The sequence below is a fragment of the Pollicipes pollicipes genome, unplaced genomic scaffold, assembly GCF_011947565.3.
Source record: "Pollicipes pollicipes isolate AB1234 unplaced genomic scaffold, Ppol_2.1 Scaffold_5724;HRSCAF=6776_pilon_pilon_pilon, whole genome shotgun sequence".
Classification (NCBI taxonomy): domain Eukaryota; kingdom Metazoa; phylum Arthropoda; class Thecostraca; order Pollicipedomorpha; family Pollicipedidae; genus Pollicipes; species Pollicipes pollicipes.
Window position 1 is genome coordinate 13,400,458 of NW_023596746.1, and position 72,089 is coordinate 13,472,546.

At 51.6% G+C, this 72,089-nt stretch overlaps 2 protein-coding genes across 2 annotated transcripts in view; both read left to right on the top strand.

Annotated features, from left to right (window-relative positions):
- The window catches only part of LOC119103716 (peptidyl-prolyl cis-trans isomerase 5), a gene marked incomplete at its 5' end in the record, with an annotated part of 2,432 nt that extends 570 nt beyond the window's left edge, over positions 1–1,862 (top strand). Inside the window, 3 exon segments of the mRNA XM_037227348.1 lie at positions 1–131; positions 422–606; positions 1,653–1,862. The exon segment at positions 1–131 is cut by the window's left edge and continues 77 nt beyond it. Of these exon segments, the coding sequence (XP_037083243.1) occupies positions 1–131; positions 422–606; positions 1,653–1,793 (457 nt within the window). The 3' untranslated portion in view covers positions 1,794–1,862.
- Positions 1,863–10,278: 8,416 nt separating this feature from the next.
- On the top strand, positions 10,279–42,211 carry LOC119103834 (arrestin domain-containing protein 17). Its single transcript, XM_037227501.1, has 6 exons — positions 10,279–10,600; positions 18,057–18,173; positions 27,918–28,135; positions 31,416–31,598; positions 35,954–36,139; positions 40,948–42,211. The coding sequence occupies exons 1-6, from the start codon at positions 10,480–10,482 to the stop codon at positions 41,125–41,127; spliced, it is 1,005 nt and encodes a 334-aa protein (XP_037083396.1). The 5' UTR covers positions 10,279–10,479; the 3' UTR covers positions 41,128–42,211.
- Positions 42,212–72,089: the final 29,878 nt, after the last annotated feature.

Below are 72,089 nucleotides of genomic sequence, written 5' to 3' on the forward strand. Positions count from 1 at the left end.
GACGGTGAAGAACTTCGCCGAGCTGGCGACCAAGCCAGTTGGTGAGGGCTACAAGGGCAGCAAGTTCCACCGCGTCATCAGCGACTTCATGCTTCAGGGTGGTGACTTCACCAAGGGAGATGGTACCGGAGGTGAGCGTCACGCCGTCTGACCCTGTGACCTCACTGACGTACCTGGGTGGAGCGTGCGGAGGCCGTCTGCTGTGCCGTGGACTCGGGGGTCCTGTCCGGCGCCGTGGGTATATTACCGTGCTCCTATGATTATGGCCGCCAATTGATACGGAGCTGCTAAGTGGTACAAAGGCAGGCGGACAAGCGGGATTGTTGAGCTTAGGTCCGAAGCAAACTACATGCGCGCTGGTCCTTGGATCTATTGCTGTCCATCCCATGCCCAGTGCCCATATGTGATGTCATTTTGTCAGGACGGAGTATCTACGGCGAGAAGTTCGCCGATGAGAACTTCAAGCTGAAGCACTATGGTGCTGGCTGGCTGTCCATGGCCAACGCTGGCAAGGACACCAACGGCAGCCAGTTCTTCATCACCGTCAAGAAGACCTCCTGGCTGGACGGACGGCACGTGGTCTTCGGAAAAGTCCTGAAGGGAATGGTACGCTAATTTTTAGGCCTGATAATTTTGACTACGGGTATTGTTAGTTTTCAGGCGGTGCACGGTGCACATGCACATTGTGCTGGTGCATGCCGGGTGAAGTTCAAAGCTGATATTTCCTAAATTTATGCTGTATTTGCAGGAGCTAGTGTGTCGTGACTGGCAAATATCCCTGGGGTCACGGTGCCGGTCATGAACGCATCGAAGAACGGCCCAATTTAATCAGAAAAATTCCATTGTGAAATCAGGCTTGCCGCTGGTACAACCTAAACTACGAAGGACGCATGCACATGGTTCTCATGGAAGCGGTTCCTCTCGCCGTCGTCCTCGTTTTGAGCTTTCCAAACGTATTAACAGCTATCGGCGACCTGCCAATTCTGAATGAGGCGCGGCTTGGCTTGGGCTGTGTGGTGACGCGGGCGATGTTGACACCCAAACGCCGTCCGCTGTGCCGGCATCGGCTCGGGTGGCTGACGGACCAGGGCTGGGTCTGTAGTGGCCGCCGGGTCGGGTCTGTGGGTTGACGGGCTTGTTCGTGGTGTCTGACGGAGCAGGGGGCGTGTCTATGGTGGCTGCCGGGCCGGGTCTGTGGGTTAACGGGCTGGCCTGTGGTGGCTGACGGACCGGGGTGCCTGACGGAGCAGGGTCGGTTCGGTGGTGACTGATGGAGCATGGCTGGCTTGTGGTGGCTGCGGGGTCAGGTCTTTGCGTTGACGGGCTGGCCTGTGGTGGCTGACGGACCGGGGTGGCTGGAGCAGGGTCGGCTCGGTGGTGGCTGACGGAACAGGGCTGGCTTGTGGTAGCTGCGGGGTCGGGTCTGTGCGTTGACGGGCTGGCCTGTGGTGGCTGACAGACCGGGGCCGGCTCAGTGGTGACTGACTGACCAGGGCCGGGTCTGTGGTGGCTGCCGGGTCGGGTCTGTGGGTTGGCGGGCTGGCCTGTGTTGGCTGACGGACCGGGGTGCCTGACGGAGCAGGGTCGGCTTAGTGGTGACTGACGGACCATGGCCGGGTCTGTGGTGGCTAACCTGCCTGGCGTGCCGGCAGGACGTTGTGCGGAAGGTGGAGGCGGGCAAGACGGACGGCCGAGACCGTCCCGCCAAAGACGTGGTGATCGCCGACTGCGGCCATGAGACCATCGCCGAGGCAGACTACTTTTCTGTCACCAAGGAGGACGCCACTGAGTGAGCGCCGCCAACCGACGGGCCTCGACCGGGCGACCACCACCGGCCGCTGGCGGGGCGGGGGGGGGGGGGGGGGGGGGGGGGGGCGGCGGGCGCCACGCCTTCCCGACTGTGCAGTATCGCGGTGCTCAAAGCAAGGCTGGCTTTAGTCGGGGCGTGCGGTGTGTGCATTACTGGACATTTGTTCCGGATGAGATTGGCGGGCCAGTGATCTAAAGCCGCGGCGCCGGACAGGACCCATTTCGTGTGCTCCGGGCATTTGCGGCCGTTCCGAGAAGAATCGTTCCAGTTCTCATTCCATCCTCCGATGGTGCTCCTCGCAATGTGGACGTCAGTGTGGCTGAAAGCGTGAAATAAACGACATGATTTCGTCGATTGCTGTCCAAAATCACGATGCTCCATTTCACAACCGCGTGAACCGTGCGTGCATAGTTCGCAAGCAGCTTGCACCAATATGCCCTGTTCGGTCATCGGTGAGCCTTTTGGCCGACTCGTCCACCAACAGAGAATCGTTAACTGAGGTGCGCGTCCGGGTTTGTGCACATGGTAGATATGGGACGGTGCCATGCTTTAAGCTCCAGCAGATGCAGTCTGTGGGTGGATACGGCACCATGCCCACACCCAGCTCTTCATTGGCATACGACCAGCGTTGCGAAACTCATCCGGTAGGGTGTGCACGTCGGCCCCTCTCGCGGTTCGTTGGCGCTAATCCGTCGCTCTTTGACCCGATACCGGAACATCCGACGTGCCCGGCCCATTTGTCAAGCGTGATGCTGGGTTGGCCGCCGCCCTGTCTAATGATGATTGGTCGAATTCGTGTGAGGAGACGGGCGGCAGGCAGTGAACCCCAAGCGGGGGGTATAATAGCATGGCAAATATTGACATCGCAGGCACCCAAGTGGCTGGACATTGAAACACTGCACACGACTAAGTCCAGCTCGTCGAGGTAGTAGCATTGGGCGTCACACGCGTCCACTGGAGAACGCCTTTACTTCCAAAAACGGCCGCAAGCAGAATCAGCTGATTCAGCCCCATGGAGACATAGAGCGCAGGAATGACGCATTTGCATATTATTCGAAGGAACAATTATTGGCGAGTGATGTGGTTCAAGGAGTCATTGACGATCACACTATCCACATGCGATCGAGACCTGCCTGTTTGCTGGACATACAAGACCGTCAGCGGGTTATTACTCGACCGCTGCTTGCCGTTACTGTCAGCAACGACGACTTACTTGCGCAAATAAACTCACCTCGCCTCTTGGTTAGGTAGGAATGGGCTGGGGTCGCAATGTCAAAGGAAATAAGTGGGCTTACCCCGAAGAAGAGAACGATCTTTCAGTTACCCATGAGGAACGGGCTTCAAGTCGAGGGGCTTCATCGCTGTCCTCCGCTCCGGCCGGGTGCAAAAACACGGCTCGCGAATGGCAGTCATACGTCAGACTTGTTACATAACGCTGCCTGTTATCAGCACACGCGACGAGAATCGTGGGAATCTTATGCCTGCAAAATGGGCGGGCGTCAAGACAAGCATCCCGACTCTCCGAAACAGGCGGGAGGATGGCAGAAACGCGTGTCGAGTAACGGCGCGTTCTCAGTGTTGTGGAGAGGCGTTCACTGCATTGGGGAGGGGAAGCACAGTCGCATACGTATAGACTTTTTGCAAATATAGAATGCGGCTCGTGCCCGCCCACCCAGGGATGCGCTGACCGCCGACGAAATCGCAGGAATTCCGAGCGTCGGAACACTTGACCTGGCCGCCATTCGTTGGCGCAGTTACTACTGTCTGCGCAGGCACGTATGGAATAAGTGGGCCGTAATTTGCTGGTGGCTGCATTCTTGGGAGCTGTATTATACCTCCTCGACCCGTTCTTAACAAGGCGAAGTGATGGAGCGCAGTCGGGGCCCGTGATTACACCACGTGTTCGAATGATGCAGGGTGTGAAGAACGGTTCGACGCGTTAAGAACAGCTCTTAGCAAATTGCGTGCGTACATTACGTACCGATTTTCAAAAACATTAAGAACAGCTTTAAGTAAATTGCGTACGTGCATTGCATACCGAAGATTACAGAATGGCATGGTAATGTGCTGAGCTTCCGTTTTCGTATCTGTCTAAAATCCGGAACAATCGTGTCTAATTGTCTGCCTCAAAAGTGTGCGTATGGAGGAAGCAAGTGCGGTCGGGCGGTGTTCAGATAGATCAGTGCCACTCGCAGCCGGCCTCAGCTGCGGAACTAAGCACGGCTCTTGTCACGATGAACCCAGAAATAAGGGAGGGCTCTCGCCACGACGAATCCGGAAATAAGAGAGGGCCCTCGCCACGACGGCGGCAGCCTTCACTTCTCCCACAACTGGTTGAATACCCCTCACGCATGGGGAAAACACCACTTAACCGACATCCACGCAGCCAACTTCAACCTGCGGAACTACTGGTTAGATTTTCTTCAAGCCAGCACCAATCGAAAGGTAGTGTGTGGTTCCATTAGGCGTTCTGAAACTGCTGGCCCCGGGTCACCATCTTTACCTTCACAAACCACCTAAACCGCTTAAGGGCATTGCAGTCAAGTCCAAACTCGAAAACCGCTCAATTGATCTGACTGGAACCTTCACCAGATAGTAGAGGACATACGATTTCATCAGCCGTACTGAAATTGGTGATCTCAGATTTTCATCTTCCTCTTCAATACTTCCTCACAACAACATTGCTCGCGCCGAAGACCGGACCAAGGTGGACAAACTATGGAACATTGTCATGGCGATATTTTGCTATCTGTATTTTGGTATGTGTATTGTGCTTCTGTGCTGTTCTCAGTGTGAAAATTGAGAGGCTGAAAGAACAGAAATTGAACGAATATGCACCCTAAAAACGCAACCATTTTGAGGCACCGAAGCCAAGCCCACACTCGCAGGCTGCTCGGCTTGTCTCTTCGAAACTTTACCAGCAAAGAGCACATTGATGATCTCACTTGTGGTTCTGAAACTGCGGACCACATTCACCTTCAAAGACCGATAAAATTTGGCATTCGGATGGGCATCGTCCATAGCAGGGACCGTTTCACGGAGGTATGGGATTTTGAACCATTGAAGGTCATCTTGACGGGCATTCGGTCACAACTCTGCCCTTTTCTAAAACCCTCTAGTATCCTCCAATCTTCTTCCAAACCCCTCTAGTTGCCGAGCTTTACCCCTGTGAAGGTGTGCGGACTATTTTAAGGGAGATATTTCAAGGTCACCCATGCACCTATGACGCAATGATCATGTCATTCAAGTTCAGGCATGATTTAACCATGCGGCAATCAAGGTCAAGACAGATATAACTGACGAGTAGTTCATATCCGGCGTTCGCGAGCAATATTTTTTGCGACAGCCGTCAATTGGCCCTCAAGCAATGTTGTGCAAGGCACGGTGACGTAATGAAACAATGATGTATTGAGGAGAATATCTATCATCCTGAGAGATTGTTTTTTTTCTACAGCAGTTTTTCACTTGGCGTGTAATCATTGTTATAAGTGAGCTTATTTCATCATATTTCATGCATGCTTCAATTCTTCAGGTGTGAAACATTCCCATGAAGACGTGGTACGTCACGGGTGCTGCTGCCAAAACGCGTGTGTATAGCTTACGTTGCTTCACGTTGTATTGACGACGCAGCTCCACTCTTCGAGCTCCAGCTTCTCCAGCCCCACGACACTCTTCCAGCAACGTGACCCTCCACCGTCGGCTATGGGTGCATGCCCCCTAACCGGGGGTCATACGGCAGCCTTTTGGCGGGCACTACGAATTCAGCATCCTGAGTGGTTTAAGGGCTTTGTGTCGTAAGAACCAGGCTTTCAAGATTTGTAGCTGTTCAACCGGGTTGTTCATGATGGGTAAGTTTGGCGTGTTTGATATGGTTCGTTAGAAGAAGGACTTGCAACAGAAGGGCATGAGTGCTTGAATGAGGTATCAAATGCCATCAAGGTGGTATCTCCCTTTTCACCTGGGTGGATATCCCTCCTACCCCCCCCCCCCCCCCCCGCCCTCCACAGCAGCCTCCATTACCAGTATCTACGCATTGTGAACAACAGGCCCCACAAATGGTTATAGGTACAGTAGCTAGCGCATAAATAAGCTATCCATGTTGGCGTGCCTCAGTGGCTTAATCTGCCACATCGTTGAGACGTTACGTGATTTCGTTATGTACCAGCAGCCCGAAGTGGGCAGAGGTTATGACCGCCGAGGATCGTACACAGGCCATAGATCCTATGAACATCTGACTACAGCGGCAGGTGACGAAATCAGCTTATATCAACGCAGAATAAGGCGCGATCAGTTTTTCAACCAAGCACCGAGGCCGTTATGCACCAAAATTAGTGAGTCACCGACAATCCCACCTTCGGTAGGGAGAAAGCCACATCAACGACCCCTCAAATATAAGACTCCAGTTTACCATAACTTAGAACCATTCTTCATAGTTGCAAGCTCTCCTAAAGCAAAGAAATGTATATCTTGCAATGGAAAAATTGACTGGAGAGCGTTTCGCGAGCCTCACGACATCGTCCTGCCTCATAATGAGCGATGGGAGTTTCCAAAAAGTTGTTGGAGATGTGGTGGTAAAAGTAGCAGTTGTTAAAAAGATGACTAGGATGTTTTATCATATTACGAAGGCATGTGTTGCGTCGCGGTTTCCCGATCTCATAGGCAAACGTGATTTTATACGAGATGACGCGTTTGTGCTTCCAGTGCTAACAAGCGTACATAAAGAACACATCCTGGAAATGTTGGGAGTCAGAGTTTAACTGTGTGTGTGTGTGTGTGTGTGTGTGTGTGTGTGTGTGTGTGTGTGTGTGTGTGTGTGTGTGTGTGTGTGTGTGTGTGTGTGTGTGTGTGTGTGTGTGTGTGTTTTGGGTGTTTTCACACAAACACCAAAGCACACTGGGTTGTTCGGGCCTATTTATTGGGTCTTGGTGTTTGAATTTAGGCCCTACACTCCTGTTTGGGCAACCTGATAATCTGCTCGGATATACTCCATCTTTCGGGCGCCCTCCGCACTGGGTTTTGGCTACTTCTTATTTCGATGGAGGGCCTTACGCTCTCGTCGGGCTCCTTCTGATGTGTTTACCATTCGAATCGAGGGTCCTACGCTCAGATAAGATCGATCAGGTTGTCCACGGATTTTTCTCATTCGCCCGAAAGGCTCTTCACGTTTTTTTCCGGGGTGCTATATGCCAGAGTACACTCAGCTACTCAGGATTCCTTCATATAAGTCTCGGATTCTCTCCACTTGCTTGGAGGGCCTTGTGCTGTTGCTAGGGCTGTTATAAGGTGACGCACGGAGACATCTGATGCTCAGTGGCCCTCGATTCTGATCGAGGGCTCTCCCTTTGGTCTCATTTGCGGAGGACTCTTCGCTCCTATCGAGGGTCATGTTGTTAACCTGCCCGTACACTGTTGATTGCACAGGGGTATTGATTCATGACCTTGGATAATTTCCCTATGCTCGGAGCATCCTGTGCTATGGCCGGGGCCTTATATGTCAGGCTACCGGAGCACTACCGATCGTTTAGGGGCCCATCACGTTGGCCTTGGGTTCGCTTTGCTTGCCCTGAAGGCCCTATTGCTGTTGACAGGAACCACTTTGTTGGCCTCCTGCGGCACCCATGCTCGCTCAGTTTCCGTTCCTATTGGCCTCGGTGCATTTGTCTTAGAGCGGCAGTCGAATATGCGCCGATGAATTTTTACGCGTGATTGTCGCACATAATTTTACATGCCGCCGGCGTCGTATGTGTCATTTCCATTGGCTATCAAGTGTGTAACACTTTTTATAATAGTGTATCATGTTCTTAACATATTTTGAATGCTTGGATATGTTGCGCCCTTTTACAACGAAGAATAAAATTGCATTAGTCATCAGCCATCAGCTGATTACATCGCCCAACCGGCTAACGGTAAATACATAAGCTAGGAATCAAGTCCATGCATGGCTTTAATGGTTGTTAGCAGCCAATTCAAGTTTATTTTGCCTGTTGTTCCAAAACACTTAGCCTCAAAATCATAGCATTTAAAACGATCTGTAGAAAATGAGTGAGCTCTGTGTGCATGTATGCGTAGCACGCTTTTGCTTTATAAGTCTGTGCACAGTAAGATGAATTTCCGTATTTATGAAGTATATGAAGAAGTTAACACATATATACATATATATATATATATATATATATATATATATATATATATATACACACACACACACATATATATATATATATATATATATATATATATATATATATATATATATATATATATATATATATGCATGTATGTATTAACTTCTTCATATATTTCATAAATACGGAAATTCATCTTACTGTGCACAGACCTATAAAGCATAGGCGTGCTACGCATACATACACAGCTCACTCATTTTCTACAGATCGTTTTAAATGTTATGATTTTGAGGCTAAGTGTTTTGGAACAACAGGCAAAATAAACTTGAATTGGCTGCTAATAACCATTGAAGCCATATACCATAACCGCAAAGCCAATAACTATATTTCATAAATATGTATATATATACATGTATATGCATATGTATATGTTGTTTGTTGTTCATTGGAGTTTTCGGGCACGTCGACTGCAGTGGTCATTGCATATGTATATGTATATATATACATATATATATATATATATATATATATATATATATATATATATATCGCAAACAACTTGTCTTGAAATGTAATGACCGAGGTGCAAGGATATTTTTGGGAGCGGGCCCCAAACTCCAGGGGCCCCACAATGTTGCGTGCCCCCATCTTTTAACGAAATCCTGCATTCGCCCCTGAGCATTTGCAAAAACACCAGCACCAGGCGTAGCAGTCTCCGTATGCCGCGCTGCGTCAGCCCACGTTGTTGATACCAGGCGGCGGCCAACGAGCAAGCAAAATCGACTATGTATCGGAAAGCAGCACTTTGGAACGCCTAAAAAGTCAGCTTCCGCATGTGGACGGTTGTCTGAGTCTGTAATTTTGCCTCAGGAATTTTCATATCGATTCTCAGAACGGATTATTATTTACAGCATTACGAACGCTTCACGTGGTGGTAAAATATCTATCATTCGTGTATCTGGGTTTGCTAATCCTATCAGAAGATCAACATGAAAATGGTGTGTGCTAAATATACGGCCCAATATAACATTTAAACAGTGCCAGTTTAACCCATATGACTTTTGGGGCATGATTTTCTACCACATCTTTCGCATTCTCTCGCACCGGCCGCCCGCTGCTTGGTCTTGGTGTTACGGCCACCGACGCCGCATAGCCAGCTGTACCGGTGTCTTTGTTGCTTGAGAGTGAGGCGCGAGCATGCTTTAGTGAATAGCAGATTATGTGTATATTTACACCACATTATTTTGAAAAAGAAAGGACATTTACAGGCAAACATGAATGAGTTAGCTACGTGAATAGAGAATTTTGGCCCCGTTTTGATTTTGAACACTAACGGGACCTTTTATCTATACGAGACCCTATATCCCGGACAGAGAGCACTGTGGATAGACCACTAAAGGCGACCAATCACCTAGCCAGTTAGGGGCGGAGCTGCCCGACACAACCCGTAGTTACTATTGGTTGCCAGTCGGACGACAAGGGGGAGGAGGAGGCAGCGGTAAAGCCCCCAGATAGACGCCTAAAGTACTCCGAGAGATTTACCATATTTGGTTCTGTTCACTGACTTGAAAGGCCTTCTGACCGGGGTAGTTGGCCCCGGATCGACGTAAGGGCGCTCGCGAACTCAAGAAGATCAGCTGCCGGCGGAAGGGTCCTTACAGTTGGTCTAGACACTCCAGTTCAGACTGTAAGGGCCCTGAATGCCATGGGCCAATGAGCTCTCTGTTGGGTGTTGAGCTCCCAGCCTGATGCAGTCCCTTAAATTGTCTCATTTGGAATATTTCGATTGCCATTTTGATGCGCATTTCCATCGACGGAGGGACAAGCCAACGTGAGAGGCCATACTGCGACATTCGGTCCAAATCCTTTCACTGTTCGACATATGCGCCCGTGGTCGACTCAGGGCGCTTTGCTGAGCCTGGTAGGCACTGTGGGCCGCTGACAGACGCGGATGCCCTTCATTGTTTCAGGGGTCCCATGACCAATGTAGGACGCCTTTTGTGATATTCGTGGGCCCAGTCATGATAAATGCTTGGGACATTGACTCCCAAGGCCTCGAGGAGACTTAGCCGACTGTTCAGTATTGGTAGAATCAGTCAGACATAGACCTGCTCACTTCCCCCATGGTGTCCCTGATCGGCGTTATGGGCCAGCTGCCCACGCGACACCACACGCCACCTCGCGCTCCTCGCTGAGATGTTCAGGCCCTCAAAAGTTCAACCTATTGATACCGCAACTAGATGGCGCGCTGTGCCACGGCAACTCCCACCGTTTGCTCTCGGGGCCCCAACTGTGCGTGGCGAAAGTGGTGGCGGCTCAGGCGTGGTGAGGGGCGCGCGGCACCAGGAGGGTGGAGGCGCAGTGTCGCGAGGTGCGTCTGGAAGGCCTGAGAGGCAGCTCCCACCGTCGCTGTCCAGGGATGCGGTTGCGCTGTGTGTCGTCTGCCAGACTGGGACCGCGCCGTGCTCGGCTGGGCTGCTGACCTTCACGTCGGCGTCCGCCCGCGCCGCCGACTCTGTCGTGCGTATCACGCCAGGCGACGCGATGCCGCGCAAGCTGCTCAAGTTCCTGATTTTGTTCGACAACGCGAACCTGCTGTACTTCCCGGGCCAGTTCGTCAGCGGCCGGGTTCTCGTCGAGCTGGAGGATGAGACGCCAGTGCAAGGTGAGAACGCGCCGCCGCGGCCGTGCAGCGCGTGGTGGGAGCGCAGCGCACTGGAGGCTGGAGCACTGGAGTGCCCTAGCCGGGAGCTCAGGCCACTGGAGGCTGGAGCAGTGGAGTGCCCTGGCCGGGAGCGTGGAGGCTGGGGCACTGGAGTGCACTGACCGGGAGCGTGGAGGCTGGGGCACTAGAGTGCACTGGCCGGGAGCGCAGGGCGGTGCAGTCGAACGGCGGCGGCAGGGACGGAGACGGCTCGCCAGCTGTTAAGCACGTTGGTTGAGATAAATGTGATATTAGCCATACGCGTTTCATCGGGGAACTAATCCAAACATGCGCAACAGAGGTTTTCAATTTTTTCCGGGTCAATGCGTAGGTCTGAAGGTGCCGCAGCGTTTCACTCTCGCTGGGAAGAAAAGTGTAGTTGTGATGCTGATGATGTTGGCGAGCCAGGCGATGGCCTGTACGCGAAAGTTTGGCGCCCACTACAGATCTGCATCCTCGTGAAAGTAAATATTTGAGAGGCCTGGCGCCATTCAGTCAAAGCATTCATCATGACCAGCATACCAGGGACTACAGACCTTTACGGACACGTGCTACCTGGCTTGGGCAGCAGCCCGTCTTGGCCAGTTGGCCTGGCCATGCTCGCTTCAATGTCATTAATGATCAGTCCGGCCCTTCCGTGCTATCCCTATTCACATTTTTACAGTAACTTAGGTTGACGTGATGAAAACAACGAAAAAAACGGTTCAGACCTTGGCCTACCCTTTTAGCTTTGGTAAACGTCTATATCGTGCAGCTGTAGGTAATAATGAATTAAGTCAAGGCAGCCACTGATATATTTTATCATTTCTTAAAGCCTTTGCCTACAGTTTCGAAAGTCGCCACAGATGCCGCTTTCCTTACTCGAAGTGTTTGCAGAAGATATGAATGCCTTAACGCATGATGTATTCTGCGTAGAATGCATGGAATTTCCCATTTCGTGAATCACTTTACCATAGCCCTCCCAATCCCCCAAGCCATCAAATTAAGAAGGCCTTCCTTCACTGCCAACAGCCAAATGAAGAAACACGTCCCTATCTCAAGGAGAAGGGTTCAGCGCCGCAAAGCACGTCACTGCATGGATAAATAACTTTTGTGGGATTATTTCAATGCACTTTCGGCTCTTTGTCTACCATGTCTGACCTAATGCTGGATTAGCTGTAGAGATTTTCTACATTTCATATACTGCAAATTTTCCTTGCGTCTTTCATATGCTATCACAGGTCAAACATGAGATAAAGGGCGTCACGGACTGTAGCCTTGCGTCTGCGTGAGGAGTTTGTCACAGTAAATGCAATTTCTACCAGTTTCGATTATAAAGTTCGATCACGCCTATTGTCACCTCGAAAACTTTGCACTTAGCACTTGTCTTTCGCCAATTTGGCTCAGAACTCTGAAATCAGTAAATGATGTACCACCAAATCGTATGATACCATCTTAATCTGTTGAAATAAAAAGAACTTTGCTAGTCGCACTTACCACTCCCATTCCTCTACACCACTCGCAACCAGTTGGGATCACCTATCTGGAGACGACAAAGGATGCATCAAGAAACAGGAAACAGGACGTCGCCTTTTTGCGGAAGTGTTCGTATCCCTGCAAGGGGACGGGTCAGCGCAAACCGGTCCAGTCTGGCGCCAGCTGCGGCCGCCGCGCCGGCGCGCGCACGGGAAATACCTCTCTCCCGCCTGGCCTTGAGCTGACGAGGCCGGTCTGGCAGACGCGTGTCCGGCAGTCAGGCCGACACTGATGCGTGTGCTGAGACTGATGTCGGAGCTGTCGGCGGACCTGTCGGACCGAGGCTGGTGTCGGGGCTGACCGTCTGGCTGAGATGCTTGTCGGACCTGTCGGACCGAGGCTGGTGTCGGCCCTGTCGGACCGAGGCTGGTGTCGGGACTGTCCAACCGAGGCTGGTGTCGGGGCTGTCGGACCGAGGCCGGTGTCAGACCTGTCAGGCTGACGCTGGTGTCAGGACTGTCAAACTGAGGCTGGTGTCGGGGCTGCCAAACTGAGGCTGGTGTCAGACCTGTCAAACCGATCGGACCTATCGGACTGAGCCTGGTGTCGGGACTGTCCAACCGAGACTGGTGTCGGGGCTGTCGGACCGAGGCCGGTGTCAGACCTGTTCGACTGACGCTGGTGTCGGGACTGTCAAACTGAGGCTGGTGTTGGGGCTGCCAAACCGAGGCTGCTGTCGGACCTGTCGGACCGAGGCTGGTGTCGGGACCGCCATGTTGAATTACCGCATTCCAGGGATTTCCGCAGTTCCCACCAAGCGCGGCGAGCCCCGATTACCTAGGCCATGGCTGTCTGAAGCGTCATTTGTGGCGACGGCTCCCGTCACCTCTCCATGTTGCTTTCACCGAAAACCGAATCCTTCAGCTCCTGGGAGGTCGAGCTGGGTCACCACCCATCGGAGCAGGAGGAACAAAAACAGCAGCAGCTTCTACAGCACATGCGGCACATGCGGCACATGTATCACACGCAGCTTTGCAGCTGTCGAATCCTGCCTCAAAAGCGAAGTGTTCTCAAATCGTCACCTGGCCGAACGTCAATGTTTTGCCGTGTTTCTTATTCATAGCTACATAATGTGTATATGTGTAGGCAAATTTTTAGTCTGTGTGTGTATCTAGTCGCGCGGCCACAGCCTTGGCAATTGGGGCACATGGTTGACAAAGGGCCCCTGATACTGAACGGCGCCCAAATTGCCAAATTTTGCCCATTCGAAGGCGTGCTTTTTTATATTTTTTCATTTGTTGCCTTCCTTCACTTGAAAAGAAACCTGGAGCTACCGCGATATAAAGTCTGACTGAGTGTCATTGTCAATAAACTGAAAAATCATGTGTTCAACCATTGCACGAAATAAACCACCAGCGCCCTCCATCTTACAATGGCCTAGTGGACTCTTTCCATGGCGACAGAACTCAGAAGCTTCTTCATAATATTTATCTGGGTTCTACAGAGATATCAGGGTCCCGTGAATGTAGACTGTTGGTCAAAATGTTAGGCCATGTCATCATGTCACATATTTACCACGAATCGTTCCATATGTATGGCTTAATGATGATGTAAAACGGGTCAGCAATTTCTGTTAACTTTCCAAGCCATGTTTGCCTGGAAATGTTCAACATACAGTCAGAATCAACTGGTGATGCAAATTATGTACATAGTTTTAAACATGCGTGCTCGCAAATTTTAGTAACAAAAACCTCGACGCCAGGCACTGCGGTCTTCGTGAGCCGCGCAGCGTCAGCCCCGCGGATAACACGTGGCCAATGGGCGGACGAAACTGATATGCATCTAAAACAGGAAATTTGAACGCTTTAGGAAATCAAATCGTACATTCAGAGAGTAGTCCTGGCGTATGTTTCACCGGCGCGATTTTTAGATTGATGTTAAAACGGACTGGCATTTACAGCACCGCGAGATGGTGCTGGCTGGAATCTGGTGGTGAAACTGCGAGGGTAAAGGTAGAATCTCTATCTGTCGTGTTGATGAAGCTGTTAGTTTGTCCAGAGGGCAACCTCAACATTTTAAAAGGTACCCCAGTGTTTTTTTGAACGAATTAATTTTGAAAGACATTTGGACATTACAGGCAAAGACAGACATTGTGTCACGAGTCTTTCCCGCGCGGAGCGGGTGGTGCTATCTACAGTGGCTGACGCCGTTCAGTTTTACGGAAACTGCAACCCGGACAATCGCTACTCTTGCTCCTGAGATTTCGGGCGCGCAGGTCCAAACCTTTTGATGTAATTTGTTTCACTAATCCATTCTGCAAGAGGCTGAACGTTCTCAGGCCAACATGACATGGCCTCGTTTGTTTAAAAACTGATTTCGATTCACTCTTTTCAACGCTAATGAAACCCCTTTTTTCGTGTAAGGGCTTCTCTTGAGTAGAACACTAAGGGGCATACTAGAACATAAGAACACTTACTTTTTCCGGTTAGGAGCCGAACGTCCATTTCGTTCCACCGCAGAGTGTCTTACGGCTGCCTTTCTGGTGTCACGAAGCGGAATCCCCTGGTCCTTAGGCCCTTAGAGGGATACATCATAGCACATTGGTCTCTTCCTGCCGTAGGAGGCCTTCTGACACGCACAGTTGGCCCTGGATCGACGCAGAAACCCTCATTGACGCAAAACATCCCTCATCCCTGCAAGTGGTGCAATAATTGGCGCATAGACTCCAGTTCGGCCTAACGGGCCCATACTGGAATTGGGCTTGAGGGCCTGCCATAGGGTACTGAGGGTCCTGACTGACACATGACCCTTCCGTTCTCTCACCGTGAACACTCGTCATAAGTTATCTTGCCCCTTTCATTGTTAGAGGCCCCCAACCAACGCGAGACGTCCTATGCCATTCGGGTCCTTTATCCGCCCTGTTAAGCAAATGCCCCTCTGACCGACTCGAGGCCCCCTGTTGACACAGAGCACCCTGTTAAGCACTGGGCCCCTGGCCGACACAGGAGCCCCGCATTATTGCAGGGGTCCGACCAATGCAAATCGCGGGCCCGGCCTCGTCCCTGCTTGAGAAATGGGGCCCGGGAGCTCAGACCGACACGGAATCGACTGTTCGGTTTTGGTGATCTTTTGCCGAAATAAATAAACGTTTTGACTCAGGGGTCCCCAATCGGTACAAGAGACCCTTTTACTGAAATTTGAGATCACGGTCCTACGGGCGGGGGCATTGAATGTGACCCTTTGGGCCCTTCAGCCTTCCAATCGGGCCCTTGATCTTTGGTCCCGAGGGCCTTTCGTTCCCTCTACGGAACACCTTAAACAAAGATTGTGACCGACTTGGGACCACAAGTTGACATACGACCCCTGTTAGGCGCTGGGGCCTCTGACCGGCACAGGGTCCCAACCATTGTTTCAGGGACCTAGACGAATGCAAGCCGTGGCCCCCGGTCTTGATCCTTCCTGGGAGAGGGTCCCCAGGGTTTAGGTTGACAGGGAATCAACTGCTTCGTTCTCGTGATCTCTGGCTGACCGAGATACCTGTGTTGTCTCAGGGGTTCTCAAACAGTGCAAGAGGATCTCTGACTTATATTTTGGGTCACTGCCCTACGGACCGCTATTCTTTAAGTGACCGACAGCCAGCCCTTCGGGCCCATATGCCCACCAATCGAGCCCTTGATAGTCGGTTCTGCTGGACCTCCCGGGCCCCCCTCCGGGTCTCATAGAACTCTACCCTTGGCCGGCTCGGGGCCCCTTGCGAACACAGGACCTTCTGCTGGGCACTGCGGGCCCCTGTTATATCTATCGCCGTCCTGCCCCGACCAGTGTAAATCCCTGGCCCCAGCTTTGTAGCTGATTGGAAAGTGGGCCAGCAGGCCCACATCGACACAGAGCTAACTGTTCGGTACTGGTGGTGCATGACCAACATATAGGCCCATGTCAACTCAGGGGTCCCCGATCGTCGCAAAGAATCCTCAAAACCTAAGCGGGGGGGGGGGGGGGGGCGGTACGTGCTCCTTTGCCCCCCCCCCTGCCTGCGCTACCGTGTGTATCGTGCATTTATGGTTTTTACAACTGGCCTGCTTCCGCAATTGAACCTTTGCCGGCGGATTGCTTACGCCTTAAATAGACAGATAAACTATGTAAGAGCGGAGTTATAGGATGGGTTTACCATTAATGAGCTCTGTCAGCCAACGTAGGGTAATTCATAGTCGCGTTCCTCTCGTCTTTTCCAGTCGACTTTCGTTAGCGTTCACAGAGTGCGCGATTGTTTACGGTCCGGCTGGTACCTTTCTCCACGCTCTGTAACAGAACTGCGTGACCAGTTTGTTCGCCGGAATGTCCTGTTAGCCGCGTCAGTTCGTGCGCCGCCCAAACGTATTCCCAGCAGTGTTCTGTTAACTGGGGCGACCGATGGGTGGCACGGGTGTATTCGTGACCCCACTGGCTGTGGCTGGCGCGTTTACAAGCACGCTGGCGGTTCCGCTCCGACTTTTTGTGCGTCGCCTCTCCTCACGTGAGCCGCACAACTGCGACCCCATCCTTCGAGAGCTAGGCCCATCCAGTGGCCGCGGGCCGGTCGGCGCACTCTCCGACCAGACAATGCGGACTGGTCGTCATGAGGCCGCGACAGCCGCACATGACCGCCGGCGGCCAGGAGGTGACCCCGGCGTGACCTGGCCGGTCCTCTCGCGTGTCGAGCGGCGGCCGCGCTGGCTCCCACATCCGCTCAGCCGCGCCCCACGGCCCTCAACAATAGCGCTCGGCGTGCCTGAGTTTTTGAAGTTGGTTTGGTGACCTGGATAGATGTCTCACAAAATAGCCGAATTCGGACAAACGGTCCTTGTTTAGTGCATTCTGGTACGATTGCGAAAGTGTCACTGAATCTTTGTTTGCTTCTCAGCGACTGAGCTAAAAAATGCAATTATTAGAGATGTTTTAGCACAAGGAACTTAAGTGGCTACCACATGATTTAAACGAGAATGTCGAAGGCTTGCATGGATCAAGTGGCCGCCTGTTTGCATACCTATTAGCACGCCTATCGCCGTTTTTCCATACAGTTCATACCAAACCTTCCGTGCAGTTCTCATACAGATCGCTCCCATCCCAATACGGTCCATTTGTTAGCCGTGACAATGACTTCACCTTTTTCCCACCGAGCCATTATAACTGAGAATAACGAGGCCTTTTAGCCGTACCAAACACCTCTCCAAATCATCCCGGTAACATGAACGACGCACATAACAGTACCCAGCGCCTCCAACGCCCCTATATAAAGCCAGCCGGGCTGTGCCGCAGACCGCCCGCACGAGCTGGCGTCGGGCCGGGCCACGACCGACGATACCGTGAGGCCGGCCGGTCCCAAGACCTGCCGGCCGGGCCCAGGACCTGTCAGTCGGTCCCAGGACATGCCGGCCAGTCCCAGGGCATGCCGGCCGGTCCCAGGACATGCCGGCCGGTCCCAGGGCATGCCGGCCGGTCCCAGGACATGCCGGTCGGCCTGAGGAATGGCCGCGCCCCGTCGCCGCCCGGCCGCCGCCGGCTGCCCCGGCTCCCATCCATCACGGCCGCCAATCTCACCAATGGATGAGCGATGTCGCGCGACGGCGCCGCGCGTGTTCCCCGGCGTTTTGACAAAAGCCTGATGGATGAAAATGGCCGTCAATTGGTCATTCGTGAGGAGCGTTGAGAGAAATAATTTTTAAGAGGTTCGTTCATCACGAGAACTCTCTTCTGTTCGTCACTTTAATTGAGCGGAACGGTCCATATTCAAGAAGCTCTCGTGGAAGTGCTGGAAGAACTGAAAATTCACTAATGGGCTCCAACGACTGTGTGCTGAGCGAATAATTAGTGTACCTGGTCATGCTAGTCGTAACAAGCAAATGACTAGCAACATTAACGTTTAAAATTGCATACCTACGTGCCTAGAAACCCGTTTATTACATCAACTTGTGTTCTTTTTCAGGAGTTTTCTTCCACGTGGTGGGCGAAGGTACTGTCAAAGTTAGTGACAACCAGAACCAGAGGCACACCGACAAGGAAAACTACATCGACTTCAAAATGAGGCTTCTCGGCGAGCACGGTAAGTAAGACAAACTAAGCGAAACTGAGCTGAGCACGGGTATGATCTGAGACTATGGCCGGGGAAGCCGGGGGCCAGGAGAGCGGCCGCCCCGGTCCTCGGGCTGGTTTCGTCACACGGGGCCGCTCACAGCAGTGTGACATCACTGCAGAACCACGTGCTGGCGTAACGCCACGCCTGAGGCGGGCCGTGACACGACGTCACGTCACGACCGGCCACGTCACGACCGGCGGCCACGTGACTCGACGTCACGTCACGCAGAGGCACGCTGGGCTCGGCTCGGGTTGTGCTTCCCTTTGTCAGCGAGCCCATCGCCTGCTGCACGTGGTTTGCGCTTCCATTAACGCAAGCTGCGGATGCAGTGTCACTGAATTGCAAAGCCTGAACAAAATATGCAATTTTCTTACATCATGTAGTTTAGTGAAAAACGATATGAAAGCGTCAAAGGCGTAGATGGCCATGTAGATATGCATACATGTAGATAGCCAGTTCTTCCCAGTTTGGAAGAGGATTTAAAGATAGTTAAAGTGAGCATAGGACCACAAATTTTACGCAGTGGAAGTACATAATATGCCAATCAAACTGCAATACGAGCATTCGTAAAAAGTAACAAATTTGATAACTGGGATGCAGCCTACACTTAAGCGATAGAAATATTATGTTGGGTCCCGACTTTAATGACAATTATGAAATACTGCACAAAATTAAGACAAACTAGATGACCACGTGTTTGCGTCGCGTTAAACGAGCCATTCAAATAAAAACGAATACAAATGGTAGGTGTGGCGCGACTGGATCGTTACTTTTCGTACGGATTCTTTTATCGTATTCACCCCATTCGGTAAGATGGTGAAAGCACTTGGCGTGAAGCGGAAGAGCAGTATCTCGCGGCCAGACGCCGGGCCGAGGTATTTGGTACTCGGTGTCGCAGCGACAGTGTGTCGGTGTCGCAGCGACGGTGTGCCGATGTCGTTGAAACGCTGGACGTGCCTTTTCACTAGATCCCGGTCGATATACCACCGAATCTCCACCCAGTCAACTCCAATAAAGCACAAACTTGTTGACGCATTGATCTGTCTTATCCCTATTGGTTGCAAGACGTGTCTGCTCAGAAGTCCAAATTTTTGTGGTCATAACTGACAGCTCTCCGTAAGCTATCCCCCGTCTGGTTGCGTGCCCCGCGGGATGTGCAGTTGGTTCCAGGACTTGCCCATGGACCACCTATTCGGTGGCATTCTTCACATTTACCGCCGTTCTCGGATGAACTATGTGAATGTCTTTATAAATTCAAACGTTTAAGTTTGGAGTCGTATCTAGGATTATCTCCCTAAGCTTTGCAACTGTTTAAATTTGTCAGAACTTAAAACGATTTTTCTTGGTAGACAGTAAGTGTGGAGGCTTCACCACCGACTGCACAGTAAAGGCTGTATGATTCACCACTCTCGCTCTGATCTGGTGAATGTCAAATTTGACCTCACCCAGTATACTGTCTTGTACCAGACTTGAACAGGACCGAAATCTAGGTCGGCGTCGAAGTTGATCGCGAAATTCTGCTGACACGCAGGGTATAAAAAGATAATGAATACAACATGGGATGCCATGTGTTTGGTGTTGTTCTCAAAATGCTGCGATTAGTGGAAAGATACTTTGTCACACAAAGTCATGACTTCCATGACGAGGCATTCAAATAAAAGATAGATTAAAAAACTCCAATTAGCCACTCTCCGGGAAACTTGAAATGCCTTGTTCGCCCCGCGCGGAGCCTGGTTCAATAGTCAGCAGGTTTTAATGCTCCCCACGTGTCTGGGCAGACTCTTGAGTCTGGTTCGACCGTGCAGTAGCCTGACATCTTCCCGGCCGCATCTTTCCTGTCATACGCCGTTCATGTCGGCTATGTGCCAATGGGCATGATAGTGGGATCCTGCCGAAGGTTGTCTGTATGGGGCAGTGGGCAGGGAGTTATTGGAGCTTCCTCCGTGCTAGTAAGCAGTCTTTGCTCCTGTCCTCGCGCCGACACGCCGGCTACTCGTACTCCGCGTGGCTGAGGACCGTATCATGAGAATCGCGCGGCACCGTGTCCTTTCTTTTGGCCCTGGATATGGCGCAAACGTCGCATGTCGACGTCTCTCCCATTCTTGCCGTCAATCACCGTCCTCGCTGGTCCACAACGGCGACACATTTATTCCGTGATTCATGCAATCACTATACAATGACCCATCTTTCATGACGTATGATTACGTAGATAGTCAAGGAGATGCTTGCTGAATATTGATTGAAATGAAGTTTCATTGACTCAATAGAACAGATATTTGTTTCTCTACGCATCTCTGAAAAATACAGGCAGCCATTTAATCAATACCCTGAAATATGGCTTGAAGTAGTTGTTTGTTTTAACAGGCATAAATATACCTGCCATGCCATGGCCATGATGTCTATCATGTGACAACCTCTTCGGTGACTCATGCTCCACAATTCCATGGCGCCATGGCTCATACCCGGCCGGCCGTTTTCGCCTCGTTCGCGCTCTCTCCCGAGCCCGCGCTGGCCAACTAGAGCGCCGACACGCCGACAAACAACCGGCCGATGCGCCGACGACAAACAACAACCAAGCGCCGGCGGAGCACCGGTGGCGCATCCTAACATGTGTGCCGGTGATTCGGCCGTTTATTTGCGGCCCCGGCAGTGTCGGGCTCGTTTTTGTCCCGTTTATCACCGGGCCAGGTGGGTAAACTGATGATGGTGTCAGGTGATTACGTGAGCCGTGGGGTAGGTGCTGGCCGATAAGCTCACCGCGGTAAGAAACCACCATCCAGGTTGAAAAAGACATTATGCTGATAAGTCAGCGCCTGCTAAAATGCACAGCCTTACTGGGTTACCACGCGAAAAGTAGGCAATTACTTGAGTAAACATATGTAAATTTGGCTTTCAGAGACACAATCAAAGCTAAAGCGGAGAAGAATTAGCAAGGCACGCATGGAAATCTAAGCGCAGTAGGCCGGTTCGATCCAGTTTTTTTCTGGCATTTCAGTGCTCCCTGTGGATAGGCCGATGGCCTAGAGTAAAAAATAGAATGTGTTGTTTTTATTATACGTCATGCCTACGAACGCCGTGGCCAGGCCAGTGATCCTGTGTGGTCTGCACCCCGAAAAATACGCGCACAATCCCACAAACTCGGTCGTCTCCCACTGCGCACGTCCAACTGCTGTGGGGCTTGCAGGAATGAAGGCCGCGGAGTGTCGGTGTGTCGCCGCTCTTGGAGACGTCCGTTGGTCGTCCGTAACACCGCTGGGACCGGACCGGACGGCAGCCAGTCTGTGGTACGCGCAGTGGCGGAACATGCCCATGGGAGGTGCCATGCTCTGAATTTTGCGGGATCGTGAAGAGCAAATCGGCATCTCGAGAACAGGGATAGCCTCAACTGTCTGCTGATAGATCAATTAAAAAATGATGAAAGTCTGGAAGGAAATCCAGAAATACCGGCGGCGGCAGTAAGTATGGACTGGCATGGCAGACTGTAACGATAACGATCTTTTCACGAGGCGCCGCTCACAACGTCCGACTGCAGAACATCAGTAACATCGTTTGCATGCTGAAGCGAGGGCTTCCAAATGAAGGTCTCATGCTCAACTTTCAGTTGCGTATCCAGTGACACACCCAGTGACGTCACCCAGTACCCGGTGACGTCACACAACATGTGACGCAGCGTCAAGCGACGGCCAGGCGGACGCGCCACCCACAGTACACCGCGTCTGTCGTCGACGTTGGACGCCTCCGGGCATGCGGGTCCAGCGGCTCACATGCGACTGCGGGAAATGAGCCCGTATGTGAAGTCGTCAGAAGTCACGTTGATAATAGCGAATTGTTGGGTACTCCGGGTGATAAATCACGTGGTTTTGTGCGGGCGTACTGCGTCCCAGGACCTCGGCCGGCCGCATCTCACCATTAGGACAAACCGCACAGCTACATAACCGCAACTTGTTTGCCTCATAATTTGAAAATTGGTGTTTACTGATCAATTCATGAGCAAACGATGCTATTTCTTGTCGAATTCGAGGACATCTGAAAGTTTCTACCGCCAGCTCAGGCTGGAACAGACCTTGTGCATCAGTCTGATGCCCCGGTAGATACATGTGGAGATACACTCCACATGTTCCAGCTCCAGAGTGAACGATGTCAGGCGCAAGCAACCAACCTGTCAGGTGCGGGCGGCCAACTTGTACAGTCACACTCCGTCTTCTTAGTTTATAAAGGAGCGCGGGACCAAAATTTGAATTTATCCACATTCTAATATAGCCAAAGGCTCACTACCACCAAACAATACACAATTCTCTGCGTTAAAGCCTACATCTCAATCGGTGCTACGTCAGCCTATACCGAGGCAGCCACGAATGGGCCCAAAGGCGACAATGGTCAAGCCCAGTGGCGGCCACCGCCGTGACCACGGCGGCCGGCGCTCCACGGTGCTCCGGGGTTCCCCGGTACAGGGCCGCCCCTCGCCCGCGCCAGGCGGGGCGGCGCCACGCGTCCTCGGTCGGCCGGACTGCAGACTCGGCACAGCCGACCCCATTCCGGCCCGGCTGCGGCGCGGTGCGCCACGTTAGCCGCGGAGCGCACGGCGGTTCATCACCACAGCGCCATTGTCTCCCGGGCCCTCACAGCTGTGTCGAATCTAGGTCTGGAGGAAGCACGGGCCGGCGAGAGCGCTGTCCCCGGTTCGCCGCCGGCTGGGGACGTCTGTCGCCGGCTGGGGACGTCTGTCGCCGGCTGGGGACGTCTGCCGCCGGCTGGGGACGTCTGTCGCCGGCTGGAGACGTCTGCCGCCGGCTGGGGACGTCTGTCGCCGGCTGGGGACGTCTGTCGCCGGCTGGGGACGTCTGTCGCCGGCTGGGGACGTCTGTCGCCGGCTGGAGACGTCTGCCGCCGGCTGGGGACGTCTGTCGCCGGCTGGAGACGTCTGCCACAGGCTGGGGACGTCTGTCGCCGGCTGGAGACGTCTGCCACAGGCTGGGGATGTCTGCCGCCGGCTGGGGACGTCTGTCGCCGGCTGGGGACGTCTGCCGCCGGCTGGGGACGTCTGTCGCCGGCTGGGGACGTCTGCCGCCGGCTGGGGACGTCTGTCGCCGGCTAGGGATGTCTGCTGCCGGCTGGGGATGTCTGCCGCCGGCTGGGGACGTCTGTCGCCGGCTGGGGACGTCTGCCACAGGCTGGGGATGTCTGCCGCCGGCTGGGGATGTCTGCCGCCGGCTGGGGACGTCTGTCGCCGGCTGGGGACGTCTGCCGCCGGCTGGGGACGTCTGTCGCCGGCTAGGGACGTCTGTCACCGGCTGGAGACGTCTGCCACAGGCTGGGGATGTCTGCCGCCGGCTGGGGACGTCTGTCGCCGGCTGGGGACGTCTGTCGCTGGCTAGGGACGTCTGTCGCTGGCTAGGGACGTCTGCCACCGGCTGGGGACGTCCACGACAGGCAGCTAGACGCTCGGCCCGCCATTGGTCTGGGTAGCTGCACCCTCGGCCCGCCGCTGGTCTAGGCAGCTAGACCCTAAGCCCGCCGCTGGTCTAGGCAGCTCTACCCTAGGGCCACCGCTGGTCTCGGCAGCTGCACCCTCGGCCCGCCGCTGGTCTAGGCAGCTAGACCCTCGGCTCGCCGCTGGTCTGGGTAGCTGGGCGGTGGGCAAACCGCTGGTCTTGGTAGCTGCACCCTCGGCCCGCCGCTGGTCAAGGCAGCTAGACCCTATGCCAACCGCTGGTCTGGGTAGCTGCACCCTCGGCCCGCCGCTGGTCAAGGCAGCTAGACCCTATGCCAACCGCTGGTCTGGGTAGCTGCACCCTCGGCCCGCCGCTGGTCTGGGTAGCTGGACGCTCGGCCCACCGCTGGCTCCAGTCTCTGGTGCTGACGCCGTGGTGACGAGACTGAGACTCCCGGGACCGTGACGGGCCGACTCTGTCGGCACGTCTACCCCACACTCAGGCAAAGGGAAACCGGCGCTGGACGTTGACGGCGGACCGCCCACTGTCCTAGATTTCGACAACATTCGGCCTCCGTTGTTGTCCCATGTGACGGGATGTGGCCTCTGTTGTCGTCCAGCGTGACGGGATGTGGCCTCTGTTGCCGTCCAGTGTGGCGGATGTGGCCTCTGTTGTCGTCCAGCGTGACGGGATGTGGCCTCTGGTGTCGTGCCGTATGCCATTCTGGAGCCCTAGCAAAGGTCGATGCTATCATGAAAGCTGATAGCCTTGAATGGAAGGGGCTGGCGGCTGCGGCAGCCGCAGCAGGCCTAATGTCCGGAAGCTCCGGCACGAACCCTGCAGCACTTTTCTCCGACGCAGGAAGCGGACTTGACACAATTATCATTCGCAGCAATGTTATGACACTTCATCCTAAGCACTTAAGCTGCCTCTCGCAATAAACGCACAATTGAACGAGGATTAGTTATATGTCTGTTACCTACCTAATAACGGGAGTGCTGGGTTCGATTCCTGGCGGCGCTCAGCCTTCCTGCCACGCTGGGAGGCAGGCGACGCCATATAGCCTCAGGTGCATCGTGTAGACGCAGTGACGACGACGGCTAAACAACAGACCGAACGTGATGACAGGAGGCTTCAATATCCCATCGATCACTAGGAGACCATTACAGCGATGTCTGTGTACTTCTAGAAACATGCGTATTAAAACGATGCCGACTCATCTAACGTAAAATTATCGTCGTGCCTCGTCCCGCAACGAGCAGTCCGTCTCCAAATGTTGTGCTGCTTGCTCTGAAAAGCACGAAACTGTCATAATTCGAAGCTATCCATTGTTTGACGCATGAATTATGTAGGCACAAGTAACAGGCCATATTCACGCTGCTCAACAAAAGCGCGATATGTGTGAACGATGAGCTGATGTGTCTCACGATAAGCAAATTTCCCCGCGCCAGTATGACAGCTCTGCCTCAAGGGCCGAAGAACGGCTCGCTTCGATAGAAGACGGCGGATATTAAGATCGCGCTGTGCCGGTTACAAAACTCAGCAGTCTTGCACGAGCTGCTGAAGTGCACTGTGTTACATGCACTAGTGTGCGCATGTAAATATCACATGATTTTGTTGACTTCAGTTTGTTGTATGATGCCCTTCATCACGCCAATTGGGTCTACTCGCCGGGATAAATGCAGTAAGCTGGCTAGCTAGAGATAACGAGGGACAGCTTATACTATGGGAGAGGGGTCTTTTTTACTTCAAGTACTCAGGTCGTTCAGTCATCCACTTACCAGCAACTCGACTGTAAGGCAGCGGCCTGCATTGATGTGTTGTCTAGCCCGCACTGGCCTGTCACACAAACGTGCGCAGGCGTATTTAGCCTTCAGAAGAGACATTCTTCAGAGTCAACACTTGCAGAGCTGCCCAGCGGTTTTTAAATGCTTTCGCGAGCCAGAGCAGGCTAATTTCTAGCAACGTAGACGTACACGTGACGTCAGTGATTTTTTAGTGGTTTATTTAGCAGCGAGCTCTGATTTCGCTGGAAACACGTCACGTGGTCAATTCTGGTACGAGAGCACCGAATCTGAACTGGGATATCAACCAGTGCATGAACTAGCGTCCGTCACAGTCCTGTCTCATAACAGTCCTGAGCCCTCTAGTTCATACTTAAAGGTTGAATTCAGGCTCAAGTGACGGAGAACTTTACACCACCCAAAAGTTAACGGCCGATTTCGAGTATTTAAGGATCAAAATATTTGCCAACTCATTACATAGCGGCCTTTAAGAAGTCCTGACCTCTTAATGTCATTTTTCAAAGTCAACTGACTGGGAACACCACATTACCCGAAAGTTACCGGCCGATGTCTGTGGCAATGAGAGACAATCACGTGAGACAGTCAATCACGAGATCAATCAATCAATCACGAGACTGGAGCAGAGTAACAATGAGAGACCAAACGATTTTTAAAACGGCGCTTGTTTATGCGCTACAGAGATTCTGATGCGTAAGAATCCCAAATTGGCTGACAAGATTTGAACGGTTTGAAATTTCTGGTCATTTGAAGTTGAAGGACAACCGTCACAGGTCATGACTCTTTGAAGAACGCTACTTCATGCGCTAATAAATGTTCTGATGCTTGTAAATCTGAAATCGGCCGGTACATTTTGGGTGATGTGGGGTTCCCCGTCATTTGAACCTGAATTCGACCTTGAAGTGAGACTTTGAGAGCTCATGACTTCTTGGCGCCCACTAGTTTATGCGCTGGGGAACATTCTAATCCTTAGGATTTTGAAATCGGCCGGTGACTTAATTGCCGATCATCTAACCTTGAATGGTGGCTTTGAAAGGTCACGATTTCTTGACGGCCGCTATTTCGTGCATTGGTGGATATGCTGATGCTCAACACGCGCCCGGGTGGCCGGTTCGATACCCTTTGCTCGGGTTGGAGGGTCGATTTGACCCCTCTGAGATCTCAGTAACTAAGAGACACCAAATTCACAGGGTGTGCTGACGTATACGTGAATTTACCTAGGTCAAAGTTTGAGATTCCTAGGTCATGACCTTCGAGTCAAGTAAGGTCAAACAAGGCCAATCTCCAGGTTGGTTTCCAAAGATTCCCTAGAACCTAGATACCTGTTCAAAGCAGAAGTTCAAGTGCGCATTTAAGGTCAGTGACCTTGCTTGACCTTTTGGCGGTCATGGTGACCAAAATTTTATAGGACCGCCTTGAGATTTCCATTTGAATAAGCGACAAAGATTTCGCTGGGTGGTATGTTTCTAAAACAAATGTTGACGTGGGTCATTCTGTGTCAGTTACCTATTCCGACCATTAAGAAGTTCATGGAAGGCGTATAATGTGGTTCCTATTATCAATGAACCTGAAATGAGCACCAGATACTATTTCATACAACAGGCCCTAGAGTAATAAAACGGGTTGGTTTTGACCTTGAAATGACTTTCATACATGACCTTAGATCAATTCGATATGTTCATTCAATTTTTTGTTGCGAAAAATAGCTCAGAAATGTTTGGCTTCGTCTAACACTCCGTTGCTGGATCAGATTGAACGATTCCATAGAAATTGTCTTCGCTGAAACCATGGCCTGACTTTCACCTGCCATAGGTCAGCGACCTTACAAAATGCATCCAAGTGTTTGATGCCAGACGATTCACTGTTTAACTGTGCACAGCTGTGCCAAATTTGGCGTGGCTATGCCAATTTTAAAACCAACACCTTTCGGAAACCATTCCGGAGAAACCTTCGGGGGGTCAATTTTACCCCCACCCGAGCGCGTGTTAATAATCTGAAATTGGCCGGTGACTTTTGGGTGATGTCGAATTCCTTATCATTCCAGCCTGAATTTGACCTTGAATGGTAACCATGAGAGATCAGTACTTCTTTTCAGAGGCTATTTTATGCGCGGAAGACAAAAATCGGCCGGTAACTTTGGGGCGATGTGGAATTCTCGGTCAATCGAATTGAAGAATGGTCTTGAGATACCAGTATTTTTACGAACGCTAGCCCATACATATGTGAATATTGTCATTTAAAAACCGAAATAGGATGATATATTTTTGGTGGTATTAATCTCCCTGTAATTTGGCGTTGGGTTCAATGTTGAGGGGGACGTGATATTGAAAAGCATACATCAGATTTTCGGTGATGGTACGCCGTAACGGGCCATGTGACGGATTTCGGCCAAAATGGAGCCCGACACTAAATAAACTGCATAATGCACAGCAAACTTCACGGATATGATGTTGACCGCCTGCCTCCTCTGTTTGCAGGACACGCGCCTGTCCTGCTGTCGGCCGGCATTCACAGCTTCCCATTCAAGCTGGGCCTGCCGCTGGGCCTGCCGTCGACTTTCCTGGGGAAGCATGGCTGGGTCCAGTTCTTTTGCAAGGCCGCTATTAAGGAGGACGGCGGGCTCGTGCACAAAAACCAGCAGGTCTTCATCGTTATGAACCCGATCGATCTGAATGTGGAGCCTCCAGTGCTGGCGGTGAGTGGGAAGAACCGGCAGACTGTTTGAGTCTCCAGTGCTGGCGGTGAGTGAGAGGAACCGACAGACTGCTGGAGCCTTAGTACTGGCGGCGAGTCAGAGGAACTGACAGACTGCTGAAGTCTCCAGTGCTGGCGGTAGGTCAGAGAAACCGACAGATTAGGTCACACTCTGCCGCCGACTGGAAGAGAGGCTGTTGTTCCTAGCAATTTGACGTGACATTGCACAGCATCACTTGTTTCACTTCTTGTGGCATGCATCCGAGACACTCCACAGACCCAACCGTAGTCATACGCTATGTGCAGACCTTCGAGATAACAGTTTAGGTTTAAAGCCATGCAGGGTTTACCCACATGCAGCACGCAGTGAGTAAATAGAACTTATGTAATTTCTCGATGATGAAGACTTCCAACCGCAAATAAGATATTCACAAGTTAAGGAAGACGAACATTTCAACCGGTGTATTGTTCGGCTTCGGCTTCAGATGTTCCGTAGTCCTCAGGCCAACGCCAGATCCGCTATGAAGTCAAAACCAGAGATCATTCCTGCAGAGGGCTGCTGACGTCTGCAAAAGACTAATGCCGTCTAGGGGCTAAGAGACAAGGTCCAGCACATGAAGAATGTAAAGCAATTTGCATCGAGGTAGATCTGCTGCACGCGGAAGCATCTGATCGGCTGTTTCGCCTCTCGTGCCTCTAGAGTCGGCCAGATGGGGGTGAGGGGCTCTCTGGCGCACCTCTGGTCGGCTGGTTCACCGCTCGTGCCTCAAGAGCCGGCCGGGCGGGGGGGGGGGGACACTGGCGCGCATCCGGGGCAGCAGCCTCCGCCGGACCGGTGAGCCGTCAGCGCCCGGCCCGGCCCGGCGCCGAAGCGTCTCATTTGCAAGTCAGATGGGCACGCCGGCCCGGGGCGAGTCCTGATTGGCCAGGCGGCCCCGGCGCTGACCCCGCGACCCCGGTCGCCGGCCGCACGCCGAATTTGTCTGCTGGCCGCGCGGCCCGCTCGGCGCCTGCCCAGTGTCGGCCAGATGCTGCTCGACTGCCGATTATCACGGCGCTAATGACGTGGTGTGCTCCTTGGGAAATGGTCAGCCTTTTGGCGCGCGTTAGACAAAAAATCAGGCCGCAAACACGGGTGAAAGGAAACGAGGACGCGTAGTGGCGATTTATTTCGAGTACCGAGGCGGGGCGGTGCGATTTTGGTAATGGCTGCGCCAAGCAGCGTTTTCGGACGGCAGCTGCTGCTAACGGAACAGCGGTCGGTTTTCGGGCGTGGACGTGAGCGACTCAATTACCCGGCCTCCCACCGACCAAATCTCAGCGGCGGCGGAAACGGCGTCCCAGTGCCCGGAGTAGAGCGCCAGCTGCGGCTTGTCCACCTGACTGCCCGTCCCCGGGCGTGGCGCTTCCATGCTGATAGCCGTGGTGGGAGTGGTGACTAATCTATTTGCTGACTATCTGAAGTGAGTGATGGGAGCTGCAACGCTTCTGCACCTCACTGAACCGCCTGCGCGCTTGCGCCTTGTCTGCACGCGGGCGCCACCAGCGCACCACACCACGTCCACGCACACCATGCCCACCATGTAGGCTGTGTGGTGTGATAGAGATGTCTGGGAGGATGTTTTTCCATCGTTCGCTGCGTCTCGTCAGGAGGGCGGTCATTATCGGGTTTGGTTAACTTTTGACGCTTCGTTAAACACCGGTGCCCGGCTGGCGGCGGCGAGTGGTGGCTTTGGGCGGCGTTCGAGAACCGAGGGTGCTGGTGGGTGGTGGCTCTGAATGGCGCTCGAGGACCAAGGGCGGTGGCGGCCGGCGGCTCTGATGTCCAGGGCGGTGATGGGCGGCGGCTCTGAGCGGTGCTGGAGGGCCGAGGGCGGTGGCGGGCGACGGCTCTGAGGTCCAGGGTGGTGGTGGGAGGCGGCTCTGAGCGGCGCTCGAGGACCGAGGGTGGTGGCGGGCGGCGGCTCTGAGATCCAGGGCGGTGATGGGCGACGGCTCTGAGCGGCTCTTGAGGACCGAGGGCGGTGATGGGCGACGGCTCTGAGCGGCGCTCGAGGACCGAGGGTGGTGGTGGGCGGCGGCTCTGAGCGGCGCTCGAGGACCGAGGGTGGTGGTGGGCGGCGGCTCTGAGATCCAGGGTGATGGCGGGCGGTGGTTCTGAGCTGCGTTCGAGGACCGAGGGCGGTGGCGGGCGGCGGCTCTGAGGTCTAGGGCGGTGATGGGCGACGGCTCTGAGCGGCGCTCGAGGACCGATGCCGGCTCGGTCCAGACACAGACAGCTGTAGCATCTCCCACGCCGTAACTGAGGATCATACACTGTGCCGGACTGGAAACTCTGGTGGAATGTGGGACCAATTGCGTACGTGCACAGCTGCCGTGTTGACTGAGTATTTCACTCGATGATGGCGGTGGTTCGATGTTTTAGGGTACGTGGGCATCAGGGCCACTTTGCACCCACACCCAACAGTTCACTCAAAGGTTCCCGATTTCCGGGCTCCTGTCCCGCGTATGAACCAGCGCAGCTCAGACTGGCAATGAATTGCTTTGAGCAACTCAATGGTGCGTTTGTGGTATTTTTAGCTGTCATCCAAATCTGGGCCGCACCGACTCTGCGCCAACAGCTGAAGGCGAAGGAACTCTGCGCTGAGCTAAATGATGGGACATTGTTCTAGACACGATTCAATTTCGGGCTGTCATTTCGATTCCGTTGGTTATGGCCTTTGCTCCGACATCTAAAAAGCGCAAATCACCTTTGAGAGATGCTATCGACATCATGGCTGGTGCTGTCAAGCGATTGGATAAACATCACTTTCCAACTTGATTTATCTCGTGATGTGATTAAAATTATCTGGTTTGCAGCTATTGAAATCGCACCCGAAAGTAAGCAGAATGCTTGATAGTGCCGGTGACGTGATCAAAGCCAGCATACGTTTTGGGATGAATTTTGTATACTGTGGATGTGAAACATTGCTGACCAATCCCTCAGACGGATCCTCCCTACAAAATATTTAGCACCACAGGTCCTACGAACGTGATCTTCCCGGACAGCCGGACTAACCCGTCAGTTAGCCGCGCTGCTGTCTTGTCCGTGCCCGCCCCCCTGGCCGGAGCCCCACTGCCTGTTGGTCAGCTGCGCTGCCGCCTCGTCCGCAGCCCTCTCCCCTGGCTGGAGCCCCGCTGCTGTCTTGTGCGCGCCTCTACCCTGACCAGAGCCCCCGCCCTCGCCCCCCCCCCCCCCCCCCCCCGGCTGGTACCCGGCTGACCGGTGCGCGCCTCCACAGCAACCTTTCCACTGCGAGATCGAGCACAAGCTGGGCCTGACGTGCGTGACGGCGGGAGCCGTGGTGTGCCGGGTGCGGCTGGACCGCGGCGGCTACGTCCCTGGAGAGACCATCGGCGTATGGGCCAGCGTCACCAACCACAGCAAGGTCACTATCAAGAAGACGGCCGCCTGTCTCAGCGAGGTACGGATCCAGCCACCCACTGCATGCAGATGAACTGTTCACATGTTAGTATTTGGCTGTCATTACTCAATGAAATTCATGTCTTTTTTTGGTGAATTCATCGTGTTGTATAATTACGTCATTGTGTGGAGTTACAGGCGATGAAGTTAGATTTTCGGGCAAAGCAGATCCGCAAAGCTAGTGCCATCTACTTTTGCATGCCGAAGTGAGCGTTGTGTCAGTTAACAAACGCTGCATTCTCTGGCTCAGGTCATGCCTGGATGATATGCTCCCAGCACTATCGCCCGGCCACTGAACAGTTCCCGTCTACTTGCGTGTTATCGAAGTCACTAATATCGTTGCACCAGCGCACTATGTCCGTTTTGAGGATGAGTTCACGGTTCAAATGCACAGATCTGATGGGTTCACCCACCGGACTCCCAGCGTCCTAGGCAGACTGCGAACGTTAGGGGAGCAGCGGCGGCCGGGAGCGACACTGCGATGTGCGGCGACAACGCTAAATCTTCAGGTCACGAGCCATATATGCAGTAAACGTCATTCTAGTCTCAACGTGCTTCGGGCATATTCTGGTCAACTATCTGGCGTCTATCAACTATCAACACACGTGCCATTGACCTGCGTTTGCAGATTCCTTCAATAACCGCCTGATCTAGGTAGAGACAGCGAACCTTAATCGAAAGATCTCGGTGGAAGCCGACGCATAGCGGTGCCGTGAGTTGAGAATGAGGCATTCATCGACCACCACTGATAGCAACACTCGTACCGTCAATCGATCTTCGGTGTACTGCGTTCCCCGGGACCATTGTCTGACGTCTGCCTCTCAGAGGCTGGTCTACTGAGAGCGAGTGGCCCCGACCACAGCGGCACGAGTCTCTCACCAGGCGCAGGTATGCGCTATTGACCTTGTCGGAGCCGGCGCAAACCCACAGAGTTTAACGTGTAGAACAGCAAGTCATGCTGACCTGAGAACACAACCACTGTGCTACGGCCGGGCTTTGTAGTCGGGTACGAAGACTGAAAATGTAGACATAAGTTTCCATGACCCATTTAAGGGCTTACCCGCCAGTCGTGACTATTTGTGCGGTCAGAAATAAAAGGTCTGAAAGTGGTGGGATTCAAGTACTTGTTCACTGACGTAAACTTGCATGATGCCATTTTTACTGGCCAGTTGTGTTATGAGACAGCAATTCTCGCATAAACTCACTGAACATCGCCATCCCGCTCGCTGGGGAGGTGTCTGGAACCTTAAGCGCTATCGTTGAGTATTATCTTTAGCTTTTGGAAATCAGGAACACATCTCGGTCTTGATGAAGCTTCCATTCAACACCACTTAACGTTGTATTGCCTGAGCTTTTTATGCCATGCGGTGTGCGGTACCATGTGAGGCTTACTGTTAGATATCGACTGAGAGAACAGATGCATCTGGAAAAGGGCACCAGCAAATCTTTAAGCACGCTATTGTTGTAGCATCGTTTCAACAGTTCCATTGTTTCAAAAATATCGTCTACGACTAATCTTAAGGCCTATTAATTCCATTGACATTGAGGTGTGAAAAGCTTGTTTAAAGCCCGCTACAGCGCGTGCGGCCATTCTGGCGAGCGGCGGCTGCTTCGGGTGGGCCCAGCCCGGCTCGTGACCAGGAGCGCCCCGGCTGTGGTGGGCGTGACCAGCCGGTGCTGGCGTCGCCCGGCCACCCCGGGCACCGAGCACCCGGTGCCGTGCCTGGGTGGCAGGTCGGCCACGCTGACCCCGGCCAGCCCCGGGCACCGGGCACCTGGTGCCGTGTCCGGGTGGCAGGTCGACCACGCTGACCCCGGCCGGCCGGGCCCGGCTGACGCCGGCCGACGGCTCTCCTGCAGCGGTTAACATTCCACGGCCAGCCGGCGCCGTGATGGATGCACCGCTCGGGACTGGCGCCGCCGTCCCGATAAAAGAGGCGCACATTAGCCCACTTACGCGGAAAACAGGGGTTAATTTAGGCGTGCACCAGCTCGCGACACGGGCAGTATGGCGCGCACGCACCGGGAGGCTGGGAGACCGGGCACACCGGGAGGTTGGGCGCACCGGAGGCTGGGTGCACCGGGAGGCTGGGCGGCTGGGAGGCTGGGTGCACCAGGAGGCCGGATGGTCGGGTGGCCAGACGGCCGAGAGGTGGGCGCGCCGGAAGGCCGGGCGGCTGGGAGGTTGGGTGCACTGCGACCCCGGGCGGCCGGAAGGCCGGGCGGCTGGGAGGTTGGGTGCACTGCGACCCCGGGCGGCCGGAAGGCCGGGCAGCTGGGAGCGATGGAGCTCTGGCCGGGCTCACCACACCGCCGCGCCGGTGTCTGATTATGTTAGTCTGCTGATCCGCTGATGATGTCGCTGTCTGATCTGATGAAAACATCGCTGTCTTTATGTGAGACAGGTGCTTTAATCTCAATAACTATGGAGGAGGTTGTGCGCGGACACGACTAACGTGATCATATGGAACAAAAGCGGACACGTTTTTTTGCGAATAGGGCTTGGAACCAGTCTGATAAATTCATCAAACTTTCCAAGATAATCTCACGGTATTGTTTCACTCTGCTGCACCAAAGTTGAGACATACTAGTTGTAGCAATCTAGGCGGGACATTCGAGTAAGCACACGTCACGACTGCTCCTCTTCTGTGTAAATGTGTCTCTGGGGAGCGTATAAAGTCACGTTGCGTTACGTTGCGTTAACGCTTGCACCTTTTCAGCACCTATTCAGTGCACGTTTCGAGTTGCTCTCCGTTGACAACATGACCGTAATGCTGTTGGGTGTGAGGATGTGCGTGCGCCGTGCACAAGCACATTCGGACATGTCCCTTCCGGCATAGTCCGCGCTCCGTCTCTGATTGCTTTGTTTTGCTAAAGGGCACAAATTTCCCTGGAGCTAGAAGTCCGTGGACTTAGTTTTGGGAAGGACTATGGCACTTACTCCGCACTATCAGTATACCGGACGCGTCCGGCGTCCTACTCTCCGAAAGCTTCACGTATATGTCACGTGACGCCGCGTCATGAGTCGCGTGTCCTCTGATATGGCTGAAACATGTGCTTGAATGTTAAACCACTATTTGTTTGTGATCTGGTGAGGCATTTCACAATTACCACTAATTTTCTCCCAAGCTCTGATCATTCCTGTATTGAAAACACACGCACAAACCTTGGTTTACGTGCAGTTTTGCGTTTTGACCTGTCCAGTAAAAGTTTCTGTCCGCCTTGTATGCCACATAACTAAATAACTATGCGCTGAACCATGGATGAAATATAATCCAGCTCTGTATGGAATCAACTGTTTCGTGGAAAACTGCAATGATAGGAACACTATGCGACTCATGGTGAAGGACACATTCGCGTCAACGGTCCTACACAACTGCAGCCATGTTTAAATGGACACCCACCTACACTGCAGCTGAGCTAGCCCGATGAAGCCGGCCGGGTGCGGCGAGTGAGTGACGGGCACGTGCCGGGCCGGTGCCCTCTGCCGAGCCCTCTGGTGGCAGCCGGGTCAAGCTCGCGCTGAGCGGCCACCGCCAGCCGCATACTGAACAGCTGAGACTCCGCGTCGCCCATGCATTACTTATGAGCGGCCGGCCAGCGGACCTCCCCGGCCGGAAAATATGGCGCTTGGGTTACAGAGCATGTGTTTGAAGCCCGTTTAACAGTATGTAGGCTCTCGTAAGTCAGTGTTGATGCATGTGCTTACTTAGCGGTGATTTGTCTTACCACACGAACACGTAAAACCTGACTACATTTCCTCGAATTCTGTTTTGTCGGCGGTAGGACGTCCCTTTGCCTGCCATCAGCATGGTCTGCTAGTGAAAGATGATAGAAATAGACGACTCAGACCCGGCGGGCACGCATTCTCGTCACGTCGGCGAACTGCCGATATCTATCCCGTCGATTACTCTTTAGTCAGAGATGGGGCTCAAAGAAGTTGACAGGGAGGCTAGGAGATACCTGGGCTCGTTTACATGCATTTTACAGCGTATCACCATTGGTCGTATCTAGAACTCTGATGTTGGCAGCTGGGACTAAATCTGATGAAAGTTGGTTCATTTCTACCCTACATTGAGAGTCATTCAGGCTCATAGGTATGCAGACCTATGTTAGTTTCGCCCCAGGGAGTTTACTGTCTTGCACCCCCAGACAACGAGCACTGAATGCCTCTAAGTTGAAGGGAGCGGAGCGGAGGTGGTTTACAAACCTGACGTCTTTCCCGATGCGCGCGTCTCTTCCCAAGGGTCTTCTTGCGGCATGCGCTCGGATGAAAATGGACGTGTTAACTAACGAGGGCACTTTGTGTTCCACATGTTCCGCATATGTTCCGAGGCGCATGTGTTCCGTTTCCAGACCATACACTACTTGTCACGGAGCAAGATCGTCAACACCGAGAGGAGAGAGCTGTCAAGGGTAACGCGCGGCAAGATTCGCGCCGGCGAAACGGACGACTGGAACAACGAGCAGTTGTTCGTGCCGCCCCTGCCTCCCACTAATCTCCGCGGGTGCCATCTCATTAAGATCCAGTATGACGTCTTCGTAAGTATGTGGCGAGATCCAGACAGCGTATGAGCAATCCACATTTCGGGGTTATATGATACAAACATTTCCCGACATCACGCAAACCAACCAGCATGTCCGCAGTTCTGACTGATTTACACCATTACATATTTCAAAGTTTATTTGTTGTCTTTACACCCCACCTGAGATGGTTTTTAGATATGTATAAGTGTGACAGGTGGTTAGTTGCATATCAGAGCCATGATTAGTGGCCAAACGGAGCCCCAAGGGCTATTTCGTCTTTGGTTTAGAATCATCTTACGTCGTAAAAATCAGCAGAAAGGATCCAGAACAGAAGAAATAGCTTAAGATCATGCCGCTTTTTTGTTTTTTTTATGAAAATCAGACAAGTGCCGTGAAAACAAAAGTCGGTGACAGCATTTATTTTAGGATATACCCAGGGCTGTTCCCGATGAGTCATCACGGAACAGAACGAAGCGTGCTAGCATGCCTATAATAATGCCATGATTGGAGTTGCACGTCTCAACCGCCAGAACCATTTCAACACAAAAGCCTTGATTATGTGTCACGTGAGACGCAGTAGTGGCGTGACTGGAACTTGAACCCAGCATCGACGGGTACAGAGCTGAGCCCTGTGACCACTACACCACCACCACCGCCTCAGTCCTCACGTGCTCGAGGGGCGCTATGCCCTCCGGGCATTTCCTGGCCGAACCCGCTGCCGACCGGAAGTGCGGTTTGGCTTACAGCAGGCTTGCTCGCTTTCCCTTTCCTCTCCCTGCAGCTGGCCACGTCTCTCCAGACATTCTTTTTTCCATATCTCCATCTCCTTTGATTTTCCTCTGCTGTCCTCGTTTTTCATCTTTTGTGTCTTTGTCACAGTTTGCACACTTTCCATTTTGTATGGTCCTTTTGTTTGCCTCTGACTACAGGGACGCGCACTGTGCTCATTACGCTCCATCCACTCGGGCATGCTGCGGTACGTCCGCGTACTGGTGAAATCTCTGCGTGTTCATTTGAATTCAGCGTGCGCTTGGACGACGCGGCCAAAAAGGGTTGCTGAAAGGTGCACACCGCTTGGAACGCGTCCAGCTTTCGAAGCGCCCTACCGCCACGTCACATGCTGGCGTGCGTGAAATTATGACGGTGCCTTTTTAGAGCGCAGTACTTTCTCATCAAGACTGCCATGTCGTGGGCTTTGAAAGCCAAAACTATGATGAGTACGACAGTGACTACTCCCTTTCGTAGGCATGTACACCATATGCTATATATATATATATATATATATATATATATATATATATATATATATATATATATATATATATGCTTAGACGTATGTATTTGCCAATATCATTTAGAAAAGAGCACGTCACTGCACATTTGCAGCCTGAAATGTGACTCACCCATGTTCGACTAACCCACCCGAGCGTCATGACTCACCCAAGTCTCAGCCCCAGCAAAATGACTGCAGTGTTTGCGCATGTGACCCGCATCGCTGATGGGTGCACACGCCCGCTGCCCCACGAAAAGTCTGTGTGTTGGAAGAGCATGAACATCGCTGCACCGACCTACACGTTCCGTCCTGTGAAAACACGTGCTGCACAGCGGCGCACTACACCCGTACGCACCCCGGTGAATCGCCGTAACTTCCAGCCCACTTATGGTAACCGTCCTATTTGCACGGCGCTCGTAAACAAGCGCAACGGGCCGGTGATCACAGGTCTTGCAAATGACGTTGGGCACTAGCTCAAACTGTGCCACCGCACCCCGCGTCCCCTCGGGGCGGAATCCTGGTTGAGGAGCCGACTTCGTGGGAACCGATGCGACTGGGCTTGCCGGATCCTCACCCTGTGGCCTACCTGAAGGAGCCTACCCATGGAAACGGGCTCGAGGGTCTGGCTCGTTCCAGGCCGATCGTGGCCTTAGGGCGGATCACCTCGTCACTGGGCAGGAAAGCGTGATATCCAGCTAGTCGGCCGCCGTGAACGTGCATGCCCATGTTGGAAAATAACGCTATCTACGTGACCATCGGCGTGACGAACCGCAAACCAGGCGACGACCATCTGAGAACCCCTGTTCAGCAGACGTGTCTGGGCACTGGGAGACCGCCGGACGGCTAGACCGTTAGACGGGTCCGGTCCTGGGAGGACTGCCCGCCCGCAGTGTCTGCTAACGTGTCCAGCTCCGAGCAGACGGTCCGAGGCACGGCGCCTCTCGAATGTGTCCGGGCCCGGGCACGCGCCAGCCGTGTGGACCGGCCGGAATCCGCCGGGGGCGGCGGCCGTCGCGGCCGTCAGCAGGCGGTCGCAGCGGTGGGGTGTGGGCCGGGGAAGGCCGCTAACGGGCGCACACAGTCGTAAACGGCGAACGACACACGCCGCGTGCCCACCGCCCCGAGCCGCGCCGGCACGCCGACCGCCCAGGAATGCGGCCGCCGCAGGACCGCGGGGCCTGCGCCGCGGGCGCCCCGTCCGAAGCGTGGTGGGCATGTCGCTCTGGCGGCACCCGAAACAGGTCGCTTCTGGCGGCTCGGGGCAGGTCGCTCCTGACGGCTCGGAGCAGGTCGCTCTGTACGGCTCGGGGCAGGTCGCTCCAAACGGTCTGAGCAGGTCGTTCCTGGCAGCTCGGGGCAGGTCGTCCCTGGCGGCTCGGGCCAGGTCGCTCCAGACGGCTCGGAGCAGGTCGCTCCGTACAGCTCGGGGCATGCCGCTCCAAACGGTCTGAGCAGGTCGTTCCTGGCAGCTTGGGGCAGGTCGCTCCGGACGGTCTGAGGCAGGTCGCTCCGGACGGATCGGGGCAGGGCCGCTGCGTTGAAGCGATGCATTGACAGGGTTGGCTGGACCGGCGGCGGATGAGGGCTTACACGGCGCTGTAGGCGTAGCGGCTTGGGAAAAACACTTGCTCGAGGCCGTTTCATCACGCATCGCGTGCAAGGCCGATTAAAAAAAATACGCCACAAAAGACGAAGACACCAAAGGCTCCCTAGATTTCTGTCACGCAAATACATTCATCAGTGACACGTCTGTCATGCCACACGTGTTTGGCGTGGTTTATCGGTATCACCGCGAATTGACGTGAAAGTGCGACACCGAAGTTTTCTAGGTTGTTTCAGTGTTATGAGCTACGTCGAAATGAACGATCTGGAATATACTGGTTAAATGACGCTGATCAGCTGGGTTTTATAGCGCGTCAACTGCGTAGTCATATGGAACCCAATGAATAAACGACGTTGTACAGCATTGATTGGTATACGCATTGGTATACGAGGGCACGTTTCAAAGCAGTGCTCATGGTCGTGGCTGAACAAGGTTAAGTGAAACTGAAAGTTGGAATTCATATGGAACGTAAAAGATAGAAATATTGGGAACCTGTGCATGCTTTGACAACGAAGCGATGTCAAAACAATCAGTCACAAAGATCACAAAGCATATCGCGCGTCCCATATCACAAATCACACAAACACACAAATGCAAAACAAATCAAAAGAAACCAAGGATGTTCGTCCCAATGGCTCAGTTGGTTAGAGCGCCTGCCTGGTGATCCACCCACACGTGGCGGGGGTGGGCCTGAGTCGCTATAGGCATTCGCTATTTGCCCTTAACAGGCATGGCCTGCGACCGATAGCAGCGACCAGTATTAGGTTAGACGACGTTAGGGGACAGGACGGACCGTGCCGAGCATTACGAAACGTTATATTTTGACACCAAACTCTGCCGTTGGCCTGGAATTGCGCGATCGGATGATAGGGGTCAGGGCTCACACAAGCACTGCTTAGCGTGGGCTTTAATCCCAGAAATCCATCCATTCAAAAGGTTCGGATTAAGCGTTAAAAATCTGTCTATCTCCCACATACTAACACCATGTGCACGGTACTGCCCTGCAAACTGCGCACTATACAGGTTGCTATGGCCAAGAACCTTACCATTCGCCCTGATTCACCTTTTCATAACGCAGACTGATAGATGGTTGAAGGTTGATGCGTCCCGCTGGCGTTTCCGAACTAACACGATGGAGCTTAGCGTGTTTTTGTGTCGCAATAGATGGACAATAGGCTATTGAAAATTTGGCCGCATTGCACAACACCCCGGGAGGTCACCCCCCCCCCCAAACAAGGGTTAATGGCCCCGACCCAACAACGCAACCCAACCAATCAGGGCGAGTGATAATGAGCTCAACCGAATGCGAGGTCATCGGTGCCGTCCTTGCCGCGTGGATACTTGTTTCGGGGAGCCCTTAGCATGGCGCCGGGTATGGGTTGTAAGAGTCTGGCGCCAGGCCAACTGCAATGCTATTTTTGGTGGGGGGGGGGGGAAAGAGAGAGAGAACTGCCGATCTAACCTTATACACAGTTTGAGCGCATCTGTGAAGTTGGATGCTGATTAGAGCTTAGAGTCTTCTGGATCGTGTCATTCTCTATATTTCACGCGCCTTTGTTTTTTAATCAAAGTTAGTACTCACGTCCGTGACTGTGACCAGCCTTCAACCGCTGAGTTTTCCCATGATGCATACAAAATAGTGCTTGTTTACACCGTTCAAGCACCCACTGGGATATTGAAGATGCCATTTTGAATAAATAGGTTGTAATGGAATGATACCGCCCGCCAGAATATATTTTCGAGTGCTTTGAGTACTGTATTTGGGCATTGTTTTACATTATATACGAGAAGCATGTCTGTGAATCTGGCCGGCCACAAAAATGAAAAGGCAAAGCTCGGTATCAATTCATGTCGAGTTATTGACGTTGTAACATACCGCACGACAACCGACTACCGCAGCGACCGCTCGGTGCGTGCTGTCCTGACCACCCACGCCTCTCACTGCAGTTCATCATCAAGCCGGACAACCTGGAGAAGGAGATCAAGCTGCAGCTGCCGATCATGATCGCCTCCTACCCTTATCGCAACGCGGACGGCACCCTGAGGAGGAAGCGGGGCGCTGAGTACCCGGCTAGTCTGCCCGTCTTCCGGCCCTGGCTCGACGTCAAGCAGAAGGTGCTCGTCTAGCGCCGCGCCCTACCTGGCGCCCGCTCTCGTTGGTCGTGATGCTGGACGGTGTGCCACGTGACCGCCGCCTGAGAGCCGCCAGGAGCCTGGGAAGCTACCCCGCTCATGTGGTGCTGGCCGGTGGCAGCGCCGCGCTTCGGCGCCCGTGGCGATGCGCCACCGGCGTCACGTGACAGGCCCGATGTGAGAGGCGGCGGCAGCGGCCGGGACGGGAGCCAGGGCCCGCCGGGATTGATCACCGACGCGGCCGCACCGCCGTGCCAGTAATTGTCGGCGAACCCGATCGTAACATCGGCTCATTATTTTAAATCCTGCGTGATGAATCGCGTGCTTAACGGAGAGATTCCAGTGGCGGGCCGGATCTCTTCACACCAGCTGATGGCGGCTGAGCGGCCACCAGCTGAGTGCTGGTGCACAGGGGCGACCGGCCCCCGTGGATGGCGAGTGCTGGTACACAGGGGGTGACCCCCGTCCCCCGTGGATGGCGAAGCTGCGTGGCGACGGCCGGTCCCACCGATGGCCGACTGTGCGGACGCCACCCAGTGATATGCGTCTTTGTTGCGATGTGACGGATGTGACGGTCAGGTGTCGCTGGCCACCCCCTGGCCGTGACACGCGCGCCGTGCCCTCGCCACCGCGGTTTGCGGACACCGCCAATTGGTCTTGGTCGGGTCGGGCCTCTAGGTGAGATGGACATAGCTTTCGAATAATTACTTGCGTTGTTACGAAGCGTACGGCCCAGCAGTTCTGTAACGGCCCGCGCATAATCACGACGTTTGCGTCCCACTTGACTTCGGAGGCTGATGGCAGTTTCTGTAATGATGCTGCCACAAATCAAGGCAATCTTAGTTTATGTGCCCAAAGTTGACAGATCGTTAGCCAGCATTCCTGTAAAGTGATGATAAGAACTTGTTTATATATGTACGCGTCGCGGCGTTGCTATGCGATGACGGGCATAGAACTCGTCTAACGACTCACGAGACTTTCCGCGTAAATCTGCGTCGTTCCGCGTTCCAAACTCGTGTTATCAGTTCGTATATCATTAACCACAGTATCGGCAATAACACATAACACAAATATGAAATGCGCTGTGTGGTCAAATGACACGACGGCGAGGTTACGAGAGTGCCGCGGGTACAGAGCGTCGATCCGCATCACCGCGATTCACCGCATCACCGATGACCGCACCACCGAGATCTGATCCCCAACGCTTAGCCTGGCGACCTCCACTCTCCTATCCGAGCCCGACCCCACTCCGGTTTGGCCGCGCCGGACTCGCCTGCCTAGCTCCACAACAATGACACATGAAGGACATGTCTGCGGGCTTCAGCCGCTCCCAGTAATCGCATGAGTGCAGTACACCATAACGCCTGACGACTACAGCCGGGTCCAACACCTGGCTGCTGCAGCGGTCTGACAACTACAGTCAAGCACCACATCTGGCGGGTACGGTCTGACACCACGTCTGACAGGCACGGTCTGGCACCGCATCTGACGAGCATGGTCTGACACCACGTCTGACAGACACGGTCTGACACCGCATCTGTCAGGCACGGTCTGACACCGCATCTGACGGTCACGGTCTGACACCGCATCTGTCAGGCACGGTCTGACACCGCATCTGACGGTCACGGTCTGACACCGCATATGACGGGCATGGTCTGACATCACGTCTGACAGGCGCGGTCTGGCACCATATCAGGCACAGGCACGTTTGAGCAGCATGGTGGCATTAGTGGGTCACGTCTGGAGGTCGGCCGAGTAACACAGCGTATAAAAACGCGCATGAACGCTACAGTCAGTTACCACGGGGCAGTGCTGCATCTGAAGACTTGTCTAGTGTCACGTCCGGTGCCCCAGCCCAGTCAGGTGTGGTGCTACAGTTAAACGTCACGTCTGATGTTAAGCTCAGCGTCACATCCAAGCACTGGTTTCTTTGCGCATCGGGAGACATGGCAGCGGACGTGGTAGGTTTCCACCCCTGCTGGCTTCAATCACAGCGGAACGCCGGCGTCACGTGAAGACCACCCGAGCCTCACATCTGATCGCTACCGTCCGCGACGCCAGCAGCGCCGCCGTCTCTGGGCCCACCGCCGGGCGCCAGCAGCGCCGCCGCCCCCCGGCCCACCGCGGAGTGTCGGCACCAGCGGCGGCCGCTCGCGTGGCAGCCTCACTCCTCGAGGAAGGTGGCGAACACGGCCCATACAGTTGGCGGTGGAGGTGGCCGCCTCGGCCTCCAGGTCCAGGTGCGCCGGCTGGTCCTCATACGTCACGGCCACCTGGCGGTCACGAAGGCAACTGTGAGTACGCTGAGTGGCACACCAGTAATGGGCTTCGCAGACTTGGGGACCTTAATCACATTAGCAGTCATGTGCTTTAGGCCAGTGACAGAAGCCCATCAAGACACGGTATATTATTTGATTGAATACGTGCTGTGCAAACAGTTTGTTCAAATATTTGTGTGATGTTTCTAAAGCTATATTGCGAATATGCCACGAAATTTGCCTACATGATCGGGCCAAATAACTGATATTGCATTCATGTACTCGACATTCAATGCGGAATTCAGTCTTTAATTCTTTAAAAACTGCATGATCAAATCAAACCCGAGCACGCATAAGTACGCACATACACGCGCCGAACGGTATCAACGAAGCTTTCGAACACCAACTATCATAGTTTCCGGTTGTTCTAAAACTATTCTGACCTGTTTGTCCAAAATGTGAGGCATGCGTGCAGCAAACCAAAGCTAACGTAATTGCTTTGATGCAGTCTGAGAATAGCTACTACTGACATTGCAGGGCACCATTTGTGAACGCCTCTCCCGCGACCTACCCACGACCCGTGGAAGCTTAAAGGAGGACGTCACTGTCCAGCGGCCAGGTTGGAATCCGAACTGCGATAAGGTTTCTTTGCCGCTCTCGAATCAACAAATTAGGGACCCCGCCCAGGCAAGAGGACCTGTAGTTGTCCGGATCGTCAGCAAAACCTTCCGCTTGAGGTCAGACGCGTGTCCCATCAGCAGAGGCAGAGAGTGGCGGCCGAAGGCAGACTGGGCCTGCTTCGAAGTCGCCATCCGAGGGCGACGAGAAGGCACTCTCCAGAGCATCGGAGGCGTGCGACGGCATAATCAGCGCCACACCCGCCTGCCCAAGTGCTGGGCGTCGCTGGCCCACCTGCTGCGTACGGCGTCCTACGTCTGGAGCGCCACAGCGATCGGTCCGCGGTCGGTCAGCGATCGGTCAGCGGTTGGGCAGCGGTCGGTCAACGGTCGGTCGGCGGTCGGTCGGCAGTCGGTCAGCGGTTGGCCAGCGGTTGGTCAGCGGTCGGTCAGCGGTCGGTCCGCGGTCGGTCAGCGGATTGTCAGAGGTCGGTCAGCGGTCGGTCAGCGGTCGGTCAGACGTCGGCCAGCGGTCTGTCAGCGGTTGGTCAGTGGTCGGTCACCGGTCGATCAGCGGTCGGTCGGCATTCGGTCAGTGGTAGGCCAGCGGCCGCCCAGCCAGGGAACGGCACGGCACCATCACCAGGGGAAGCCCGCCACTGCCAACGCACACTTGTGGCAGCCGTCGCCAACAGATACCACGAAGGAGGGAGTAACGTCACATGATGACGTCACATGATCAACAGAAGTAACGTCACATGATGCGTGACTTGCGGCAGGCAAATAATACACTACAGTATCCGTTAATTTATCGGCGGACGTGGCCAGCATATGGTATAACATATAATACATTATGGTACACCACAATTATACTGCACACACACACACACAAAAATAAATAAATAACTATACACACACACATATATATATATATATATATATATATATATATATATATATATATATATATATATATATATATACAAATAAACACAACACAGTGAATACAATCATCCGTTCTGTTGAATGGTGCACTGGTTCCAAGCTCGTTTTCTGAGCTCTCCAGCATCGTAGCCATCCTGTGCAGCTGTTTGATGCGCACTATTGCCACTCTCCCAACGCGGAGCGATGGCTCTCCAAGGAAGATCGCACCCCACGAACACTGTAGACAAACTGCTGGTAGGGGCGGGCGGGAGGAGGGGAGGGGCGGTGTGCTGGCCTTCCTCACCAGGCGCAGCTTGGCCTGGCTGTCTGTCACCGAGCGCGTGATCATGTTGAATAGCAAAACAGAAATAGCTCCGTTCCTTGGTGGCTAGCATGCCCTTTTTCACAGGTTCTTCGCCGGCCGTTCGCACACGTGAAGCTGGCAGTACAGCTTCAGCGGGTTCCAGGTCTCGTTTGCGACAAGCGGGTCTTCATGCTGTCTCGGATCGGTTTCATTCGTTTCGTTCTTATTCCTCCATCATAGTATATGTTGGCGACGGCTGCCACAAGTGTGCGTTGGCAGTCTGCGGCGGGCTTCCTCTGGTGGCGGCGCCGCGCGTCCACTGGCCGGGCGACTGCTGGCCGACTGCTGACCGACTGCTGACCGACCGCTGACCAGCCGCTGGCCAACCGCTGACCGACCTCTGACCATACGCTGATAGACCGCTGACCGACGTCTGACCATCCGCTGACCGACCGCTGACCGGTCGCTGGCCAACCGCTGACCGGTCACTGGCCGACCGCTGACCGATCGCCGTGGCGCTCCAGACGTAGGGCGCCGTACTCAGCAGGTGGGCCAACGACCCCCAGCACTTGGGCAGGCGGGTGCTAGCGCTGATTATGCCTTTGTACGCCTCCCATGCGCTGGAGAGCGCCTTCTCGTCGCCCTCGGATGGCGACTTCGAAGTAGGCCCAGTCTGCCTTCGGCCGCCACTCTCTGCCTCTGCTACTGGGACACGCGTCTGACCTCAAGCGGAAGGTTTTGCTGACGACCCGAACAACTACAGGTCCTCTTGCTTGGGCGGGGTCCCTAATTTGTCGGTTCGAGAGCGGCAAAGAAACCTTATCGCAGTTCGGATTCCAACCTGGCCGCTGGACAGTGACGTCCTCCTTTAAGCTTCAAGGTAGGTCGCGGGAGGGGCGTTCACAAATAGTGTGTGTCCTGCTATGTCAGAAGTAGCTATTCTCAGACTGCGTCAAAGCAAATACGTTAGCTTTGGTTTGCTGCACGCATGCCTCACACTTTGGACAAACAGATCAAAACAGTTTTAGAAGAACTGGAAACTATAATATTTGGTGCTAGAAAGCTTCGTTGATGCTGTTCGGCGTGCTTATGTGCGTACTTATGTGCTGTGCTTATGCTCGGGGCTGACTTGATTCAATAGTTTTGTTTGCTTAGTCGGCACTGAATGCCGAATTCTATTCCGCATTAAGCGCCCACTAAATGATTGAAATATAGCATTCATTTGGGAAAATTATGCAGGCAAGTTTTGTGGCATATTTACAGCATATTTTTAGGAGCATAGGAACTTTTTTAGGAACTTAGGAAGTTTTCCAAGTGGGCGAAGCCCGTCACTGGCGTGTCGCTCAGCGTACTCACAGTTGCGCCCGTGACCGCCAGGTGGCCGTGATATGTCGGGACCAGTCGATCCACCTGAACCTGGAGGCCGAGGCAGCCACCTCCACCGCCAACAGCATGAGCCGTATTCACCGCCTTCCTCGAGTGAGGCTGACGCGCGAGCCTCCGTCGCTGGTACCGACACTCCGCGGTGCGCCGGGGAACGGTGGCGCTGCTGTCGACCGGCGGTAGGCGGCGGCGCTGCTGTTGACCGGCGGTGGGCCGGGTGGATGGCGCTGCTGGCGGCTGGCGGTGGGCCGGGAGACGGTGGCGCTGCTGGAGGCCGGCGGTGGGCCGGGAGACGGCGGTGCTGCTGGAGGCCGGCGGTGGGCTGGGAGACGGCGGTGGTGCTGGCGTCACGGACGATAGTGGTCAGATGTGAGGCTCGGCTGGTCTTGATGTAGCGCCGGCGTTCTGCTGTGATACTCGAAGATTAGCAGTGGTGCACCACAATCAACAGGCGTCTAACATGGCAACAGATTCAGATTAACAAGCAGATAAAGATTCGCCCGACAGCAGGCTTCATTCACCTGAAAATGTGCCTGCAGATCTCGACGTGCTATTCTCGGATCGCATTGAGTTCAGAAAACACTTAACTTCCCTTAGGTTCTGCTCCTATTGCCGATTTCCGGAATTCTAGCGTGTTCAGTCATATCGTTGAGAACTTGCAAAACAACATTGAGTGGAAATACATCTGACCTCTGTTATATGACAAACAAAAAAGCCGAGACAGGCAAGACCTGATGCCGAAACGAGAGCAGGTCAAAGCCGCCTATGATGATCTCAGTAGGAATCGGAGCCTACATTCGTCCCTCCCATGTGGTACATGCCGAACATTACTTGCACAAACAGTGAATGAAGAAAAACAAAAGCATAAGTAAGCCAGCGCATAGATTATTCATGAATAGATCATTTTGACGAAAATTTACAAAGCAGCCGACTTCTATCAAACCAAAAGTTGTCTCGATTTCACCAACAAGACAACATTTCATCGCGAAAAAATAGAGCAAAATATAGTCCGCAGAAAGTTTTGATGAATCTTTTGAGAAGACCCCAGATGACCTCCACTTTCCTATGTCTTTCTGTAAGAAAATCTTTCAGTTGTGCACTTAGGTGGCGTTGTGATTTTCCTACATTTTTAAAAATTTTTAGAACACCTATTCGGCATTTGTGCAATCGCGCCCAAACTTACAGTAATCTGTGGGACGTTCACAACGCGTATTCTGAGTTAAAACGTGCTTTATTTTTTTGGTGTCGGAGTAGCAGCGCTTTTTGAGGAACACTGCACGGCGGTCTGCGGTCGGCTCGGGCGGCGACCGACGATGCTGCGGAACGCGCGGCGGGCCAACATTGCAGCATTAATGGGATAACATATCATGGACTCATCCTCAAAACACATAAAAATATACACCATGGCACTCAAATTGAACAAAAAACGCACCTGCTATGTTTCGTGTCGTCACAAGGCATTGTCTCGTATGAACGATGTTGAAAAGCTGAAAAGTGCGATTTTGTGGAAAGTTTGAGCTTTGACCTGCCACGCTGGGGTCATTTATTGACATAATGCTGTTGTTAAGATGTTTTGAGATGCCGTACACTGCCTTAAAACGGCTCCAGCTTTCTTCCATACTTTTACTTTATTTATGGACTGCACTTTCTGGTCAGTTAATCTCAATTGTGCAACATTGATTTCCTTTCCACGTCTTAGACCCAAGAAGATCCTGCCGAAAAGTGCTAAAAGTAACGTTGATTGAAGATCATGATCACAATGCGCGAGCCCAATGATATCCATGGTGAAATGTGCCGAAGCACAGGCATTTCTTACGAACATTTTGCACCCCTAATTTCTGAAGAATTTTAGAAATACCTCTCACGCTTCTCTTGCTTTAACAAAAAGAAAAAAACAGCTGAGAAATGCCTTTTATGCCTGTCAAAGAGCCGAAGATTTAGAATGTATTCCAACGTTATCTGATGTGATTATTCTATGCTACTCCAAACACAGTGACAAGATTTCGTCCTCATGGCTGCGGGAGCCGGATACTTCCTGGGAGAGAGAGGTTAGGCTCCCCCATTTGTTGTGTTGGATTGGGCTGTGAGAGGCACACTGGCGATGTTCCAGTTATGCTATCAAAAATACTTTTCACTACCATACGGCTACCCAGTTGTGAGTTCTTCGAGTTGTAAGTTAACGTTGAAGCATTTTTAATCATAGGGTAGATAGGCTACTTGCATGTTCATGCATAGGTAGCTCCTTTAAAATCCCTATACAAGCACAAATATCTTGTTTCCATGAGCTATTAATATTGCATGTAGTGGGCAAACTCAGTATTCATGCTTTAAAGAACTGATCCAAACCCTTCGAATGGATGGATTTGTGGGATCAGAGCCCACGCTAAGTAGCGCTTGTTGTGCGAGCTCTGACCACTACCATACCATCGCACAATTCCAGACAACGGCACAATTTAGTGGCGAGCGTTCAACGCGCCGCAATACTCGGCCCAGTCCATCCTGGCCTCTGATGTCAACTGACCTTTAGCGCGACCGCTGCCACCGGCCGCAGGCCATACCTGCCAAGGCCAAGCAGCGAACGTCTGAATCGACTCGAGCCCACGCCGCCAGCGGTGGGTGGATCGGAAGTCAGGCGCTCTAACCAACTGAGCCGCCGCGACGGACTCGCCTTTTACTACTCTCCTCCCTTTATAATATGTTATACTGTGCTCTACTCCTCTTAACTATACTGCTCCCTTTATTGCCCTTGGGCCGACCTTTGGCTGCAGGCCTTCTTCACAAGTTGTCCAAAACGGGATAATTCTTGATGCTCACTACCGCGATATAACACCCATGTCAAGCATCGGTCGAGCGCAGTCAAAGAACAACGGTGACGCTTTCATCACAAGCAGTGCGTGATTTACCTTGACATGTCACCTAAAACTTTTCTCGGAGCTTTTGAGCAGAAGCCTGTGCGAGATGCTTGGCTCAAGTTTCGGTGAATAGTATGAGATCGATGGGAGGGAAAACTCATAAAGCTTTAGAATACCAGGTTTATAATGATTTTAGCGGTCAGGTTACCCCTCACGGAAATGAATTAAGCCTCCTACATTATGTCTGTTTTCGGTAGTTGTTTCTTGGGTGTGCTCAGGATGGCCTGTGGGCCGACTTATACATGTTACCCTCATTTCGCGTATACAGCAACGTACTTATCACGGACTCTACGTTCACTCATGCTTCTTATTTGGTGACTTCTTATTTGGTCTTATTCTTATCACGGAAATGAATTAAGCCTCCTACATTATGTCTGTTTTCGGTAGTTGTTTCTTGGGTGTGCTCAGGATGGCCTGTGGGCCGACTTATACATGTTACCCTCATTTCGCGTATACAGCAATGTACTTATCACGGACTCTACGTTCACTCATGCTTCTTATTTGGTGACCCCAAAACGTTAACGACAAAACAGTGTCACTCGCAAGTCACTAGGAGCGCTCGTCTGCCCGGTCTGACCATCGCTTCCGTGATAGTGCGGGTGGACGCAAATTACAAAGTCATACCTTGTGCTCATTTGAGCGCGTCGGCTCATCCGGTGTCCTTGCCAAGGCCCCCAATTTAGGCGACGAGCCGGTCTGTAGCCCGCCGTGGATCCCACCAGCGATCAGTGACCGCGAACCATCACATTCTACGCCGTAAAAACCATTCAGTGTGGATATCTGTAGTGTCCACATTTCCCTACAACAATGCTACGGATTTCAGTGGCTCTCACAGCAAGAAAGTATGCCAATTTTAGTTTAGTCTTATCGGAAAAATTAATAGTTGCGAGTTATTTAAGAGCTCTTGTTTATAAAAACACCGTTGAGTTACATATGAAGAAAGCTGTGGCATGTCATGTCGATTTCATTTCGATTTCATATGTCATTTCTGTGCCAGCCCTCGGTCTTGCCTTATGATTTAGTCCGCAAAGTTTAACTTCAGCATAAGACAACTGGAAACAAACCTCCATATTCGCAATAGGCCAAGTGGCCTCCCATAGATGTGTGATATATATATATATATATATATATATATATATATATATATATATATATACGCACACACACGCGCGCATGCACGTGCGTGTGCGTGTGCGTTTACGCATGTGTAAGCCTCTATGGGTGCAAGTGCGAATGAAAAAGCGAATGCAAGTGCGAGTGCAGGTGCGAAACACTGTGCAAAATATGGCTTGAGTATTATTTAAAGCGTTGTGCTTCATTACTCTACTTAATGCAGACTAGGTATACCATGAGAACAATTAATTAACGCAGAGCTGAGGAATGCGTTTAAATTCGTCGAAATGCAGCCATCCTTTGTCTCTTAGCGTCGTTCAGCCACTCACAGGGTAAGCATAACTGTTGAGTTCGTGAGCTCGTTCCCTGAGCTTTCCTGCACTGAGCACGCAGGCAAGGGGTACTTAACCGACACAACTTGAGTACAGCTATGGTAAGACACATCGCTATAACAAAACATACAGTCAAGCTAGGCGAATAAAGCCTCGCGTATGGGAAACCAGAGGCACGGGCCTCGATTCCCCACTGTGCCCGCCCTTCCTGCCACGGTGAGAGGCAGGCGACGTACTGAGCCTCAAGAGTTGAGGGTGTTGTAAAGCCCCAATGTCACGCACACACACACACACGCGCGCACACACACGCACACACACACACACACACACACACACAACACACACACACACACACACACACACACACACACACACACACACACACAACACACACACACACACGCACACACGCACACACGCACACACGCACACACGCACACACACACACACACACACACACGCACACACGCACACACACACACACACACACACACACACACACACACACACACACCACACACACGCACACACGCACACACGCACACACACACACACACACACACACACACACACACACACACACACACACACACACACACACACACACACACACACACACACACACACACGCACACACGCACACACGCACACACGCACACACACACACACACGCACACACGCACACACGCACACAACAACACACACACACACACACGCACACACACACACACACGCACACACACACAGGTCAAGCTGTTGTAGCACGACAGAAACAGTACATCTATTTTGTGAAAATCACAAGAAAAAATGCGCTGCCATAGCGCCTTGCCGGTTCATCTTCGCCATATCCTAGACATATATCTCCTAATGAGTAAGAATTTGCAGCGTCATCCATTGATATATTCCTTTGCCACTGACACGTAAAATGTTCGGCCTACGAAGACAGGTCGGTATTTATATGCTGAGCCAACACATAGCCCAGCCATTTTCCATTATAGGTAGATTCTCTGAATGTAAGGATTCTGCTTTCTCCTCTCGATCGTGCACCAGCTTTTCTATGGTCACCTCGGCTGGTTTTAAGGCGGATAGGAGCATCTTTTTATCTTTCTCCATTTTTTTCGCTTCCTTTGATTTACTCCATTCCTTCACTTTATTTGAAGTGAATTGTTATTACACCGTCAAATCAACTGAGTGTATGGAGCGCGTTTGATGCCTGGTAAAGAACGGCACAATTTCCGACTTCAAATAAATAGCATAATTTTACCTGTGTTAAAGTTAACTGTTACTCCCTATTCTACGAAGCAGTTTCACTATTTCAAAACTGTACGCCTTATGACATAATACAACTTCATGCAGGATCTGATTATCTTACTGCCGAGTGGCTGTGTCATGGCAATGCATGGTACGCTAACTTTTGCGATGCTGTATGACGACAGTCTGGGTCGAAATTATTACATACTCTGAACTTCTTGGTCTGAAGTGGTCAGCATTCTTGGAGTGAATCATTCTTAGCTAGCACTCTGATCCCAACGCCTCTTGAGCCTTAAGAGCTGACTTAAACTGAACATGAAGATGGTTGAAGAAACCATACATGTAGCGGATTATTTTATATGAAATATGTAATGGGTTATATGTTATATGTATATGTGTGGTGTATTATAGATGCATTATAATACATGTAACGGATGTGACGGATTAGTATAGCGGATTGTTATGTAACGGTATGCGATTTGTTTTTATATGTAACGGATTGTGTAACATGAAACAGGTTTATATTAGCCTATATTTTAAGTTTATCGTCGCGTCTGCGCTGTGCTACGCCGTATGTTTTGAACATGCCGTGATACGTTATGCATGAGACCCAATTCCGCTGAAACCAAATCGTGTCTCGCTTACACCGCAACACGACACCATCGAATGGATTTACATTCCGATCCAAGAACAGTCCATTCTACGTAAGCACTGACACCCATCCGAAAGCGGCGCTGTTTAAGTTGTGTCAGTTTCGATCCTGATTAAGACATACTGCAATATATGCAATGCTGCACGGTGCGCGTTGACCTTTTTAAAAGGCAGAGTGAACAAACTACCATGACCAACGAAGCAGTAACTGATGTGGTCTTCCACCTTGCGCAGCACTAGCTGGGCGAATTAACATGATCATATCTCAAGATTTTACATAAAAAAATTGGCACCAGGGGTTATCTGACGCGTAGAATTCACCTGACTCCGTACCAATTTCTTCTGACCTATGAATTACAAGATATTCTCAGAAGCGTTATCATGGGATGAGATAGAACTGATATGTTCTTACCACCGCGGCTTCCATAGTACTAAACGGAATATTATCAGTGAAAATATTTTGAAGTTATAACGACTTCCATAATGAAACTAATTAAACGAAAACTCGCCTCGGTCAGTGTCGAAAAAGTGACCTGGTTACCTAGGTTACAGGTATTCGTTTCAAAACCGCATGATATATGTTCTTAACTTTATATTCGGCAGATGACATCTTTTGTATGCCATTTTTCCAAACCACAAAATTGCATTATATGACACGAGTGTCTAAACAGGCTACTATTGCCCTAAACATCACCTTTTTCATTAATTGTGGCATTCGGACGCCACTGGAATCGGACGTTTGTTAATCAATTGTCATGCGAATCTAATATATTGCTAACTGCTCAGATTTCTTCACAAATTGGTATCAAGGTTATTTCGCGCGTTCAATCCACCAAGCACAGAATGTTGTACCTCTGTCAGACCTACGGAACATGATTTAGAGATATAGTCCGAGATTATTTGCAGGGTTTGACCTAACGCTAAAATGCGTCTGGCGTCTTAGCACCGTCAAAAATACACGAACTACCGCCACGTTGTATATTTTCGGATTGCAAAAACCCTTAAATACCAACACCGAGTGAAAATGCTAATGCAGGTGAATGAGCTCAACGACCTAGAACAGAGGTCACCATATTCCCTTTTCGTAGACTGGCAAACACAAAAAAGTGTCAGCACAAAACACGCTAGCTTTTACCCAAAGTCTGCGGATATCCCGTGCGCATTTGTGAAGATGATTGGTGATTTCACTCTTTCTCTTGCGTTTTCAAAGATATTCCCGGGTTTTCCGAATTATCCGAACGGTTCGCTTATCGTCGCTGGACAGCTGATGCATGGCCATTGGCAGGGGCGTAGTTTCGGAAAAAATTATCGGGGGGGGGGGGGGATGCTGAACTGCGAAAAAGACTTCGGTTGCTCCGCTTCATTTGAAACACCACTGGTTCCAGTTGATGGTTCAATGGCTTCATTGGAACACAACTTCCCCGTTGCAATTGATGGCGTCATGTATTCATCCTTGTTGACTACGTGTGACTGCATTTTATGTCACAGGTGACATATTGTGCCAAAAAAGCTAGTGAAGAGGCAATTTACAGCCCCAGCAAGCCACAAATTGCCACCCTCGTACTCACCTGTAGCACTTCAGCTCGTCAAGAGGTGGCATTAGCGGCACTGGAAGTGTTCGCTGAGCCAAATATCGGTATGTGCTCGTGTTTTGGCCCGGAGTTTTGCTGCTTTCTCATATGCTCGGTTATTGCGCGGTTGTTTAGCTACTTGATTACAAGACTTAGTTTCGTATGAGCTGGCAATCATGTCCAACTTTTTTATTAAGAAGCACAAAACATAATTCGGGGTTGAAAGTTGCACTGCTTGCTCAGCATTGATGCATCCACTAGACTTTAAAATCGTGCTCACGAACGAAGTACTGCCGTCGAGCTGCCGGATCTGGACAGCTGGACTGTAATACTTTTCCTCGCCTTGAACACCGCATGGGCTATGGGGGAAGGGGGGGGGGGGGGCGGCAAGACTTGAATGGCGTTGATATGACATGTATGCCTGAATGACCCTGAAAAAGTCCGCATGAAAAAGTCTGCACACCTTCGCGGGCGCATAGTTCAGAAACCAGAAGGTTTTAGGTTTAAGGAGAGCAAGGCTGTGAACTGCACCGAATGATCTTCAAGATGGCTATGTCAGTTAAAAACCCCATACAAATGTCCATCCGGCGTTGTAACCGACACATTCGCCTACAACGTGCACTCGGTTTGATATCTCCATGTGCTCTAGCTGCTGTGCTTTAGCATCGACACTTGAAAACGGTCCAAACGAGTATATCAACTGCTTATACTTAAGTGTGCGTGACCGTCTACTTTTTCTGATTTTTCTTTCCGTTTTTTCAGCTTGTAACCTTAACACGCGCTCGGATGGGGATCAAATTGCCCCCCCCAAAAAAAAAGTATTTCCAGAATGGTTTCCGAACGGCGCGACGTAGCCACGCCAAATTTGGCCTAACTGTAAAAATTTAAATAGTGGATCGTCTGGCATCAGAAATGTATACGTACCCTGTAAGGTCGCTGACCTATAGCAGATCAAAGTCAGGCCATGGTTTCAGCGAAGGTAATTTCTAAGGAATAGTTCAATCTGATCCAACAATGGACTGTTAGACGAAGTTATACATCTCTGAGTTACTTTCTTGGGCAACACAACAATTACGTGAATAAATTATATTGACCTAGTGTCAGGTATGAAGGCCAAACCAAGGTCAAACCCAACCTGTTTTATCAGTCTGGAGCTTGCTGTATGAGGTAGTTTCTGGTGCTCATCTCGAATTTATTGATGACAGGAGCCGCATTATGCACCTTCCATGGGCTTCTTTGAGGTCAAAACATGTCACTGACGTGAAATGATCGAGGTCAACATTTTGTTTCAGAAACACACTGCCTAGCACAATGTTTGTCGCTTATTCAAATACAAAACTTAAAAGTCTCGTATAATTTTGGTCACTATGACCTTCAAAGGTCAAAAAAGGTCACTGGCCTTATCTGAGCATGTGACCTTTTGCTCTCACAGCTATTTAGGTTTGAAAGGATCTATGGAGATCAGTCTGGAATTTGACCGTTTTGACCTTATTTGACCCAAGGTCATGACCTAGGCACCTCAAGCTTTGCCCTTAGTGAGTTCATGTACAGTTAAACACACCATGTGAATTTGGTGTCTCTAGCTCTCTTAGTTCCTGATATTTCAGGGGGGTCAAAGTGACCCGCTACCCGAGCGAAAGGTATCCAGCCGGCCACCCGGGCGCGTGCTAAGTTTTTCATGTTCATCGCGTGGGGCGGCGAAATCGTGGGGACGTAACAATTAAGCGCAAGAAAAAACTCAGTCCCTAGTTCTTAATACAAAGACAAAGGTATAGAGTTGAGCCTTTTGACCGACAATGGTGCGTGCTTGCACCAAATAATTGCAACGATTTTAGCTTCTGGAGAAGGTGATTTCTTGACCAGCCAGGCCAAGCTACCTAAGCTGAAATTTTGTTGCGGGTCAAACAGGAATCATTTTGTCTGTGGCCTCGCTTGTGACGGAGCTACATTGCACCGGGATGGAGTGGTTTGAATGTCATTGGGAAGTCGCTGCAAACTGCTAAACTTTTTAGGTGGGGTCACAACCAGAAGGCATGAGCGATCAGTATAACCTGACCCGGCACGACCACGGTCCTAAAATACTGAAATTATTTGAATTATGTTGACTGGGGCCTCAACACCTAATATTTTTCTCTTTGGGGCGTTGATACTAGCGTATTTCTTTCAACAGGTATGCTGTGCTTTAACCACAACATGCGAACTTAGTAAAAAAAATTGGCTTTTCCGGCAGTCTCAATGTTTGTGGAGGAGATTGTAACCAGTAAGCATCCAGAGCCCCGATCCAAAGGCAAAGCATCAATTAAAGGGCAGTCGTTGACGCAGGAGACAAATCCTAGTATCGTCAGCACCGTCAAAGCCTAGCGGTAACGCCTCTCAGTGAATTGGTTAGGAACTTCAATATTTGTTCCGTGATTGCCTCCCAGCAAGCGCGCTAATGAGGTTGGTCAGACTTAGTGTGATATCTACAGCCTTGGGCACATCGAAAATGGAAATTCCGTTAGAACTACTGTCATCCTGTAATTGTTGTGCTGCATGCTCACTTGCGAGGGTCCGCAGAGCGTTTTAGTGATTGCCTCTGAAGGTGACACTCTATTGGCACTCCCGGAGAAGCCTTTTCGGCGTAGGCGATCCCACGCCAGGGCGCCCACGCCACAGGCATGCCCTGCACCTGTCAGCCGAGTTCCTCCACTGGCCGGTGTCCAGGACGGGTGGCCGGCGGATAGACAAAGGCGCCGGCACGCCCCAAGGCCGGCGCGGTGGGCCGCGCGTCGCCGGCGTCCGAAGGCGCACGACCGCGCCGGTCCCGTGTCTGGCCGCCGCTCTACTTTCACTGGGAGGCCGGCGCCGGGGCAGCGCGGGTGGAGGCCGCCGACGGCCGCTGGCCCTGCGCGCCCCTGCGGCGCGCCGCCTGCCCAGGGGTGGAGGTGCACCAGGGGCGCGATGATGACTTCGAGTTGAAGGTCGGGAAGGCAGGGGTGACTCAATGTTCAACCGTTAGCCGGACAGAAACAGGCAATGGTCTGACTGCATTCGTGGATGCGAACAGTTGGTTTACAAATGTTCACGTAAGGCTAGGAAATGTTTCGGAAGAAACCGCTGCTTTTCCTGCTTTGGGAATACTCAAGTCGTCAAGTATTGAGCCTTTCACCACTTATACAAAATGTGTGATTTCCCCACTGATTCAGACAGCTGATCTACACACGGAACTTCGCTATGAGCAGAGCGGCGAGTAATCGGCAAGATATGTTCTAGATGTGGGGGGAGGCGTCGTGCTGCTCACAGAAAGATCGACACACCACGGAGGAGGGCGAGCCCGTCCGAACTTCATGTGCTACAATGCTGACTAAGAGGTGAACATCTTGTAACTTGGACGGGGCTAGGCAGAGACTGAGAGTAAGTCACCGGCAAGGCTGTTACGCACTTCTTCATCTTCCTTACACAAGGAGAAAATAGGGCTAAGTCTAGCAAACATTAGTGGGTCATATCGTCTATATCGTCAATCAAGTAAGCTGATGATCACGGCTCGCACAATTAGGCACAACAAGCGCAACAGTTATTTGCAAACGTATATCGAAATGCCGCACGATTTAAGCCTCATCACCTGAAAATACACCACAAGCGTGGTGCAAACGCTCTAAAACCACTGGCCACTTTACAACGGGTGGGTTACAGACCACGCACTGGCACAAAGCCACCAGCAGGTCCATTCGGTGAAATATATCCGTAAAATCATGGCCGGCTCCCGAAGTTGGGAAATGAATGAGCAATAAGAGTGGAGATCGCTAGGAAGGTCATAGACTTACCCATACTCGAACACTCATCCAACACGGCTTCCCTGGAAAACTGAGTCGGGCGGGCTAGGGACTGAAGGCAGCTACCACCCCATTATGGAAACTAGAAATCCAAGTAATGCTATAAGTAAAATCTTATGTGTAGTCAACAATCCAAGTAATCCGAGAAACCTGAGTATCAGTCGTGACAACCTGCCTTTGTTCTCAAACGTGGGCAAACCTTTCCTGCAATAGGACTGCAATTTGGCCTCCAACACTGCGATGAGCAGATTCTGGCATGAGTTCTGTCATTTGACACACCGTGGCCGCATACATTTCCAAGAACCAGCCTTTTCGTTGTGAATATTAAAACGTGCAAAACCAGGGACTATTGTCATGAATAGCCGTTATTAGTCAAGGCCATGCTGTTTCCGAGCGGTGCCTCCCGTATCCATGCCATGACTGCGGGTGGATTACAGCTCCAATGATAATGCACGGAAATAACTGTCATCAACATGGCGTTTTTTCCCGAGTCTTCGTGGTGTACATATGATGCTGGGCATATCACCGGACCAACAAGCTATAATCCTTACCTGGGTTGCCGTTCAGCGGTTGAGTAGACGGTTTCGGCTATAGCATTAACAGGATTCACAACACACCCGGCTGTGCAGGCATGCCACCGCACGCGTGTTTTTGGTTGTGTTTATTGCTGTAGATGCAATGGTTACTCTTGAAGTCAGTGTTGCAGAATATTTGATGTCAAATAATAGGACACTGATTTCTGTGTTCTACTGTCAGAACAAAGCCCTAAACAGATTGCTCAAACCGGGAATATGAACGGTGAATCGAAAAACATGCTTTCCGAAAGTGGTCGACATATTGCCGAGAGTGCTTGCCTGGCTTATACACTGTTCAAAGAGAGTCCACTTTGTTTTTTTGTGTTAAAGCCATGCATTATGAGATGAATCCGCCTAATCGCGCGTCAATTCTTAATGTTGGCAGTCCGGCACATGCCTCGGTATGCTAGGAGAGGCATAGACTCGCGAGAAGACAGCTGTATTCTGGCACAAGTGAATACAACACGGTGCGCTGGCCGCGAGGCACGCTCGCAGCGGATACTTGCGGCCCGCCAGCTCGTGGCCCCGCATCACACTGCCGTCACGTAATGCTAGTGCGCGCTTGCCTGCTGCACGGGGAGCATGGTCTCCAGTTTCCGTGTGAAGCTGGTGCGGATGCACGGACTCCTGCACACGCAGTGCTGCGCCCAGACACTGGGGGGGGGGGGGGGGTCCGCCGGTCATCACTGAGGCGGAGGAGGGTCCGCCGGTCAACAATGGGGCGGAGACGGGTCCACCGATCAACAGTGGGGCGGAGGAGGATCCACCGGTCAACAGTGGGACGGAGGAGAGTCCGTCGGTCAACAGTGGGGCAGAGGAGGGTCCACCGATCAACAGTGGGGCGGAGGAGGGTCCTCTGATCAACAGTGGGGCGGAGGAGGATCCACCGGTCAACAGTGGGGCGGAGGAGGGTCCGCCGTTCAACAGTGGGGCGGAGGGGGGTCCACCGATCAACAATGGGACGGAGAAGGGTCCGCCGGTCAACAGTGGGGCGGAGGAGGGTCCGCCGGTCAGAGGCATCTCAACGTGCCAGCCAGGGCACACAGGTGTCACTCCACCCAAAGGGCCTGCACCGTCCCAAGCAGTTAGATGGACGTAATATTATATCCCATTACATCGGCAGTGGTCTACGCCGATTTGATCCTCACAGGGTAGGTATGTCACCACCCCATCCCCTGGTGTCTTGGGCTAGAAAAGGGTTAAAGAGGAAACGAATTGCCATTTGGTAACTCATGAAAAACTTGACAAGGTTTACTGCGATGATATTGGTATCTGTGGGGCGGAGGGGAGTATAACCTGATATAGCCAACCTTATGGCTGTATCAGGTTAAGCGACATTTTCCAGATGGATCTGGTCTTCTCCTTATAACGTCTCTGGGGGTACCTCTGTGGAGGTGTTTCCATGTAATATGCTATAAAATTGCGTTTAAAAGATTAGTTTCAACCAAGGGTGCTTGTCGCAGTTTAGTGTTCTGATGCCTTTGCTCAAGCAGGGTCTTTACCAACAGTTGTGTTCCTTGTAACTGGCAGGGGTCGTGTATGGGAACAAAATCGAGTGAATCAAACCCCAGTTTCGGCTTTAACTCAGGTCAGTCACTTACGTTTGTTGGGCGACATTCTGTGGTCACTGTACCATGTCTACGAAGTAGTACTGTGCCGATGTAAGAGAGAATAACTTTAAGCATTGAAGAAAAAACGCAAATAATCAGAGACCTGAACTCAGGGCCATCCTAGTCTGAGGCCACTATTCTAAATGATTTGCTCGATTTGTCATCATACCACTTACAAATGTTTGTAAGTGGCATTGTGTAGGTGGCAATATGGATTGATAGGGCAACTGAGGCTGAAAAATACCGGCGCTGATCCACAATGTGTAAAATGTAAGCCCACAGGTCACTTAAGGCTGGTGACGTACGCCGACTTTGGAGGTAAGAGTGCCACGTGCGGGTGAAGAAACGATGATGTCGGATAACAAGGGAATAAAACTGACAAATTACGCTACCAGAATGGATTCTTCTCGGCGCCAGGGCTTAACGTTGAGCTGGGTCATCGACCTAAGATCATCGCACAATTCCGTAGGAAGGTCAAGGAGGGCCATCGTCGGGTCATCAAACTATGCTAGGTGAGATGACGTAGTCAAACAATAGCGTATTAAGATGCACATTTGCCAAACCGGGAATTGTGTTGTTTAGAGCAATCTTTTCCGCTTAAAAGTGTACCACAAGTTATAAATGAACTTATTTCATCATATTTGGTTCTTGATGCAATCCTTTCATAGGCCGAACATTCCCTTTAACGAGATCAAGTTTTTAGCGATTGCTCTCGCGCGGTTGACCTCCAGGTCGGGCCAAAAGAGGTAAGGCTCATTTCGACCGACATCGATGCACTGAAAAGCAGAAAAAGCATACAGCGATACAAATGACCGTAAGGTGTCTGTTCTAATCGAACCAGAGACGACGTGGGCCGAAGCTCTTCAGGATCGACTTTGCTATAATGCCCACCGTTTGGTCTTAACTGATTAATACACGAGTGCCCACTCCCGCCCAAAGACTTGGTGAAATGGAGCAGCACGCGGTGAGGTGTAAAGTGAAGTGACGCGATGGCGCGCCGACGACACCTGCCGCGGGCGTCGGCGGTGTGACGTCACACACAAGTCACGTGTGCGGCGGCTGCGATTTCGCCGGGGGCCAGGGCCGTCCCTCGTGCTGGGAAGAGCGGGGCGTGGCCGCGGCTGGCCGGCGCCTGCCAGTCGCTCGCCGTTTGTAGCGGAGCGCGCGTGCCCCGGGATGGCTCCGGCGCAGGTCAGTCAAGGTCACCATCAGCGTCGGTCACGTGAGCGAGAGGCCGTCAAACGTGATCGGTCGGATTGACCAATCAGGGGCAGGTGTCATTGGGGGCAGATGCCAATCGTTTGGAGGTGAGATTATGCGTAGGAACCTAATGTCGAAGACGCTAAAGTCTCAATGTTACGTAATCTGCAGGTCGATAGACGATGTCAATAATACGATAGTAATCATATGAGGCGTACTCGGTCTGGTTCGGGCAGAGGGATGTCCTGCGAGATTGGTAACGTTCCCTCAATCCTCCGACCGTACGCCCGGCCGACCCCATGCGCGCGCCTCCGACCTCGCCGTGTGGCGGCATCACAGAGCCCATAGCCTCCTGACATTGGTCCACGATCCGTCCACGTTCCTGCGAAAACCTGTAATCCCCACGGCGCGATTAGTAGTCATATCTAACAGCCTTGGCCGCTGGTTCCCGATGTTCTCTTCGCCCCCGACTCGTGTCGAGTCGGGGGCGAATGCGCGAGCATGATTTGAAGAGGATGGAGGCACTTGTTCTCCTTGTACTTGAGGTACTCTTTCTTACTGGTGAAGGCTGTCGAGAACCTGCTCAGCAGTCCGATGCTCGTCCACCTCTGTGTGCTGAGGGATGAGAGTCTCATGGCAGGAATGCGCCACTGACGGTAGTTCTCATTCGTGCGGTACAGGCGAAACAATTCAACTGTCTGCAATTCATGCCCCTGTGGCTCAATCGCACCAGGTGAAGTGTAACAGCGTTCGTTTCCAAATGCAGTCAGTTGTTATTACTTGCGTGCGTACTCCCACATGTCCGTACAGCTGAGGTTTCCTCGGTGTGAACAAAGAAAGTTACCAGTTATGCTATGGATTGCAGATGAGATGGCTTCAGGCCAGTGCCTGTTGTTTTCGGCCAACGCTGACTGCAAAGTGGCAGGTGTCAATGCCAGTAATGACTTCGAAGCCTTCTTGGGTTATCAAACCGTGAGTTGTGGTTGACAGGTCACCTATCAAACATTCCAACAGTAGAACGAGGAGCCTGCTGCTGATGATAAACTAGGCTATTGTCAGCACGGGAAAAAGAGTAGACATGCCCGTGCACAGCAATGCCTGTCCAGTCATGTCAACTGATGAACATAAAAACAACCTTCTGGAAAGGATCGATCCAGCAAGCAATGGCTTATGACTTTGCCGCACTTAAAGCACAAATGTGTGGAGCATGAAGCTCAGGTGAAAGGTGGTACTGGTTACATGCTTTACCTAAGCTTACTATGCAGTGATCTTGCCGTAGATCGTGTCCAAAGTCGTCTTAGGTAGCGGATGTCAATATTAGTTTGTACTGTTAGTCGCACATCAACCTGCTTGTGCGCGAAACTCGTGCTACCCGTACAAAATTGACAAAAACACGTGCCCATCTGGTACGAAGCAAAACGGCTGGTTCTCATGGCGATAGTGGTGCCGCCGAGCGACGTTTTGTGTCCAAATAATATTTTGACAATGTTGTCAAGTGTGAGTGAAGATTGACACACACTGAAGCTTTTTGTAACATCATGCGATGGCATGACTTGATTTGGTGATTATTTTGTGGCAGGTGAACCGTCATCAGCTTCTGTCGTTTCGTCCCACGGCCATAGCGTGGGGGGGAGGGCCAACCTGTTACGATTCCATAACTGGCGAACTATGATGCGAGTTCAGCAACGGAGTACTTACGCCGAACATGATCCAAAAATGTGAGCGAGGATATCTTTCAAGTTATACGGTTGACCTGTCGTGTTGGGTCAAACTAGGTTGCATGACGTTTTTGCTGTCTCCACGGTCCGTCTCTGAAAGGAAAGCATGCTTGGTGATTAAACGGAACCGGGGGGGGGGGGGGGGGCAAGAATGTGTCATGCTAGTACAATCGCTGTCTACAGTAAAGGAGACGCAAGGTCAAGAGGATGTGATGGCTTATGATGATAGCTTACAATGAGTCATTGCAAGAGCCCTGTGCAATCAGGACTCTCAGTATCGAGGGAGGAGCTCTTCACCCCATCCGAAGGTCCGTTAGGCCGGACTGGAGTCTCTGTGCCAGCTTTTGGACCACCTGCGACGATAATGGATCTTGTTGTGTCAATGAGGGCTTCTGCGTCGATTTGGGACCAACTGAACGGGTCAGAGGATTTTCTGCGCCAGGTAGGTGATTAATGTATGACGTATCTCTCGAAGGGCCTCCGGATCGACCAGGAGATTCCGCCTCTTTTCACCAGGATGGCAGTCGATAGGCGCCTCGTGCTGAGACGGAATCGCCCTTCAGCCCTTGGCCGGGAATGATTATGACCTCCCTAGTATTCTTCTTACCGGTCCCCTTGCCCGGAAAAGGTTAGGGGTATCGTTGGTGTTCAGTAATGCTGAGCAAAATAATGTCAGAAACGAAAAATGCCAGCCCATGTTTGCTCGAGAGCGTCCATTTTTTGCAGAGTTGACCTGTGAAACAAATTCAATAAAAAGTTTCGAGCATGCGCGCTTGCAATTTTAGGAGCAAGAACAGCTGTGACCTCGGTTGCAGTTTCCGTAACATCAAACGGTGTCGGCCGCTGCAAACGACATCTGGTGGCGGGCATCGGGCGCGCGCAAACGAACGTCGTGAATAATGTGTTTGCCTTTCAAAATCAGTTGTGCTGTCCAAAAACTAGACTGAGGCTCTGTTGCTAGAATGCGACGCAACACCAAGATTCCGACGTAGAATACACTAAACGTTCGTGTCATTCATGTGATGCAATTTTATAGCACACGCGCGTCAGTGTGTACACTTTTTAACGCAGCAATGTGTCCAGTAGGGCCATGCAGCTCACAATCTCTGGTACTCGAACCAATGTTTATGGCCCACAAGTACTCGACCGTGTCCCATCAGCCAGAGACATTCATGTTGACATGAAATGAAGTGCAAAATTGTTCTTGTGCTGTAAATGTTTCTTATGTTTATTCAGGAGGCATTCCAATGTTCTCGAATATTGAAATACACATTTTCAACGCTTGAATCTTCCCTGAATTGAAGCACGCGGTCGAATATTCTGATCTGACGAATCTGAGTGCACAGCTCTAGATTGATCCAAGAGACCACTGATGCTGGTGTATCCTGAATGGAGTTGTAACTGTCGCCAGACATAGCGCTATATCTTCACTACAGCAGCGACTGTGGGTACCAACGGCTTTTCGTGCGCATTGGATGTCACAGTTCATCTGAACGTGGTTGTAAACCCAAATAGCTTTAACAGGCCATGAATTAATCCAGGGAGGAATCCAGCCATGTAGGCGGGGCAGGGGGAACACGGTTCTTTAACTGACCTGAAACTGAAGAACTAAAGAACTGAAACTAAACTGAACTTCAAACAACACGTCAAGGCATTGCTATTACGCATGCACTGCACATGATAGCTAGTTTAATGTTTCTCATGAGATGTTGTATACGGATAAAAACTACAACCTTCTTGTCGAACGTACGTTGGATATGTGGCGCTTTTCACGACCGTCGGAGGCTGTAATGATACATTCACAAATAGTGAGATCTGGTACTGCACGAAGAGGACTGTCACATGCTATCGGCAGCATCACCAACCCGTGATCTACCCCATAGGTTGACATGATTTTAAACTGTACAGAGGGAAGAGGTTTTCTGGTTGGTGTGTCAGTGTTCTAAAACGAACTGAATATCGTCACGCTTCACACACAGCTTCAAGTCTTGCCTCTAGGCTTCATTCTTTCACTGTACCGATCTGGAAACCAGAAAGGCGTTTAACAAACCTGTGGCAAACATTCGAAGCAAAAGAGTAAATGCTGAAACGCTTGCCAATCAGAGTGACGACACAGCCTGTTGCAGTGCAGTGCAGTGCATGTTGCATGTTTCATGTCTTTGCAGGCTGGTACGGTACCGGGCGGCGGGGACAACCAGGCCTCTCGGTATTGCCAGGTATTTGCAGCGGACCGATAAACCAAGGGGCATGCAAGCACATTTGCTCATCTCGTTAGCTTCCGATAGATCGCTTCAGTAATTAGCAGCGTTTGAGGAACATTGATAGGTTAGAAGCCATTCACTTAAAGATATATTTCATATCATATTCATAAGTGGGTATGGTATGGGTAACAATCATATTGAAACGATTTTTCCGAGATGTCTGTTTTTTAGCCCTGGAGCTCAAATTTCTTGCGAAGGAATGCGTTTTCAGAAACACAGTGCATTGTTGTCAAGCCCCAGTTGAAGGTCCTCCATCGCAAAAGTCCGCGTGTTCGTGTCTGGCTTTGGCAGCTCCTCATTACCGTTTGCGTTTTGCTGTTGACAAGTGATCCTTGTCCGCATGCCAGCGCCGTTCCGTCACATGACGGAGGCTAGGCCGCACCTGCGACTGACCAACTGACAAGCTCAAAAGCAATGCGACGATCTAATTAACGCCTGCCGGTGCGTTGCATGTGAATTGCGTGTCGCATGTAAATCTGGTGCATATGCTATTTTTGTGTCACATGTTGTAGAAGCCAAGACACGTGCTTGCTCTAGAAAAAGATACCACTTTAATTGATCGCATTTATTTAGTTAATCAACACCAGACCCATTCAAATAGCGAGCCAGTGGCCTGTCCCACAACCCAAAAGAGCGTAGTTTATGTCTGCCACAAAGTACTTATGGTTCCTGAACTCTGCGGAGTGTGCTCCGGACCTTTCTTTTTCAACGCCATGCGTGTTGAAGGCAGGCATGAGCCAATTTACAAGTTTTGGTTCCTGATTCCCACTGGCTCCTTCGACAAAGCCAAACACTGGACGCAGGTTCATTCTGGTTCTTCAGCAGACCATGAGCATGGTTCCTGGTCCCTGGTTTTCATTGGGTCTGTTGAAAACACCGGGCATTACATACTGGTAGTTACTGACTTCTCATACGTACAAGACCCTGGCTCTTGGTTCTCAGCCACGAAGTCATGCAAGCCATACAGGACGATCCTCATATTTGTTGCTTCCACACTCATTAAAAGCTGCACACCAAAGACAAGTCAAACAATCAGCATGTCCTGATACCACCAATGCAACCAACAAGGCTTAACACACGCTCGGGTGAGGTCAAATTGACCCCCGAAGGTTTTTCTGGACTGGCTTCTGCACAGCGCGGCGTAGCCGCACCAAATTTTGCATAGCTGTAGACAATTGAATAGCGGATCGTTCGGTATAAAAATTTAGAAGCAAATTGTAAGATCGCTAACATAGGGTAGATGAAAGCCAGGCTATGAATACAGCGAAGTGAATTTCTAGGGAATCGGTCAATCGTGTGCTACAACAGAGTGCTATACGAAGCCGTACATCTCTGAGACACTTTCTCAGGCAACACATCAATTGAATGCACAAATTTCATTGAACTGGGATCAGCCATGGAGGTTAGGCCAAGGTCAACACAAACCAGCTTCATTACTCTAGGGCTTGCTGTATGGGGGTAGTTTCTGGCACTCATTTCGAATTTATTGATAACAGGAACCGCATAATACATCTCTCATGGACTTCTTAAAGGTCAGAGTAGGTAACTGGCCTAAAATGACTCAAGTTCACATTTTGGTTTTAGAAATGTACTGCATAGCGTAAACATTATTGTTTACTCAAATGTAAAACTCATGACAGTCTTCAAATGTAAAACAATGACTCATGACAGATGATTTTGTTCACCATGACCTTCGAAAGGTCAAACAAGGGCACTGATCTCAAATGAGCATGTGACCTGCTTAAAACAGGTATCTAGTTCTGGGGACACTTTGGGGATCAACCTGGAGCTTGACCTTATATGATCTTATTTGACCTGAAGAGTATTACCTAGAAGCCTAAAGCTTTCACATAAGTGAATTCGAGTACGGATCAACACACTCTGTGAATTTGGTGTCTCTAGCTCCCTTAGTTCCTGAGACCGCAGGGGGGGGGGGAATTGACACTCACCCGAGCGAAGGGCATCCAACCAGCCGCCCGGGCGCATGTTAATTACTAGTTGAAGAGCATTACCTTCAGCTCAGAAATGAGTGCGTGGCAGCTCTCATGCCACCATTACAACCAGTGAAGCTTTACTGTCAGTTGAAGACCATTGCCTACTACGAGGAACAGAGTGCCTGCAGCTGAAAGAATCCCCTGGATGATACACATATTTGCCATAAAGACAGCTAAAAGTCATACACTGAAGATATATCAGCATGCTCTGATACCACCACTACTGCCAGCAAGGTTTTAGTATTAGTTGAAGGTCATTGGATGGCATCTGCAAATGAGTACTTAACAGCTTAAACCATCTACAGAATGATAGGGATGTGCACCAACCGACCATCATTGCAGAGTGGTAGAAGGTGTATTTTATGAATGGCGCCCTAATCAACCCCATTATTATCTTGTGATACCCCATTAGGTTATATAGTAGTGCAAAGCTGTTAGAATTTTCATTATCCAACCATCAGGTTCTTCCTTAAATGCCGTCAGAGTTGCAGCTGCCAGAGTTGCAAGAGCATTTAAAGAATACTTTACATTTCATCTGATGGTGGTGGCTTTGAAATATTTGATCTTGGCCCTTTCAAGATACGGGCAATGTTGACTATGCGTTGACTGAAAAGAAAAAAGAAATGTAGATCCCAGGCCTCCAAACTGGAAGTACTTCCATTGTCCCTGCTGTCTGATGTCAGCTAAAGTGAATAGCTCTATGTAATCTGGCTATGCTGTGTTCATGTTCTTCCCGCTTCAAAAACTTGCAGTTTTTTTCGGACGGTGCCCCTCTTGCTCGTATCGAAACAAGGTGTGGTCAGAACCCACGGCCGTGTAACAGATGAAACGTATGAAATAAAGGTCAGAAATCAGATACTGACAGAACCAGAGTAGTGTCGCTAACTTGGGGCGGCCAGCTGATAAGCGGTCCTCCACCCATTGCCTGAATGAATGTTGATGATTAAAGATTTTCATGAGTAGACCTATAGTCTAGCTGTTTCCAAGAGGATTGTTAGAAGAGCATCAGTTGACCAAGGTAATCCAGTGGAGCCTGTGTTTTTTCTCAGAAGCACACACAGGTTCACCGCTACCTAACTTATATCATGCTGGACAAAACGGATGTAAACAAAACGGCTGGCAGGATAGATCACTTGTAGTTGGGTCAGATACTGCCGTTATTACATGTGTTATCGTACGTGCCCTCTGGTCCTCTTGCTAACATGCTGTAATGGAGGGTTGCAGTTACCTGTGTTTGTGGCTGCTGAGGTTTTATTTGGTTGGAAAGGGGGCTTCTATGACAGTTAGCCGTTAGAAAAGGCTTGGTGGTGGGCACAATGTGAAGGAAAGAAACAAGCATTTCAGTGAATCCGGGGTTATTGTGGTGAAGCAGCAATGTTCCGTACCTGCAGACATTCCACTGACCATCTTTGGAGGAAAGTTTATGTTGCAAAGTGTCAAAAGCAAATGCTTGAACCATATGTGCAAGAATACATGCATGCAGAACATGAATGGTCGTGCATTATATGAATGGTCAAGCTGACATGGCTGCACATCCCATGTTCCATTCTGCAAAGCAGGACGAATGTCTATGAGGGTTGCATCAAGCAACTGAAGTTTGGGCACCTTTCTCAAACGGTTGATGTACATTGTTTCCGCTGAGTCAGGCGTTTCTTCATCAACTTTAAGGAACACTAGGCGCGTAGTTTCTCATTGTCGGGTCGCCTCAGACTTCCCGACTCTAAAAGAAGGCGGGGATGTCACGACCATTCCCCGCTCGGCCTCCTACTCTATTTGGAAGGATTGTTCCGGTGAGTAACACCTTGCTGAACCTCGAAAGTCAAGGCGGACAGGAGCCTTAGGTAAGATTCTGGCTCTTGCTGCTTACTTCGGTTTTACTCCAGACTAGAGGCTGGTTTGGCTGGATCTTATCTTAATCCTGAGCTGTATCTCGGTTCTTGCTGGATCCCCACATTTTCCACGTTGGATCTGGGTTTTTGCTAGGTCTCTTGACATAGTGTCAGGCTGGATATTAGCTCTTGCTAGATCTCTCGGTATAATAACATGTTGGATCTTGGTTCTTGCTGGCTCTCGTGACTTAGTATCAGACTGGATCTTGGTTCTTGCTGGATATCCCCGCCTATTGTCTGGCTGGATCGTGGTTTTTGCTGGATCTTTCGACTTGATATGAGGCTGGATCCTGGCTCTTGCTGCATCTTCCGGCTTAATATGAAGCTACCTTCTAGTTCCTGCTAGGTCCCTCAGCCTAACACCAGACTGGTTTCTGGGTTCTTCCTGTTTTTGGAACCAGGAACCAGGAATCTGTTTCCAGGAAGAAACGCTAGGAACCAGGCTTATGTCTGGTCAGAGATAGTGCGATATAATAATGCCCGGATGTACCATCCACGAAGAAGACTCAGCGCTTGAACTGAACGCGCGAATTGAGTTGCGTGCCGTTGCGATCTTGAAGATCGATTGCGACCGATCTAAAAGATAAGTAACCGTTTGTTTGTGCGATCAAGACCGGCAGTGAAGACCGTCTGTTTGCTTGTGCGATCGTGAAAATCGAAGATCGTTATATCTTGAAGATATTGCACGCACTGAAAGTCAGTGCGTGCCATATAATATAAATCACCTCGAAAAACAAAGTTAATTTACCACACGCGAGATGCGGAAGGGGCAATGACTGATTAGATGACTGCGATCGTTACCGAAACGAACGTATAGCTGCATGTTTAAACTGCATGAAAAAATGCCTTACATGTTCGCAATGGTGTGATAAGCCTATTTTCTGTCTGTACTTCACGTTATTTTCGGAAATGCTGCATACAAGCTTGAGCCCTCTCAAGGCCAAGTCGAATAGCGAGGTTAGTCTCACAGCTCTTTTACCTGCGATAACGGTCAGGTCGTACACGGGATATAACAGCAAGTTTGCTGTTTGCAAGTTTGCAAGTTTGTTTGATTTTTTTGGCTTTTTTATTGGCGGAAGGCGCCCGCCTAAGTCCATGGTAATGAAATGCTTCGTGCCGCATGGAACTTGGCAGCTGGTGGACATCGCTACAAAAAGCAGCAGCTAACTTGATAACTGTACCTGTAGCATTAGAAATCGCAGAGTTCGAAGGTCCGATTTTCTACCAATCCTAATTTTCTGACGCTTACCACCCGGTAGTAACAGCCAGACAGCGCAGAACTCCGGTTTGCCGGAGCCAGCAGCGACGTGCGGAACTGCGTTAACAATTTGGTGGTCCATCTGAAATCACTTCATGCTTCTGAACGCAACGGACCGGAGCATGCTGTATTTAACGACGCGGATGATTGGTCCGCGCGGTGCATTCCACCCCTGGCCGCGACCTTGCTGTCTGGGAAGCCCGCACTGTTTTACGGCACGCGAGAGCGCTTCCGACGACCTGCGCGAGATTACTAACCAGCGGCCTCGCAACCGGCGCGCGTGTGTGCAAACGAGGTGCTTGCTCGGCTTGTGCGGCAGACTATCTGAAACTGCGGAACGGTCGGGACGGGTGGCCGCAGGCGTGGCGACGAGGGGTGGAAGTCACTGCCGCTGATCACCTCTGTGTTCGACTCGGATTACTGACCGGCGCATCTAGCACGATCACGTGTTTTCGTGTGTTTTATCTGCGACGAGGCTTGAAAGTGATATTCGAAAAGTGGATATAGCCAGCACACGTGGCATGTTTCTGGAGCAGTGGTTTGAATGCGTTTCCTCGCCCACATTGATTTGGACGATAAACCGAATGTTTGCGCGGAGAGAGGAGGAGAGAGAGAGGGAGGGAAGGAGGAAGAGAGAGAGAGAGAGGGGAGAGAGAGAGAGAGCGAGAGAGAGAGAGAGAGAGAGGGAGAGAGAGAGAGAGAGAGAGAGAGAGAGAGAAGAGAGAGAGAGAGAGAGAGAGAGAGAGAGAGAGAGAGAGAGAGAGAGAGAAGAGAGAGAGAGAGGAGAGAGATAGAGAGAGATAGAGAGAGAGAGAGAGAGAGAGAAGAGAGAGAGAGAGAGAAGAGAGCGAGAGAGAGAGAGAGAGAGAGAAGAGAGAGAGAGAGAGAGAGAGAGAGAGAGAGAGAGAGAGAGAGAGGGAGAGAGAGAGAGAAGAGAGAGAGAGAGAGAGAGAGAGAGAGAGAGAGATAAGAGAGAGGAGAGAGAGGGGCGGGGCCGATCCGCTCCCAGAGAGGACGGCACGGGAAGGTCATCCGGTGCGCCCCTCTGCCGCAACGGAGCGAACGGCCAGTTCCTGTTCCGCGCCCTTCCCGGTAGCCTCTCGCGAGCGCGCGTTTCACCTTGGGCTGACCCGCTGACCACAGCCTCTGATTTTCTATCTATAGAGACAGTCGTTTTATGGGCCCCAATGGCCCGGTGTGCCAGAGGAAAGCCAGGCACCGCTAGCATGATGACGTGGATTACCAGCGTGCCACGAAGCCGTACTGCGTGCTACCACCTGGACTCTGGCAAACAGTTCCCGTTCATACTGTCAGAAGCCAGCG

Excerpts from the sequence above, each read along its gene's own strand:
- LOC119103834 (XM_037227501.1), top strand. The coding sequence starts at position 10,480 with ATGCCGCGCAAGCTGCTCAAGTTCCTGATTTTGTTCGACAACGCGAAC. Across the intron at positions 31,599-35,953 it reads CGGCCGCCTGTCTCAGCGAG|ACCATACACTACTTGTCACG; the intron begins GTACGGATCCAG and ends TTCCGTTTCCAG. Across the intron at positions 36,140-40,947 it reads AGATCCAGTATGACGTCTTC|TTCATCATCAAGCCGGACAA; the intron begins GTAAGTATGTGG and ends CTCTCACTGCAG.